Below are 60,948 nucleotides of genomic sequence, written 5' to 3'. Positions count from 1 at the left end.
CAATGGCCAGGTACAGATTTTAGTTCTGAAATGTCTCAATCTTCCGTCAAAACCAGAACATATTTGGATAATCCTGTTTTAACATGTGGAATTGCACTGAAATCAGATAATTTGGCCTTCAAACTGTTCCATCTTCCGAGATGGCATGATTCCACTGTAATGAATGATGGATGCTGAAAGCCGATTTCACTTCCTCATGTCCAAATCCAATGTTCATCCGTGGACATGGCATTGATGAGATAATCCTATTGGCTCCCTTGGATTGATCAGATAATCCAATTGGTTACCTTTGTCTGACTGGATAAGGTCATGACCCCATTTTCAAGGTCATTGCTATAGTTACTCTGGGGTCATAGAACATTGGAGGGGTCACACGGGGTCAGCAGGAGAGCAAGGAGGCTGTGTGTGAGAGACGGGAAGAGCTTGTCAGTCCATCAGAGGAGACCGTAGAGTAGGGGTGTCGACTCATTCCATGGAGGGCTTAGTGTCTGCTGGTTTTTCCTTTCAAATAAGACCTAGACAACTCTGTGAAGGGAGTTTCTTACTAATTAGTGACCTTAATTCTTGTAGTACAAGGGAGGAGCGAAAACCTGCAGACACTCGGCCCTCCATGGAATGAGTTGGACACGTGCAGTAGAGCCTCTGACCAGATTATCGCAATCTTTCAGACAATTCTTCATGTTACATTGGTGAGAACAGCCATAGCTGGCATCCAGCAGGTGGTCGCTATAACACACTGTCACGACAGCAAGCAATAGAACAGTCACCCGTTGCTTTTAGCTGTTCGTCATCATGGTGTGTCTGAGCTGGCCACTAGAACTAGGCCCTCCTTCATTCCCCTTGGGCCAGCGGGACCAGTGTAGCCTCACTACAGTGTATAATGTAATCCCACTACAGCCCATGCCGAGAGGTCAGGACATTGCTGTCCCCCAGCAGTGTAAAAGGGTGAGGATTAGACTGTCTGGAATGGGTTTATACAATTTGACCTAAACCATTTCTCTCTGATCCCTCACACACACTGAAAAGCACACAGTGTACAGATGGTATTACGTGTGTGTGGACATACATTGTGAGGTTTGTCTGTTGAAAGTAACTGGGGGCGGGGGGTAAAGCACTTGCTCCTAAATTCTTTATGAATGTACCCTGCATGGGAAGTGAACTAGTTACACCAGCTCTCTACAAACCTCCATGAAGACACTGTACCAATGTACTTTACCAGGCCTTTTATTCCTAGCCTGGGTACGTGATTGTCTCTGTTTTCACCAATACATTGTTGCTACTCTATCCTCGCGTCAGCTTTCTGTAAAGACCAGCTGAAGCGCTGTAGCCTGAGACAAGAAGGTCCTTGTTCTAAAGGAGCTCTTGAGGACACTGTTACTGTACATACACCCACGAACACTACGTCAAGAGCGTCTGCTGAAGGGTTGGATTGCATAGACAAGACATCGCTCTTCCCCCCCCACACTTCTCTCTCCCTCTACATAGTGAACTGTGCTTCCGTAAGACATTTCATCCCGTTGCACTTTAACTTGCATTAAACATTAACAGGTCTTTTACACGACATGGTTCCCCTACCGTCTCTCAGAGCGCTCCAACATTCTGCTATGTTCTACACCCTAGACAGCCATGCATGCACGTCCACATGTCCACACACACCTACACACACACTCCATATACACTACATGGCCAAATGTGGACACCTGCTCGTCGAACATCTCATTCCAAAATCATGGGCATTAATATGGAGTTGGTCCCCCCTTTGCTGCTACAACAGCCTCCACTCTTACATTTACATTAACATTTTAGTCATTTAGCAGACGCTCTTATCCAGAGCGACTTACTCTTCTGGAAAGGCTTTCCATTAGACGTTGGAACCTTGCTCCGGTGACTTGCTTCCATTCAGCCACAAGAGCATCAATGAGGTTGGTCACTGATGTTTGGGCGATTAGGCCTGGCTCGCAGTCAGCGTTCCAATTCATCCCAAAGGTGTTCAATGGAGTTGAGGTCAGGGCTCTGTGCAGGCCAGTCAAATTCTTCCACACCGATCTCAACAAACCATTTCTCTATGGACCTTGCTTTGTGCACAGGGGAATTGTCATGCTGAAACAGGAAAGGGCCTTCCCCAAACTGTTGCCACAAAGTTGGAAGCACAGAATCATCTAGACCTTAGGCTTGTGTGTGGCTGCTAGGCCATGGAAACCAATTTCATGAAGCTCCTGATGAACAGTTCTTGTGCTGAAGTTGCTTCCAGAGGCAGTTTGGAACTCGGTAGTGAGTGTTGCAACCGAGGACAAATTATTTTAAGTGCTTCAGCACTTGGAGTTCCCGTTCTGTGAACTTGTGTGGCCTACAACTTCGCGGCTGAGCCATTGTTGCTCCTAGGCATTTCCACTTCACAATAACAGCACTTTCAGTTGACCGGGGCAGCTCTTGCAGGGCAGAAATTTGAACTGACTTGTTGGAAAGGTGGCATCCTATGACGGTGCCACGTTGAAAGTCACTGAGCTCTTCAGTACGGACCAATGTTTGTCTATGGAGATTGCATGGCTGTGTGCTCGATTTTATACACCTGTCAGCAATGAGTGTGGCTGAAATAGCCGAATCCACTCATTTGAAGGGGTGTCCACATACTTTTCTATCTACATGTTCCTTTTTCATGCTCACATTTAGGCCAGTTCTAAAACAGCATATACAATGTTTTGACTCAACTGTACATGTGATTTTAATATAGGAGTGTGTGTGTGTGTGTATATTCTTACTATGTCACAATGGGGGAAGTGTCTCTATGTCACTTAATAAGACCTAAAGCTGCTCTCTGTTCATTACAGGAACAAAAGAGCACAAGGAGTAATCCTGGGGGGGGTTAAAACACACACATACACAGATTAGTCTAATTCTGACCCAGCCACACTGGGGAGACACTCCTCTTAGAGTCCCTACCCCCCAAAACCCCTCACTACAGGACTCCTGGGGCTACAGAGGGGGCGACCAGTGTGTGCTCTGTCTGCATGCACTTGTCTGTGTCCTATGTGTTATTCATTCTGTATTAGAGGAAGGGTTATGCTTTTTCATTGTTCAGAACAGAGGATATGACCTGTTAAATCCCTCAAATCTGTCCTTACCACTATGGCCAGACGGTTGTCTAATAAGGCAGATATGAACAACATGGCCATTCACGGCCTGATCCATCCAATAATCGTTACCATGCCAACCACTCTCAAACTCCACTCTGCTTAAGCCCATCAATGGATTGAGTCATTGGTCTGAATATGGAGTCAATAGACAGATACCTCTCTCTCTCTCTCACACACACGCACATGCACACACTGTAATGTCCTCTAACTGTCCCATTTAGTGACGAGATCTACCCAGGGGGCCTGTGAAAAAACACTCAATGGAGAGCGAGAGAGATAGAGAGTAACATACTATTTTCACAGCCACAAATGACAGGCAGGTAGATAGGCTGGCAGACAGGTAGGCAGACAGACAGGCAGACAGGCAGACAGACAGGAAGGTAGGTAGACAGACAGAAAGACAGGAAGGTACAGACAGACAGACAGACAGACAGACAGACAGACAGACAGACAGACAGACAGGCAGGCAGGCAGGCAGGCAGGCAGGCAGGCAGGCAGGCAGGCAGGCAGGCAGGCAGGCAGGCAGGTAGGTAGGTAGGTAGGTAGGTAGGTAGGTAGGTAGGTAGACCGAAAGACATGAAGGAAGGTAGGTAGACAGACAGAAAGACAGGAAGGTAGGTAGACAGACAGACAGAAAGACAGAAAGGTAGGTAGACAGACAGGCAGAAAGACAGAAAGGTAGGTAGACAGACAGGCAGAAAGACAGGAAGGTAGGTAGACAGACAGACAGAAAGACAGACAGGTAAGTAGACAGGCAGGCAGGCCTGGGTAGACAGACAGGCAGGTAGGTAGACAGACAGACAGGTAGGTAGATAGGCAGGCAGGCCTGGGTAGACAGACAGGAAGGTAGGTAGACAGACAGGTAGGTAGGTAGACAGGCAGGCAGGTAGACAGGCAGACAGGCCTGGGTAGACAGACAGAAAGGTAGGTAGACAGGCAGGCAGGTAGGTAGACAGGCAGGTAGACAGGCAGACAGGCATGGGTAGACAGACAGGAAGGTAGGTAGACAGGCAGGTAGGTAGACAGGCAGACAGGTAGACAGGCAGGCAGGCCTGGGCAGACAGACAGGAAGGTAGGTAGACAGGCAGGCAGGTAGACAGGCAGGCAGGCCTGGGTCAACAGACAGGAAGGTAGGTAGACAGGCAGGTAGGTAGACAGGCAGGCAGGTAGACAGGCAGGCAGGCCTGGGTAGACAGACAGGAAGGTAGGTAGACAGGCAGGCAGGTAGGTAGACAGACAGGCCTGGGTAGACAGACAGGAAGGTAGGTAGACAGGCAGGTAGGTAGACAGGCAGGCAGGTAGACAGGCAGACAGGCCTGGGTAGACAAACTTGAAGGTAGGTAGACAGGCAGGTAGGTAGACAGGCAGGCAGGTAGACAGGCAGGTAGGTAGACAGGCAGGCAGGTAGACAGGCAGACAGGCCTGGGTAGACAGACAGAAAGGTAGGTAGACAGGCAGGCAGGTAGGTAGACAGGCAGGTAGACAGGCAGACAGGCATGGGTAGACAGACAGGAAGGTAGGTAGACTGGCAGGTAGGTAGACAGGTAGACAGGCAGGCAGGCCTGGGCAGACAGACAGGAAGGTAGGTAGACAGGCAGGCAGGTAGACAGGCAGGCAGGCCTGGGTAGACAGACAGGAAGGTAGGTAGACAGGCAGGCAGGTAGACAGGCAGACAGGCCTGGGTAGACAGACAGGAAGGTAGGTAGACAGGCAGGTAGGTAGACAGGCAGGCAGGTAGACAGGCAGGCAGGCCTGGGTAGACAGACAGGAAGGTAGGTAGACAGGCAGGCAGGTAGGTAGACAGACAGGCCTGGGTAGACAGACAGGAAGGTAGGTAGACAGGCAGGTAGGTAGACAGGCAGGCAGGTAGACAGGCAGACAGGCCTGGGTAGACAAACTTGAAGGTAGGTAGACAGGCAGGTAGGTAGACAGGCAGGCAGGTAGACAGGCAGGTAGGTAGACAGGCAGGCAGGTAGACAGGCAGACAGGCCTGGGTAGACAGACAGAAAGGTAGGTAGACAGGCAGGCAGGTAGGTAGACAGGCAGGTAGACAGGCAGACAGGCATGGGTAGACAGACAGGAAGGTAGGTAGACAGGCAGGTAGGTAGACAGGCAGACAGGTAGACAGGCAGGCAGGCCTGGGCAGACAGACAGGAAGGTAGGTAGACAGGCAGGCAGGTAGACAGGCAGGCAGGCCTGGGTAGACAGACAGGAAGGTAGGTAGACAGGCAGGCAGGTAGACAGGCAGACAGGCCTGGGTAGACAGACAGGAAGGTAGGTAGACAGGCAGGTAGGTAGACAGGCAGGCAGGTAGACAGGCAGGCAGGCCTGGGTAGACAGACAGGAAGGTAGGTAGACAGGCAGGCAGGTGGACAGGCAGGTAGGTAGACAGGCAGGCAGGTAGACAGGCAGACAGGCCTGGGTAGACAGACAGGAAGGTAGGTAGACAGACAGGAAGGTAGATAGACAGGAAGGTAGGCTCTATCTCCTAGAATTAGCTTGGAAAGAGCATAAGGAGATCTGGCTCAGCGCTTCACTCTGGGGAAGCCCTCACGTGTGTGTGTGTGTGTGTCTCTGTGTGTGACTGTGTGCATGTTGGTAGCCTCCAGCATGTGAATGCAGACATTGTTTGATAGCAATGAGGTGGAAGAGGGGTCCCGTGCCTCAAAGCTAGGAAAGAAGAGGGGGAGGAGGGAAGGAGGGAGGAGAGGGCGGCTGAAAGTAGGTTGGTGTGCTGAGGGGAGAGGGAGGATTGGAGGAATAGAAAAATACAAGAAAAAGGATAGAAAAGATTGAGCACATGAGCAGAGCTCATCTAGGAAGGAGAGAGGGAAGACGAGAAGGGAGACAGAACAAAACTGTATGATATACTGTACATGTACAGTGAGGGAAAAAAGTATTTGATCCCCTGCTGATTTTGTACTTTTGTCCACTGACAAAGAAATGATCAGTCTATAATTTTAATGGTAGGTTTATTTAACGCATGTCAAAAATGTTATGAATTTATTTGCATTTTAATGAGGGAAATAAGTATTTGACCCCCTCTCAATCAGAAAGATTTCTGGCTCCCAGGTGTCTTTTATACAGGTAACGAACTGAGATTAGGAGCACACTCTTAAAGGGAGTGCTCCTAATCTCAGTTTGTTACCTGTAGAAAAGACATCTGTCCACAGAAGCAATCAATCAATCAGATTCCAAATTCTCCACCATGGCCAAGACCAAAGAGCTCTCCAAGGATGTCAGGGACAAGATTGTAGACCTACACAAGGCTGGAATGGGCTACAAGACCATCACCAAGCAGCTTGGTGAGAAGGTGACAACAGTTGGTGCGATTATTCACAAATGGAAGAAACACAAAAGAACTGTCAATCTCCCTCGGCCTGGGGCTCCATGCAAGATCTCACCTCATGGAGTTGCAATGATCATGAGAACGGTGAGGAATCAGCCCAGAACTACACGGGAGGATCTTGTCAATGATCTCAAGGCAGCTGGGACCATAGTCACCAAGAAAACAATTGGTAACACACTACGCCGTGAAGGACTGAAATCCTGCAGCGCCCGCAAGGTCCCCCTGCTCAAGAAAGCACATATACAGGCCCGTCTGAAGTTTGCCAATGAACATCTGAATGATTCAGAGGAGAACTGGGTGAAAGTGTTGTGGTCAGATGAGACCAAAATCGAGCACTTTTGCATCAACTCAACTTGCTGTGTTTGGAGGAGGAGGAATGCTGCCTATGACCCCAAGAACACCATCCCCACCGTCAAACATGGAGGTGGAAACATTATGCTTTGGGGGTGTTTTTCTGCTAAGGGGACAGGACAACTTCACCACATCAAAGGGACGATGGACGGGGCCATGTACCGTCAAATCTTGGGTGAGAACGTCCTTCCCTCAGCCAGGGCATTGAAAATGGGTCGTGGATGGATATTCCAGCATGACAATGACCCAAAACACACAGCCAAGGCAACAAAGGAGTGGCTCAAGAAGAAGCACATTAAGATCCTGGAGTGGCCTAGCCAGTCTCCAGACCTTAATCCCATAGAAAATCTGTGGAGGGAGCTGAAGGTTCGAGTTGCCAAACGTCAGCCTCGAAACCTTAATGACTTGGAGAAGATCTGCAAAGAGGAGTGGGACAAAATTCCTCCTGAGATGTGTGCAAACCTGGTGGCCAACTACAAGAAACGTCTGACCTCTGTGATTGCCAACAAGGGTTTTGCCACCAAGTACTAAGTTATGTTTTGCAGAGGGGTCAAATACTTATTTTTCGCTCATTAAAATGCAAATCAATTGATAACATTTTTGACATGCGTTTTTCTGGATTTATTTTGTTGTTATTCTGTCTCTCACTGTTCAAATAAACCTACCATTAATATTATAGACTGATCATGTCTTTGTCAGCGGGCAAACGTACAAAATCAGCACGGGATCAAATACTTTTTTCCCTCACTGTATATTCACCCACTCAAAAAGACAGACAAAAGTTAGTTGAATTTCCAATGTGTTATCAATATGCTTTCAACCATCTAAACCACAACCAAATTCCAATGGAAAAACAATGTCTGATTTTTAGTTTAGTTGTCACCCAAATGTCTATCACTGCACTTTCAACCATTTAAAAGCACAGCAATTCATATGGGAATACAATGTCAGATATTTTGTTTATTTATACAACAGATTAATGTGTTATCACTGTGCTTCATCTAATAGCACAACCAAATGACCTGGATTGCAATTGAGATTACATTAAAAGTACATGGTGCAAGTGATCAATGCCGTTCTAGATTCTGCGCAGATTATTAAAGCAATTGTAAAGATCTCAATAGACCTGCAATGACCTATGCTATCTTGAACATGCAGGCTTTATATGATTACATAAGAATAAATGTATAATTACAGTAACCTCAAAATGTGGCTATGGATGTGTTACTCATTTTAAGGTTGAATGTTACATTAGTTTGAAAGATTTACTGTATACAAAAGTAATATTGAATTGTGTTTGGTTGACAATGCAACCAAATATCAACATTTAAAGGAGATGTATCTACTGCTTGGATAGTTCCATCTGAGCCACTGGCTTAAACCCATTCTTTAACTTTTATTTTTGGTTGAGTTGGAGACATGAATCCAACATATCATTTGTTAACTTGTCGACAAGTTGATAGGCTCTTTATTGTATTTCAAAATTGATATTGAATTGTGTTTTTTTGAGCAGGACAACTTCACCGCATCAAAGGGACGATGGACGGGGCCATGTACCGTCAAATCTTGGGTGAGAACCTCCTTCCCTCAGCCAGGGCATTGAAAATGGGTCGTGGATGGGTATTCCAGCATGACAATGACCCAAAACACACAGCCAAGGCAACAAAGGGAGTGGCTCAAGAAGAAGCACATTAAGGTCCTGGAGTGGCCTAGCCAGTCTCCAGACCTTAATCCCATAGAAAATCTGTGGAGGGAGCCGAAGGTTCGAGTTGCCAAACTTCAGCCTCGAAACCTTAATGACTTGGAGAAGATCTGCAAGAAACGTCTGACCTCTGTGATTGCCAACAAGGGTTTTACCACCAAGTACTAAGTCATGTTTTGCAGAGAGGTCAAATACTTATTTCCCTCATTAAAATGCAAATCAATTTTAACATTTTTGACAGGCGTTTTTCTGGATTTTTCTGTTGTTATTCTGTCTCTCACTGTTCAAATAAACCTACCATTAAAATTGTAGACTGATCATTTCTTTGTCAGTGGGCAAATGTACAAAATCAGCAGGGGATCAAATACTTTTTCCCTCACTGTATGTAGTTATTCATTGGGTCAAATACACAAGACAAACATTTTTCCATTTCAACAGTCAGTCTTCTTTGGACTAGAGACTGTTAGACCATTGTCTCTTGGCTGTCATATCCTATTGGACACTTGGTCCTTGACTCCATATGGGACAGGGTTAGTATACTGCCGGGCCAAACTCTACTGGAGGCATGTCTGCAGTCTGGTGTGTGTGTGTGTATGCTTGTGTGTTGAGAACATTAGCAATGCTGAAATAATTCTCTAAATCTATATCCATGCTTTATCCTCTTCATACCACTGATCAGCAGATCTGCTCACAAACACACACACACACACACACACACACACACACACGCAATGGAAAAAAACACTAACTACACAACTGAGTCTTCTCATCTGAGTGGGATTTGAGAGGCTTAGTTTGTGTACTTAAAGTTTTTACCGCTGAATACACACACACACACACACATTATTGTGTAAGTTCTGTATAAGTCACACATTCATAAGCAAACACAAGCTCATCTGTCTCACATACTATTGAAATCTCACACAACCACATACATAAAACCACATACACACAACCACATACACACACCCACATACACACAACCACTCACAGTAGTGCAACACAACACAGTCTCTCTCTCTCTCTCTCTCTCTCTCTCTCTCTCTCTCTCTCTCTCTCTCTCTCTCTCTCTCTCTCTCTCTCTCTCTCTCTCTCTCTCTCTCTCTCTCTCTCTCTCTCTCTCTCTCTCTCTCTCTCTCTCTCTCTTTCTCTTTCTCTTTCTCTTTCTCTTTCTCTCTCTTTCTCTCTCTCTCTCTCTCTCTCTCTCTCTCTCTCTCTCTCTCTCTTTCTTTCTTTCTCTCTCTCTCTCTCTCTCTCTCTCTCTCTCATTCTCTCTCTCTCTCTCTCTCTCTCTCTCTCTCTCTCTCTCTCTCTCTCTCTCTCTCTCTCTCTCTCTCTCTCTCTCTCTCTCTCTCTCTTTCTCTCTCTCTCTCTCTCTCTCTCTCTCTCTCTCTCTCTCTCTCTCTCTCTCTCTCTCTCTCTCTCTCTCTCTCTCTCTCTCTCTCTCTCTCTCTGTCTCACTTTGATGGGAGGAACTAATCTGGGGGCGTGAACAAAGATAAATAAATACAAATTCAGAAAAGAAGAGAGGAAGCCTTGGTGCTAGTCGGGTGGGGAGGGAGGAGTATATTGAGGGAGGAGGGAGGGAGGAGTATATTGAGGGAGGAGGGAGGGAGGAGGAGGAGCAAGAGGAGAGACATGCGCAGCCTGCCGACACTGACAAAAGCTGCTTAGCCCAACCAGTTGCCATGGATACAGTCAGGAGTAGCACCCGGCGTGTGTGTGAGAGAGAAAGAGAGAGAGAGAGAGAGAGAGAGAAAGAGAGAGAGAGAGAGAGGGAAAACCAACAGGCAAGCATCAGACAGAACCAGTGAGGAAGCGAGAGAGCACCAGGCTGCAGGACAGAGAGAGAGTGTGAGTGTGAGAGAGAGAGGAACAGAGGGAGACAGCCGGAGAAATAGTGATAGAGCGATAGAGTGATAGAGATAGCTAGAAGATGGAGGTGCAGTCGGAATGCGTGGAGCCTCCTCCACATCCTCCTTCCGTTCCCCCATGTGACCCCCAGCCGCCAGGGAAGATCAACAAAGCAGCCTTAAAGCTGTTTGGAAAACGACGCTCCAGCTCCGGAATGGCCAGATTCTTCTCCTTCAGGAACAAAGGGGCCAACGGGAATGGGAATTCCGAGAATGGGAATTCTGTGAATGGGAATTCTGTAAATGGGAATTCTGTAAATGGGAATTCTGTGGGGGCGGCTAACGAGCTTGTCAGGAGTAAAACGCATGACGGACTAACAAACTCGGAGACAGATGGACAGAGAGGGGAGGAGTCCGGAATATCAGAGGCGGGACAGGTGAGGTCTCTCAGCAAATCACTGAGCTTCTTTTCTCTGCTCAGACGAGGAAGTGTGAGAGCTAATGAGAATACAGGGTTTGGAAGCGGGGGGAGGGGTTTAAAAGGCTTCTTTAGTAGTATGAGGTGGCGGCGGAAGGAGAGAGTGACGGAGGGAGAGGTGGGGGTAACTGAGGGGAGGGAGGTGAGAGAGGGGGATGTGATTCTAACGGAGGAAGTGAAAGACGTCACTCTGACCCTTGAACCCCAGCCCCGTTCACCCCAGGAGGATAATGGGAGCTTGGAGGCTGAGCCAAACACAGAATCGGCGGGAACCTCTCCCGCAGACAACGCCACAACCCCACTTACGCACTCTACTGCCATGACGACAAACCTGTCAGAATCCCCCTATACACCATCCCCCTCCCCTCTCCACTCAAGACCCAAAACATCAATTTCCTCAGCAACGGCCACCCCCCCTCTGGATCGGTGCGACCCCACCTCTGAACCCTCAGTGGACCGGCTCTGTTCACTCCTCTTCACTGATGTCACCTCGCTCAAGAGCTTCGATTCGCTGACAGGGTGCGGTGACATCATCGCAGACGCAGAGGAGGAGGGGGCAGGAAATGTGGGAGGAGGAAATGGAGGAGGAGGAAGTGTCACCAGCAGTAGTAGTAGTAGTGGGGGAGGAGTAGTACGAAGCTCCCCAGCTAAATCCTCCATTCCTACCCATGTCACCCCTTCCAGCATTACCCCTACTCCCACCTCTGCCCCTGCCCCCCTCCCAGCCAGGGCACGGTTGATGCCCTCTCACTCTGCCCCGACTCAGCAGCCCTCTGGCAGCGGCGTGGTGGCCTACATGGGGGGTGGCGAGGAGATGGCCAGCCCTGACGGTGTGGACGACGCAGACATGCAGGGGCTCTGGCACATGCTCCCCTCTGGGGGAGAAAACTCCCCCGCCCTCCCCCGACCCAGCTGTCACCTGGCTCCCCCAAGGGGTACAGAGCGGAAACCTCCCCAGGTCAAGTCTCTGGGACTCAGCAAGATCCCTGTAGTGGGGGGAGGAAGGATGAGTAAACTCCCCTCTCACCCCGCCTGTCAAAGTTCCTCGCCCAATGAGAAGGAGGAAGTCCTGCCCCAACAGGATGTCCCAGCCCTTAGAGACGAGGGCTATTGGGATACGCCCTCGGCAACCCCCACGGCAACGCCTGAAGACGGCTTCCTGCGGAATCAGAGAATTGGTTTATCGCGTGACAGCTGCTCTGGCGACGCGCTCTATGACCTCTACAACGAGGAATTGGACAGATCTGATGAAGAGGAGGAGGAGGAGGAAGAAGATCTGACGAGTTCTCCTTCCCCCTCCACTGGCGACTACAAACTCAGCCCTCTCTCCCAGACTACTCCTCCTTCCTCTTCCTCCTCTTCATCCTTCCGCTCGATGAAGGGAAGCACTAGCCTTCCCCGCGAGTCCAAAATCCCTCTTAGTGTCAGACAGACCACACCCCCTCACTCTGTGAGCCAATCAGCTCTTTCCACTGTCCTCGCGGCCGCTCCGCCCTCTGACACACCCACCCAAGCCCCTCCCCCAGCCCGGACCAGGATCCCTGTCTCCAAGGTGCCAGTCCGTCGCCCTGGGAACAAGCCCGGCAACACGACACGAGGGCCAGCCCCGAGGAAGTAAGTCTGGACCAGGCAGCCATGGACTTTGGTGTCTTTGGTTAGAACTAAACAACATCACTGGACTGGTGTGTACGACATTGCTGGACTGGTGTATTGTGAAATGCATCAGACAATTATATAGACTTGAAAGAGAGTGATAGGAGCTCTAAACAACACTCCCATTGTATCCTGGTGGGTCATGCCCCCACAAAAGTTGAACTTAAAAAAAGAAAATCTACATCACTGGACTGTGCAGCATCACTGAAATGATGTGTATGGGACACTTTTAAAGACTTCAAGTGGGTGAGGGGAGAGCATTTAAAAGTTTGGGATCCACTTTTTTTGACAACTCTCAGCGCTTTTGAATATGTAAACAACGGTCACAGAATTCAACTGCACTGCACACCACTAGGAATTACTAGAGAAGCTTTTCCTCTTCTCTTCAAGTCCTTTTTCTAAAACACAGATTTTTATATGATACCACGTGTTTAATTTAACGACGGCCTAATCTTATTAAACAGTTTGTAATTATCTAATTGCTAACTAATTACCTCATAATCCCAGACTACAATCACAGTCTCAATCCTCAACTACACATTTTTTATGCCATTTAGCAGGCGCTTTTATTCAAAGCGACTTACAGTCATGTGTGCATATAATTTCCACGTATGGGTGGTCCCGGGAATCAAACCCATTATTCTGGCATTGCAAGCGCCATGCTCTATCAACTGAGCTACAGAGGATCAATACAGGGCTATTAAAGGCCCACTGCACTACTTTGTGATTTAAAAAAAATATTTTTGTAAATACAAAAAAGTAAATCAGGGGGTGCTGCAGCACCCTGGCTATGTGGGGTGTACTGTTTACTATTATTCTCCCAGTGCTAACGTACCAGTGGATAGCAGTGATGACAACATTGCTCAAAACAATCAGAAAGCATTTATGAATGTCTTTTTATTAAGGTGTACATGGAGATCACAGGATACAACACCTCACCTTGCCAGTGGACATAACCAAGAAAGAACATCACAAAACGTATTCGTCCTAAGTGAATGACAAACACACACATTCTCCTCTGGACCAGATGCACTCCACCACTCAAACAAGCAACTACTGTACTGTGATGACCTCGCACTGGAGAAACAGCAGCAGGTTCAAATCCCTCTGGGATTTACAACAATAACAAACCAACCAATAAAAAACAGCAAAAGTAACGCAATACTGAGACACCATGGAAGGATGTTCCTCTACTGACTGAACAATGACCACTGAACACTCCTCTCTTGCTGCACGAGGTGCTTGGAACACAAGGCACTAGGATCAGGGAACACAGTCTACACTGAGGACACACACACACACACACCACACACCACGTCAAGGACTCTCTTTCACACAAACACACACACACCACGTCAAGGATTACTTTCTTCTCTACCAGGACACATTAATACGATGCTTTTTTTCTACTGAGTACTTTGTTCTTCACTGGTTTTCATACTCTTTTTATAGGATAATGTTTCATGAGACACCGCAACCAACCTTGACTGCGAATACACCACCCACTGGGCACAAACTGGTTGAATCAACATTGTTTCAATGTAATTTGTCAATGGAATGACGTTGAATCTACGTTGAAAATATCAACCTGTTTTTTTGAAGGTGAAGTTTCAACCAGAGAATAATGGCATCACGGTAACCAAATTTCAACATTGAAAAACCTTGTATAAAATATGTTGAATTTGTACCTTTAAAACAATGTCAGATTTTCAAAGTTATATCCACTATCAAAAAAATTCATAGGCTGGGCAGCACCTCAAACTGGAGAATTGATCTATCTACAGCTACACTTTGGTCTCCCATCCAAGGTTTTAACCAAGCTCAGCTTAGCTATGATATTTGTCACTGACTATTACAAATGTGCTATCGTGATAATGATTGTTGAAAACTAGATAGATTCACTGTTGCTATCAAAGTCATTCCAGGGTAGGTTTAACAGAGCAAATGAAATGTGACCATACATTATAAATCGTCAGTGTTTAGGTCTATATAGCATTTGCAAAGTCATCAATAGCAATTGTTTGAATTCAACCCCAGAATTCAACAAAATAATAGACAATACAATAGGCCTAGGGTTTCAAGTTCTGGTTGATTTCAAAAGTAATGATATTTTGTGTTGTACCATGGAATTGTTGAACACTCATTTCTGATTGTCTCGAAGGGCATTCAATTCAAATAAAATAAAATTGTATTTGCCACATGCGCCGAATGCAACAGGTGTAGACCTTACAGTGAAATGCTTACAAGCCCTTAACCAACAATGCAGTTTTAAGAAAAAAAGTGTTAAGTAAAAAATAGATAAGTAAAATGCTCTCGATGGTGCAGCTGTATAACTTTTAGAGCTTGCATAATTTCCCTATAAGGTATGCTATATCAGCATGGTTGAATTCAATGGCTATAGTTAATTCTTACATGTTCTATGTTTGAGCTGCTTTTGAAAGCAAAAGTCCAATTGAAAACATTATTGGCATTGTTGAATTTGATTTTCATAATACCAAGCTAGGACTGATGGTTTGGTTAACTAAACTAGCCAGTCAGTTTGTTTGATTACCAAGGCAACTACTGTAGCTATATTGTAAACTTGCTAGCTACTTCAGTGGACGTTGAACACATTTCTACCTTCAAATGAACACGTCTATCGGCAAATGTGTTAAATTATAGCCATGGTATAAAAAGGATAATCAACTCTGGGCTCTATGCATTCTCTTGAAAATCATGCAACTCCGTGGAAGCTCAGTTCCACTCCTCTAGCTCGTCGTGGAACACATCTTCCCCGTCGTTCATTATTTTTCATAGAACGCATAGCCACTAGTTGATTATCCCTTACATATTGAATTGTGTTATTTTTTTTGTCAATGCAACCAAATATCAACATTTGAAGGAGATTTATCTTCTGCTTGGATAGTTTAATCTGTGCCTCTGACTGAGTCTGGCTTAGAATAACATGACTAAATCAAATCAAAACTTTATTTAAAGTGAATTTAAAGTTTGATTCGATTTGATTTAGTCCTATTCTCTAACTTAGATTTTTGGTTGAGATGGAGACATGAATCCAACATATCATTTGTTAACTTGTCGACAAGTTGATAGGCTCTTTAAAGAATGGGTTTAAGCCAGTGGCTCAGATGGAACTATCCAAGCAGTAGATACATCTCCTTTAAATGTTGATATTTGGTTGCATTGTCAACCAAACACAATTCAATATTACTTTTGTATACAGTAAATCTTTCAAACTAATGTAACATTCAACCTTAAAATGAGTAACACATCCATAGCCACATTTTGAGGTTACTGTAATTATACATTTATTCTTATGTAATCATATAAAGCCTGCATGTTCAAGATAGCATAGGTCATTGCAGGTCTATTGAGATCTTTACAATTGCTTTAATAATCTGCGCAGAATCTAGAACGGCATTGATCACTTGCACCATGTACTTTTAATGTAATCTCAATTGCAATCCAGGTCATTTGGTTGTGCTATTAGATGAAGCACAGTGATAACACATTAATCTGTTGTATAAATAAACAAATTATCTGACATTGTATTCCCATATGAATTGCTGTGCTTTTAAATGGTTGAAAGTGCAGTGATAGACATTTGGGTGACAACTAAACTAGAAATCAGACATTGTTTTTCCATTGGAATTTGGTTGTGGTTTAGATGGTTGAAAGCATATTGATAACACATTGGAAATTCAACTAACTTTTGTCTGTCTTTTTGAGTGGGTGAATATACAGTGAGGGAAAAAAGTATTTGATCCCGTGCTGATTTTGTACGTTTGCCCGCTGACAAAGACATGATCAGTCTATAATATTAATGGTAGGTTTATTTGAACAGTGAGAGACAGAATAACAACAAAATAAATCCAGAAAAACGCATGTCAAAAATGTTATCAATTGATTTGCATTTTAATGAGCAAAAAATAAGTATTTGACCCCTCTGCAAAACATAACTTAGTACTTGGTGGCAAAACCCTTGTTGGCAATCACAGAGGTCAGACGTTTCTTGTAGTTGGCCACCAGGTTTGCACACATCTCAGGAGGAATTTTGTCCCACTCCTCTTTGCAGATCTTCTCCAAGTCATTAAGGTTTCGAGGCTGACGTTTGGCAACTCGAACCTTCAGCTCCCTCCACAGATTTTCTATGGGATTAAGGTCTGGAGACTGGCTAGGCCACTCCAGGATCTTAATGTGCTTCTTCTTGAGCCACTCCTTTGTTGCCTTGGCTGTGTGTTTTGGGTCATTGTCATGCTGGAATATCCATCCACGACCCATTTTCAATGCCCTGGCTGAGGGAAGGAGGTTCTCACCCAAGATTTGACGGTACATGGCCCTGTCCATTGTCCCTTTGATGCGGTGAAGTTGTCCTGTCCCCTTAGCAGGGTTGGGGGTGGGGGTGGGGGTGGGGGTCAAAGTTTATACCTGTGGCTCATCCCCATCCTCAAATCATGGACACACACTCCTCTTCTCTCATCCTGCTGGTGATCACTGTTCATCTATATACCATCAGGAGTGACAGACCTATAGACAATGAGCATCACGTTGATCTTAACCCTATGTCTACCTACCTACCTACCTACCTACCTACCTACCTGCCTGCCTGCCTGTCTGTCTGTCTGTCTGTCTGTCTGTCTGTCTGTCGGTCGGTGGTCGGTCGGTCGGTCTATCCATCTATCGGTCTGTTCTTGAGTTTTAGAAGTGGGTAGAAGGGATGTTGATTGGACCCACCAGCTTGGGGAGCAGTTCAGAGAAATCCTAAGAGACAGTCATACGAAGAGAGGAGAGTGTAAAGGTGGAGTGCAGTTTTAGAATATTCAAAAAGAGTCTGGATGTTTTTCTATGTTTTGGTTTCCTTCTCTCTGTTCACCATCTTATCCTTAATCCGGGCAACAAGTTGCATTACAGTGGAAAGCATTATCCATAATATTTTCTGTTTTCTCTTTCTTTCTCTTTCTTTCTCTCTGTTAATGGTGTGAATATCTTTGATTTCTTCATATTTAATGAATAAAACGCTGTGTTTGTGCTAATAGAGAGGTTTCTGGCTCAGTGTTAGCATCCATTTGTCACCTGCACAAATAAACATATACACAAACACACACACACCACGTGTAGGGCATGGTTGTTCAGCCGGTGGGTGATATGGATGAAGCTTTGTGGTTCAGCCCCCTCCCCCCGCCACACACTGCCTCCCCCTCCTCACATCCTGTGGTTTAAATCCCTAGGAAGAAGAGGGGTGGGGGAGGGATGTTGTTGTTGTTTTAATGTGTGGCTCAGAGAGCTGGCTGGTTCATTTCAGGCGATGGAGATACAATTCCCCATGCTTGTTCGTTAAAAATAAATAAATGTTGAATATTGATTGTTAGAATGTATGGTGGGGAGAGACAGTCTGAATCTGGAACACAAAGAAAGGCGCTGGTTCAGCCAATATAGGCAATCTGTCAATATGGAACTGAGTGTGTGTGTGTACTTGTGTGTGTGTGTGTGTGTGTGTGTGTGCTAGTGTGTGTCTACTTGTGTGTGTGTGTGTTGAATATAGATGGGAAGGAAGATATCTTATATGTGTGTGTGTGTGTGTGTGTGTGTGTGTGTGTGTGTGTGTGTGTGTGTGTGTGTGTGTGTGTGTGTGTGTGTGTGTGTGTGTGTGTGTGTGTGTGTATGTATGTGTGTGTGTGTGTGTGCACGCATTTGTAAGGAAGGGGGATTTGGTGCAGTGCGAATCCCCTTTGTAATGGTGCAGCAAAAATAAGTCTCTCCCTCTCTCTCCCCCCATCTGTCTTCCCTCTCTCTCCCCCTCTTCCTCTCCCCCTCTCTCTCCCTGCAGAGTGCAGTTTATGTAAAAGCATTACGTAACACCATAACACTCTAATGGCAACAGCACACCAGATCAAAGCTGCTCATGATGACAGAGAGAGGGGTGTGTGTTCAATATCAGTGTGAAGTGGGAGCCTGCTTTTTGTGTGAAGTGACTGCCTGTGTGAGCGTGTGTGTGTCTGTCTATGTGTGTGTGTGTGTGTGTGTGTGTGTCTGTCTGTCTGTCTGTGTAGTGGGATATCTCTTTTTGTTTTCATTTTCATGGTGATCTAATCTTTGACTCCACACACACATACACGCACAGTCAGTCAGCGTGCGTATACAGTGCATTCGTAAAGTATTCAAACCCCTTGACTTTTTCCACATTTTGTTACGTTACAGCCTTATTCTAAAATGTATTAAATTGTTTTTTTCCCCTCATCAATCTACACACAATACCCCATAATGACAAAGCAAAAACAGGTTTTTAGAAATGTATGCAAAAAACCCAAAAAGGAAATATTACATTTACATAAGTATTCAGACTCGTTACTCAGTACTTTGTTGAAGCGCCTTTGGCAGCGATTACAGCCTCGTGTCTTCTTGGGTATGACGCTACAAGCTTGGCACACCTGTATTTGTCACGGTTTCGGCCGAGGCTGCTCCTCCTCCTTGCTCGGGCAGGCTTCGGCGGTCGTCGTCCCCGGAGTACTAGCTGCCACCGTTGTATGTTATCGATGTTTGTTTGGTTTTGTCTTCTTTGTACACCTGTTTCCTTTTAGTGTTAATTATGTCTCCTATAAGTTTCTCGTTTTGTTAGTCGTGTGGTGTGTAATTGTTCCGCCTGTCAGTAGGTGCCGTGTTTATTTTGCTCCTATGTTTGGAGAGTAGATGTTGCCCGCACTGTTTGCGTATCAGTTGTATTTTGGTGTTTTGCGCACTGTTGCATAATCGCTCGCCTCCGGGCTCATCGAGGCCCGTTAGTTTGTATTGTTGTCGTTGACTAAAGTCTGTTGGACGAAGCTTCTGTGTCCTGCGCCTGATTCCTACACCACATCCACATTCAGCCCGTGACAGTATTTGGGGAGTTTCTCACATTCTTCTGTGCAGATCCTCTCAAGCTCTGTCAGGTTGGACAGGGAGCATCGCTGCACAGCTATTTTCAGGTCTTTCTAGAGATGTTCAATCGGTTTCAAGTCCGGGCTCTGGCTGGGCCATTCAAGGACATTCAGAGACTTGTCCCAAAGCCACTCCTGCGATGTCTTGGCTGTGTGCTTAGGGTCGTTGTCCTGTTGGAAGGTGAACTTTAGCCCCCAGTCTGAGGTCCTGAGCACTCATCAAAGATCTCTCTGTACTTTGCTCCATTTATCTTTCCCTCGATCCTGACTAGTCTCCCAGTCCCTGCCGCTGAAAATCATGCCCACAGCATGATGCTGCCACCACCATGATTCACCGTAGGGATGGTGCCAGATTTCCTCCAGACGTTGCGATTGGCATTCAGGCCAAAGAGTTCAATCTTGGTTTCAACAGACCAGAGAATCTTGTTTCTCATGAACTGATAGTCCTTTAGGTGCCTTTTGGCAAACTCCAAGCGGGCTGTCATGTGCCTTTTACTGAGGAGTGGCTTCCGTCTGGCCACTCTACCGTAAAGGCCTGATTGGTGGAGTGCTGCAGAGATGGTTGTCCTTCTGGAAGGTTCTCCCATCTCCACAGAGGAACTCTGGAGCTCTCTCAGGGTGACCATCGGATTCTTGGTCACCTCCCTGACCAAGGCCCTTCTCCCCCAATTGGTCAGTTTGGCCAGGCGGCCAGCTCTAGGAAGAGTCATGGTGGTTCCAAACTTCTTTCATTTAAGAATGATGGAGGCCACTGTATTCTTGGGCACCTTCAATGCTGCATACATTTTTGGGCACCCTTCCTCATATATATGCCCGACACAATCCTGTCTCGGAGCTCTTTCTGACAACTCCTTCGACCTCACGGCTTGGTTTTTGCTCTGACATGCACTGTCAATAATAATAATAATAATAACTGTAGGACCTTAAATAGACAGGTGTGTGCCTTTCCAAATCATGTCCAATTGTCACGTTCGTTCAATGACGGGACAGACCAAGGCGCAGCGTGATATACGTACATGTTTATTAAACTTAATAAACACACGACAAAACAATAAACGAAACGCAACGTGAAGTCCTAAGGTAGATAACCAACCAACCTTAACCGGAACAAGATCCCACGACACACTAGTGCCAATAGGCTGCATAAGTATGATCCCCAATCAGAGACAACGAGCGACAGCTGCCTCTGATTGGGAACCACACCGGCCAACATAGATATACACCTACTAGAATAACACCAAAGAATATACACACCAAAGAATATACACACCCTGACTCAACATATACGAGTCCCCTGAGTCAGGGCGTGACACCAATCAATTGAATTTACCACAGGTGGACTCCAATCAAGTTGTAGAAACATCTCAAGGACGATCAATTGAAACAGGTTGCACCTGAGCTAAATTTCAAGTCTCATTGCAAAGGGTTTGAATACTTATGTAAATAAGGTATTTCTGTTTTTTATTCTTAATACATTTGCAAAAATGTCCAAAAAGCTGTTTTCACTTTGTCATTATGGGGTATTGTGTGTAGTATGATGAGGATAATTTTTTTTCCAATCAATTTTAGAATAAGGTTGTAACGTAACAGAATGTGGACAAAGTCAAGGGGTCTGAATACTTTCCGAATGCATTCAACTATAAAGTCTGGATGGAATTACTTTGAATTTGCTTACAGAGGAAAAGAAAGACAGAAGGGAAATGAGAGAATGAGAAAGAAAGAGAGAAAGAAAGACTGAGGGGTAGGCAGGAGAGGAATGAGGAGTTTATTGTGTGTGTGTGTGTGTGTAGGGGGTTTGTTTGTGGTGAACTCTAAATGTTGAATGATGCTCAAAAGAGTCTGGCATCAAGAGTCTGTCTGTAGTCACAGTGTGTGTGTGTGTGTGTGTGTGTGTGTGTGTGTGTGTGTGTGTGTGTGTGTGTGTGTTTGAGAACCTGCATAATTTAGAATAATTATTTAAGTTGACTGTATAGTTATTCAGGTCAGATTGTACTACTAAATGATGATGATGATGGTGATGATGATGTTGATGATGATGATGTACAGTACTGCACCCTTAGCAAAAAGGTCCTATCTAGAACCTAAAATGGTTATTTAGCTGTCCCCATAGGAGAACCCTTTGAAGAATCCTTTTTGGTTCCATGTAGAACCCTTTTGGTTCCAGGTAGAACCCTTTTGGATTCCATGCAGGACCCTTTCCACAGAGGGTTCTACATGGAACCAAAAGGGTTCTCCTACGGGGACAGCCGAAGAACCCTTTTGGAACCCTTTTTTCTAAGAGTGTAGGTATACTAGATAATGTACTATTTTTCAGAAAGTCAATGATTGCAGTTCTCTCATCCCCTCATCTTTTCTTCCTTCTCTTTTTCTTCTCCTCTATCTGTTTTTTCTCCACCATTTCATCTCTAGGGGTAACTGGCCTTGCTTGTATAAAATCTCACCACTGATTTTCCCATGAGTGTATGTGTGTGTATGTGCCAAAAAGTGGATGCGTACATGTGTGAGTGTGTGATTGAAGCCCATTCAAAAAGCTGCACCCCACATTTCGCAAAGCAGCCCCACCACAGACGTTTCCTTGGCAACCCCACTAGGTCATCCAATAAGAAGAGGGGGCTGGGCAAGGAGAGGGGTGGGGGGGGGGGGGGGATCTGAGAAAACAGATTGGAGTCGGACTGGTGCAGTGACACACACACACACACACACACACACACAAAATGAACATTCATGGCATGAACATGTGGTTTTGAAGCAAGCCTGATGTGTTCAATATAACTCTAACCTTTAACAAACATTATATCCATGTGTCACTCTCACCTCAATGGTCTCTCTCTCTCTCTCTCTCTCTCTCTCTCTCTCTCTCTCTCTCTCTCTCTCTCTCTCTCTCCCCCAACACAAGATGATGCCACTTCCTGTTCAGAGAAGTGGTTGCGTAATGGTTCCTCTTTTCAATATGATATGTACCTTCTCAGCGTCTGCCACTGTGTGTGTGCAGTGTGAGTGTGTGTGTGTGTGAGAGAGAGAGAGAGAGAGAAAGAGACAAAAAGAGGGGGGCTGGAGCGAGAGAGACATGAGGAGAAATCGGAAAGAGATTAATAAATATTACAAGAGATATATGGTCAATAATGTATAGGCTCTGAGTGGGTAAGTGGATAGAACATTGTGTTGTATCTTTCAGACTCATACTGTTTATATGCTGGAGACCTGGGCTCATTCTCAAAAGTATTTCCTTGATTCCTCATGTCCCCTCTCCTCGTCTCCTTTTTAACACGCATTGGAGGAGAGGATCTGAGAGAGGAGTGGAAATAAAGAACCTAGGAAATACTTTTGAGGACGAGCAAAGCTCTCACTGACCTGTCTTCAGATCTCCCCTGAAGACAGAGATGTCTGACAATGCTTTTCCAATTGACTAAAACAACAAAAAATACACGAGGAGGTTCAGATTAGAGGAATGGGGTAAATGAAAGGGGAAGGGAGGCTGTGGGGGAGGAAATAAAAAAATGGTGGTGAAGGTCAACTCAACTTGTCTTCTACTTTACTGACCTGTCAGGCCTCATATCTCTGACATCCAGACCCCCCCTAAATTAACCTCCCCCTCTCTGTCATGTTCTAAGGGAGGCTTAGGAGGTGGCGTAGGCTGCTACACACTCTTTATACAATGTATGTTGTGAAATCTGCCCCCTGCCCCATCCCTCAGGAAAAACGGAAAGGAAGTAAGTCCTGTGACTGTAATCAGGTACGTTACCAGCAAAAATATTGCAATCAGAGTACAGATACTTTTGGGTTACTTTCAAATACAGAACAGATGTTTGCAAAACGAAATACATTATGACACCTTTCTGTTTTCTCAATTACATTCAATTCAGCATTTTTTTAAAGCGAAAGTTTGTTCGACCTGAGGGAGTCTAACCACCAATCAGAGACCACTATGATGACACCAAATGCTTTTAATGGATCCTTTTGGTCTTCTTCTAATGCCTCTTAAAGGGACATTTCACCATGTTTCAACTTCATATTCATCATCTCCAGCAACACCCCAACATCAACATTATGTGAAAAAGACACGTTTCTATGTTTTGATGTAAAAATTATAGAGGAGGATAAGTGTGTCCAATATCATCATCAAACAATTAGTAGGCAATGGCTACTCATAATTGATTAAAATCACATGATGCACACTGATGATGTCATTGGAAACACCTATCTTCCTCTATCTTTTTTACTACAAAACATAGAAATGCACCTTTGATGATTGTAAAACATTCCTTTCAGGGTAAAGTAATCCAAAAGTAATCAGATTACGTTACTACATTTGGGTGGGTAATCCAAAAGTTACGTTACTGATTACAATGTTGGACAGGTAACTAGTAACTGTAACAGATTACATTTAGAAAGTAACTTAACACTGGATGTGCTCCGTGAAACGTATGGTTAATTATAAACAAAATACTTATATACCGCTGGTACAACCCTTCGGACAGCACACATAATCCATTTCGGGTCAGTTTCAGCTCATTTAAGACTTCAGGGTAACCCCTCTGTAGCCCACACACAATGTGCCTCTAGACCTGTGTCTGGAGAGAGGACTCAGAACCAGTCTGAATACACGACAAGATCGCCCTCTAGTGGTTCTGATACAACACTGCTGCTTCTGAGCACATATATTTGAGATTCTTCAAATAGCCACCCTTTGCATTGATGACAGCTTTGCACACTCTTGGCATTATCTCAACCAGCTTCACCTGGAATGCTTTTCCAACAATCTTGAAGGAGTTCCCACATATGCTGAGCACTTGTTGGCTGCTTTTCCTTCACTCTGCCGTCCGACTCATCCCAAGCCATCTCAATTGGGTTGAGGTCGGGGGATTGTAGAAGCCAGGTCATCTGATGCAGCACTCCATCACTCTCCTTCTTGGTCAAATAGCCCTTACACAGCCTGGAGCCCTTACACATTGTCCTGTTGAAAAACAAATGATAGTCCCACTAAGCCCAAACCAGATGGGATGGCATATCGCTGCAGAATGCTGTGATAGCCATGCTGGTTAAGTGTGCCTTGAATTCTAAATAAATCACAGACAGTGTCACCAGCAAAGCACCCCCACACCATAACACCTCCACCTCCATGCTTTACGGTGGGAACTACACATGCGGAGATCATCCGTTCACCCACACCGCGTCTCACAAAGACACGGCGGTTGGAACCAAAAAAGCTCAAATTTGGACTCTAGACTAAAGGGCACATTTCCACCGGTCTAATGTCCATTGCTTGTGTTTCTTGGCCCAAGCAAGTCTCTTCTTCTTATTGGTGACCTTTAGTAGTGGTTTCTTTGCAGCAATTCGACCATGAAAGCCTGATTCACACAGTCCCCTCTGAACTGTTGAGATGTGTCTGTTACTTGAACTCTGTGAAGCATTTATTTGGGCTGCAATTTCTGAGGCTGGTAACTCTAATGAACTTATCCTCTGCAGCAGAGGTAACTCTGGGTCTTCCATTCCTGTGGCGGTCCTCATGAGACCCAGTTTCATCATAGCGCTTGATGGTGTTGCGACTGCAGTTGAATAAACTTTCAAAGTTCTTGAAATGTTCCATATTGACTGACCTTCATGTCTTAAAGTAATGATGGACTGTCGTTTCTCTTTGCTTATTTGAGCTGTTCTTGCCATAATATGGACTTGGTCTTTTACCAAATAGGGCTATCTTCTGTATACCCCACCTACCTTGTCACAACACAACTGATTGTCTCAAGCGCATTAAGAAGGAAAGAAATCCCACAAATTAACTTTTAAGAAGGCACACCTGTTAATTGAAATGCATTCCAGGTGACTACCTCATGAAGCTGGTTGAGAGAATGCCAAGAGTGTGCAAAGCTGTCATGAAGGCAAAGGGTGGCTTTTTGAAGAATCTCAAATATAAAATCTATTTTGATTTGTTTAACACAAGTTTGGTTACTACATGATTCCATATGTGTTATTTCATAGTTTTGATGTCTTCACTATTTGTCTACAATGTAATTTTTATTTATTTATTAAGAAAAACACTTGAATGAGTAGGTTGTGGCATATTGTTTTACATTGGACCGTTGTATGTCACATGACCACCTTTGAAGCGCAGCCCGTGAACTTCACTCCGGGAGATTCCACCTGTTTTTAAACACCTGTAAGATACATTTACCGCAATCAAGAGGTAGGAAATAAGACAGCCATTATCAGTAATTGATCCAGAATCGAGTAATTTCTCTCATTTATAACCTCTATAGCCATTATTAACAGCCGATTTGGACTTTCGTGTAACTTAAGATAGCTTGCACACTAGCTGATACAAGATACAGGAAAGTAGCTATTGTTCCAGGCTAATGTGATGGTCCATTAGCCATTACCAGATAGGTACTGTTTGGTGTAGCACAGAGAATTTTTGACCAACCTTAACTTGGCGATACAATCTTTGTTCTCAATTCAAAACATGTATCTTCTCAAATGTCTGTGTCCAGTTGCTAGTGATTCGTTTGAAGTTAGAAAATGTTCCATGTAGCCATGGCTCTACGTAGTACTGTGTGCCTCCCATAGTCTGTTCTGGACTTTGGGATTGTGAAGAGACCTCTGGTGGCATGTCTTGTGGGGTATGCATGGGTGTGCTAGTAGTTTAAACAGACAGCTTGGCGCATTCAGCATGTCAATACTTCTTACAAAAACAATTAGTAATGAAGTCAATCTCTCCTCTAATTTGAGCCATGAGAGATTGACATGCATATTATTAATGTTAGCTCTACGTGTACATTTAAGGGCCAGCCGTGCTGCCCTGTTCTGAGCCAATTGTAATTTTCCTAAGTCCCTCTTTGTGGCACCTGACCACATGACTGGACAGTAGTCCAGGTACGACAAAACTAGGGCCTGCCTTGTTGATAGTGTTGTTAAGAAGGCAGAGCAACGCTTTATTATGGACAGACTTCTCCCCATCTTAGCTACTGTTGCATCAACATGTTTTGACCATGACAGTTTACAATCCAGGGTTACTCCAAGCAGTTTAGTCACCTCAACTTGCTCAATTTCCACATCATTCATTACAAGTTTTAGTTTGTGAAATATTCAGGAATAACTTATCTATTTCTTGCCACCCATTCTGAAACTGACTGCAGCTCTTTGTTAAGTGTTGCAGTAATTTGACTCGCTATAGTAGCTGACGTGTAAAGTGTTGAGTCATTCGCATACATAGACACAGGCTTTACTCAAAGGGGAGGAGCTTTAGCGGGGGGAATAGTGGAGAACAATTGGAGGGTTACTTAGTAGCAAAGCAAATATCAGTATTTTAATCACTCTGGTAAAGAGGGGCGTTTCCGTCATACTGACACGCTCTCTGAGCTCCCTCGGGCGTGGCTAATTACGAGGCAAAAGTATTATTATCACTATGATTTTGTTAGAAAGCTAAAATCACATTCCTATCTTCACGAAAACATTGTCTTCCTCCTTGATATTTTCTACACAAGGTAAAGTATGTAAACCTGATATCCACAGTGTAAAAGCTCTTCAAGTCACAATGTTTTCCTTATAACACCTTTATACCATTTTTTATGACATCACAAAATAGACGTTAATTTTCCATATTCCATTTCTCATCATTCCCAACATTTAGATGTTGAAATATATTGTCCCAATGTTCATTGTTGGATGTTGAAGTTTTGGGCGGCAAAGTCTCTGAAACAAAGGACATTCCTTTCACAATACTAGAGGCCAGAGATAGATTCTCCTATCTCTAATTTATGGCAGTATTAAGGTGTCAAGACAGGCACAGCTCCCCCCTGTGGTTAGGAGGGTCTGGTTGTTGTCAGCCATTTGCCAAGTTTACATGAGGCCTTTGATCCTCACCCAGGGAGAGTCATGACATGTCCTCTCCTCCTGGTTATACAGTGAGGGGAAAAAAGTATTTGATCCCCTGCTGATTTTGTACGTTTGCCCACTGACAAAGAAATGATCAGTCTATAATTTTAATGGTTGGTTTATTTGAACAGTGAGAGACAGAATAACAACAACAAAAATCAAGAAAAACGCATGACAAAAATGTTATAAATTGATTTGCATTTTAATGAGGGAAATATGTATTTGACCCCCTCTCAATCAGAAAGATTTCTGGCTCCCAGGTGTCTTTTATACAGGTAACGTGCTGAGATTAGGAGCACACTCTTAAAGGGAGTGCTCCTAATCTCAGCGTGTTACCTGTATAAAAGACACCTGTCCACAGAAGCAATCAATCAATCAGATTCCAAACTCTCCACCATGGCCAAGACCAAAGAGCTCTCCAAGGATGTCAGGGACAAGATTGTAGACCTACACAAGGCTGGAATGGGCTACAAGACCATCACCAAGCAGCTTGGTGAGAAGGTGACAACAGTTGGTGCGATTATTCACAAATGGAAGAAACACAAAAGACTGTCAATCTCCCTCGGCCTGGGGCTCCATGCAAGATCTCACCTCGTGGAGTTGCAATGATCATGAGAATGGTGAGGAATCAGCCCAGAACTACACGGGAGGATCTTGTCAATGATCTCAAGGCAGCTGGGACCATAGTCACCAAGAAAACAATTGGTAACACACTACGCCGTGAAGGACTGAAATCCTGCAGCGCCCGCAAGGTCCCCCTATTCAAGAAAGCACATATACAGGCCCATCTGAAGTTTGCCAATGAACATCTGAATGATTCAGAGGAGAACTGGGTGAAAGTGTTGTGGTCAGATGAGACCAAAATCAAGCTCTTTGGCATCAACTCAACTCGCCATGTTTGGAGGAGGAGGAATGCTGCCTATGACCCCAAGAACACCATCCCCACCGTCAAACATGGAGGTGGAAACATTATGCTTTGGGGGTGTTTTTCTGCTAAGGGGACAGGACAACTTCACCGCATCAAAGGGATGATGGACGGGGCCATGTACCGTCAAATCTTGGGTGAGAACCTCCTTCCCTCAGCCAGGGCATTGAAAATGGGTCGTGGATGGGTATTCCAGCATGACAATGACCCAAAACACACGGCCAAGGCAACAAAGGAGTGGCTCAAGAAGAAGCACATTAAGGTCCTGGAGTGGCCTAGCCAGTCTCCAGACTTTAATCCCATAGAAAATCTGTGGAGGGAGCTGAAGGTTCGAGTTGCCAAACGTCAGTCTCGAAACCTTAATGACCAAAGAGGAGTGGGACAAAATCCCTCCTGAGATGTGTGCAAACCTGGAGGCCAACTACAAGAAACGTCTGACCTCTGTGATTGCCAACAAGGGTTTTGCCACCAAGTACTAAATCATGTTTTGCAGAGGGGTCAAATACTTATTTCGCTCATTAAAATGCAAATCAATTTATAATATTTTTGACATGCGTTTTTCTGGATTTATTTTATTTTATTCTGTCTCTCACTGTTCAAATAAAACTACTATTAAAATTATAGACTGATCATGTCTTTGTCAGTGGGAAAACGTTCAACATCAGCAGGGGATCAAATACTTTTTTCCCTCACTGTAGGTTGAGAGCTTTTGTGAAAGAGCACAGTTAGAACGGAGAGGTTGAGGGTTGAGGAAGTTCAGGAGTAAAAAACAAACAAAATAGAATTATTGTCAAATTGACTGTGTCAATAAAATGTATATAGTATGTATAAGCTGGAAGCAGAGGCCTAAGCGTTGTTGTTCACTAGTTTACTCCAATTAGTGAAGGGGTGGTGGGGTTGGAAAGTAATAAAGGGAAATATATATTTTTTAAAGGATATGTGTATATACATTACCATTCAAAAGTTTGGGGTCACTTAGAAATTTCCTTGTTTTCAAAAGAAAAGCAAAAAAATGTGTCCATTAAAATAACATCAAATTGATCAGAAATACAGTGTAGACATTGTTAATGTTGTAAATGGCTATTGTAGCTGGAAACGTCTGATTTTTTATGGAATATCTACATAGGCGAACAGAGGCCCATTATCAGCAACCATCTGTCCTGTGTTCCAATGGCACATTGTGTTTTCTAATCCAAGTTTATCATTTTAAAAGGCGAATTGATCATTAGAAAACCCTTTTGCAATTATGTTAGCACAGCTGAAAACTGTTGTGCTGATTAAAGAAGCAATAAAACTGGCCTTCTTGAGACTAGTTGAGTATCTGGAGCATCAGCAATTGTGGGTTCAATTACAGGCTCAAAATGGCCAGAAACAAATGTCTTCTGAAACTCATCAGTCTATTCTTGTTCTGAGAAATGAAGGCTATTCCATGAGAGAAATTGCCAAGAAACTGAAGATTTCATACTCCCTTCACAGAACAGCGCAAACTGGCTCTAACCAGAATAGAAAGAGGAGTGGGAGGCCCCGGTGCACAACTGAGCAAGAGGACAAATACATTAGAGTGTCTAGTTTGAGAAACAGACGCCTCACAGGTCCTCAACTGGCAGCTTCATGAAATATTACCCGCAAAACACCAGTCTCAACGTCAACAGTGAAGAGGCGACTCCAGGATGCTGACCTTCTAGGCAGAGTTGCAAAGAAAAAGCCATATCTCAGACTGGCCAATAAAAAGAAAATATTAAGATGGGCAAAAGAACACAGACACTGGACAGAGGAAGATTGGAAAAAAGTGTTATGGACAGACGAATCGAAGTTTGAGGTGTTCGGATCACAAAGAAGAACATTTGTGAGACGCAGACCAAATGAAAAGATGCTGGAGGAGTGCTTGATGCCATCTGTCAAGCATGGTGGAGGCAATGTGATGGTCTGGGGATGCTTTGGTGGTGGTAAAGTGGGAGATTTGTACAGGGTAAAAGGGATCTTGAAGAAGGAAGGCTATCACTCTGTTTTGCAGCGCCATGTCATACCCTGTGGACGGCGTTTGATTGGAGCCAATTTCCTCCTACAACAGGACAATGACCCAAAGCACAGCTCCAAACTATGCAAGAACTATTTAGGGAAGAAGCAGTCAGCTGGTATTCTGTCTATAATGGAGTGGCCAGCACAGTCACCGGATCTCAACCCTATTGAGCTGTTGTGGGAGCAGCTTGACCGTATGGTACGTAAGAAGTGCCCATCAAGCCAATCCAACTTGTGGCAGGTGCTTCAGGAAGCATGGGGTGAAATCTCTTCAGATTACCTCAACAAATTGACAACTAGAATGCCAAAGGTCTGCAAGGCTTTAATTGCTGCAAATGGAGGATTCTTTGACGAAAGCAAAGTTTGAAGGACACAATTTTTATTTCAATTAAAAATCATTATTTCTAACCTTGTCAATGACTACATTTCCTATGCATTTTGCTATATTCAAACTAATTTCCTATTCAAACTAATTTCATGTATGTTTTCATGGTAAACAAGGACATTTCTAAGTGACCCCAAACTTTTGAAAGGTAGTGTATGTATGTATATGCGAGAAAAAAAAACATATGGGGGATTGGAAGTGATGCAGACAATTACATTGATGGAAGTTACAATCTATCTGCAACACCCCCCCCCAAAATTTTTTTATAATATTAAATACAAAAATAAGAAGGGTTGGTAACAGGATGATTGGTCGGCTATTTGAGCCAGTAAAGGAAGCTTTACTATTCTTGGGTAGCGGAATGACTTTTGTTTCCCTCCAGGCCTGAGGGCACACACTTTCTTGTAGGCTTAGATTGAAGATATTGCAAATAGGAGTGACAAAATCGTCCGCTATTATCCTCAGTAATTTTCCATCCAAGTAAGGGTCGTATCTCTGTGGTGTTACCATGGTGACAGTGGGAAAGTTTGTGTCACAAAGTCATGTGCTGGAACAGCTCTGGTTGATAAATGAAATCGCTGACTCAGCGTATTATGCCCCCTCCACGGGGCTCCACCGCCTCTGTCTCCCCTCTTACTCACTTCTCCTACTGGCTCCCTACCCCATCTCCTCTCTCACCTTCCTTCCCTCTTCCTCTCGCCCAGCTCTATCGTCTTTCCTCTCCACCTCTCCACCTCTCCACCTCTCTCCTCCTACAATACTCCTCTCCTGTCTCCCCTCTGAAATTTTACTTTTATTTTGAGCCACTGCATGAGAATTTAACATATGTCTCTGACATATATAGGATTCTGATGAAGCGCAACTCTCTGTGACCTCATTCCAGGTCATTTGAAGTTTGTTATATTACAACTAGTTTAGGCCTTCATCGATATTTTCTTATTCTTTGATAACCTTCTGTTAGTCAAAAACAAGGCCTACTGATAGTGATGAGCAAGTTACACAGGAAATAGACTATTCCTTGACTATGTATGCTGTCTCAATATGGGACTTATAAGGGCATTGTACCTTGTGAAACAGGTTTTAGAACTTGGAAGTAAAACTGCATGTAACTATGTGAGGGAGGTGAGGGAAGGGTTCCTTATTCCATGATCACTACCATAATCATTACCATCATCAGAGAGGCCCTACTTGAGGGGAGACGCATGTAGACCACATTCCCCTTCTCCAGCTCTAGAGACAATGTGTTAGATACGTTACATGTGGTTTCCATGGCTATTGTATCCACATTTTTCATAACTTTCTGGTTATTCTGATATATGAATACTCCCAAGGTTTCAGAACTACGGTGTTCCATAGCAGTGAACCTGAAGTAGTAGACTCCTCTCACTGGTGTTGTGACGATACCTGTATCAGAGGAGAAGCAGGGAGAGATCAGCAGTCTTGTAAAGATTTTTGCAATGGAATAGTACCAAAAGTGCAAGCTCTGTCCACCAAGCACATCTGTCTAGAATTACAGTCCCTTCAGAAAGTATTCATACCCCTTGACTTATTCCACATTTTGTTGTGTTACAGCCTGAATTCAAAATATTTGTTTATCTCACCCATCTACACACAGTACCCCGTAATGACAAAGTGAAAACATGTTTTTGCAATTTTTTGGAAAATGAAATACATAAATATCTAATTTATGTAAGTATTCAGACCCCTGAGTCAGTACATGTTAGAATCATCTTTGGCAGTGATTACAGCTGTGAGTCTTTCTGGGTAAGTCTCTAATAACTTTGCACACCTGGATTGTACAATATATTTAAAGCTCTGTCAAGTTGGTTGTTGATCATTGCTAGAAAGCCATTATCAAGTCTTGAGTTTTAGGTTATTGTCCTGCTGAAAGGTGAATTTGTCTCCTAGTGTCTTGGAAAGCAGACTGAAACAGGTTTTCCTCTCTGATTTTATCAAAAAAAACTCCCTAGTCCAGTGCGCTCGGTTAGGGCTGTCGTGGTCATGACATTTTGTCAGCCAGTTTTTGTCATGCTAAAGCCTGCCGGTCTCACAGTAATCTACATTTAAAAAAGTCAATTAAATCAATTTAATATACAACATCACAATAAATCCATTATTTATTTTGGGAAGGTCTAAAGAAACATTATGATATGAAGAAAATATTTTTCAGAAGAACAGAATATGAGTTGGCCTACTATATGTTATCTGGCTATGTTGCGAACGCTGTTCTCTCATCAAGTGAAGCATGCATGAAAGCACCAGCTGTTCCGGACGACTGTGTGATCACGCTCTCCGTAGCCGAAGGGCCAGACGGATTACCAGGGCGTGTACTCAGAGCATACGCGGACCAACTGGCAAGTGTCTTCATTGACATTTTCAACCTCTCCCTGAGTCTGTAATACCTACATGTTTCAAGCAGACCACCATAGTCCCTGTGCCCAAGAATGCGAAGGTAACCTGCCTAAATGACTACAGACCTGTAGCATTCACGTCGGTAGCCATGAAGCGCTTTGAAAGGCTGGTCATGGCTCACATCAACACCATTATCCCAGAAACCCTAGACCCACTCCAATTCGCATACCGCCACAACAGATCCACAGATGACGTGATCTCAATCGCACTCCACACTGCCCTTTCCCACCTGGACAAATGGAACACCTACGTGAGAATGCTGTTCATTGACTACAGCTCAGCGTTCAACACCATAGAGCCCACAAAGCTCATCACTAAGCTAAGGACCCTGGGACTAAACACCTCCCTCTGCAACTGGATCCTGGACTTCCTGACGGGCCGCCCCCAGGTGGTAAGGGTAGGTAACAACACATCTGCCACGCTGATCCTCAACATGGGGGCGACTCAGGGGTGCTTGCTCAGTCCCCTCCTGTACTCCCTGTTCACCCATGACTGCATGGCCAGGCACGACTCCAACACCATCATTAAGTTTGCCGGCGACACAACAGTGGTAGGCCTGATCACCGACAACGATGAGACAGCCTATAGGGAGGAGGTCAGAGACCTGGTCGTGTGGTGCCAGGATAGCAACCTCTCCCTCAATGTGATCAAGACAAAGGAGATGATTGTGGACTACAGGAAAAAGAAGAGGACCGAGCACGCCCCCATTCTTATCGACGGGGCTGTAGTGGAGCAGGTTGAGAGCTTCCAGTTCCTTGGTGTCCACATCACCAACAAACTATCATGGTCCAAACACACCAAGACAGTCGTAAAGAGGGCACGACAAAGCCTATTCCCCCTCAGGAGACTGAAAAGATTTGGCATGGGTCCTCAGATCCTCAAAAAGTTATACTGCTGCACCATCGAGAGCATCCTGACTGGTTGCATCACTGCCTGGTATGGCAACTGCTCGGACTCCGACCGCAAGGCACTACAGAGGGTAGTGCGTACGGCCCAGTACATCACTGGGGCCAAGCTTCATGCCATCCAGGACCTCTATACCAGGCGGTGTCAGAGGAAGGCCCTAAAAATTGTCAAAGACTCCAGCACCCTAGTCATAGACTGTTCTCTCTGCTACCCGGACTATTTGCATGTGTGTCCGGGTAGCAGAGAGAGATAATAGAATAGACATTCAATCAAATTCAATCAAAGCCCTTTTTACATCAGCAGATGTTACAAAGTGCTTATTCAGAAACCCAGCCTAAAACCCCCTTCACGTTGACAGTGGGTGGATCGGTGCCCAATTTTCTAGTAGTAATTGGAAGTCAACATTTGTATTATATTTAAATGTCAATGTACCAGCTTAATCATATGATGTAAAAAATAGGGTGCAAGCTGCAGTACAACATACACTATATTAACAAAAGTATGTGGACACCCCTTCTAATTAGTGGATTCGGCTATTTCAGCCACATCCGTTGCTGACAGGTGTATAAAATCGAGAACACAGTCATGCATTCTCCATAGACAAACATTGGCAGTAGAATGGCCTTACAGTGACTTTCAACGTGGCACCGTTATAGGATGCCACCTTTCCAACAAGTCAAATTTCTGCTCTGCTAGAGCTGCCCTGGTCAACAGTAAGTGCTGGACTCTGGAGCTGAGGTGGCAGGTGGTATATGCCTACCACCTCTTCCTGGCTTATCTCCATGACACCAAGTGAAGGAACAGACAAACTCCTATTCAGTACGATGCCTTCATTTCCTACAACACCAATGATGAATCCTGGGTCGTGAGGGAGCTGCTGCCAGAGTTGGAGGGAGAGCAGGGCTGGAAGTTGTGTCTGCACCCCCGGGACTTCCAGCCAGGTACCACATATTCAGCACAACAATTAGTCATTGTATTGAAATGCGTTGTTATTTCAGACATTTTATATGAAAGTTCACATTTTAGATGAATATTCTGGACGCAACACAGGCTTGTGTGAGTGACCTGCATCCAGTATAACATTAAATGCCATCTGAAACAGGAAGTTGCATAATACTAAGAGTGCACAGATTCAGTTGAAACCAGTAACTACATACACATACAACTAGTAGTAAATTGTCCAAAATCACTGCTTACAAAGGATTTGTTTCTCACTGTGTTCAACAGGTAAACCCATCATAGAGAACATCACAGACGCCATCTACAGGAGCAGAAAAACCATCTGTGTGATCACCCACCGATATCTGGAGAGCGAGTGGTGCTCCAGAGAGATACAGGTGGCTAGGTTGGTTTAATGTCTTTCTCTTTATAGTTGTATGACTGCCCAGGGGTTTGTTTCCCTGAAGCTTCATAGCTAATATTAACTTTCTTTCTCTCAATGTCCCAGACCCACTCCACTTATTGAACAGCAAAGTGCTTTATTTGACAAATGTTGTTTCTACACAATTTACATTCAAACATCGATTTTTATAATTTTTACTCTCTTGCGGCTTTGCATCTGGGTTGTCGAGAGAAAACAATGTGCCATGTTGTTAGCTTTAGGTATGAAAATCACCCATGTATGGGACTCGGGTCGTCTACGCAAACACTGAAATAAAAGACTCTGCTCTCTCCAGCTTCCGTCTTTTTGATGAGCAGAAGGATGTGCTGATCCTGGTGTTTCTAGAGGAGATCCCAGAACACCAGCTCTCACCCTACCACCGCATGAGGAGGCTGGTGAAGAAACGCACCTACCTGAGCTGGCCCAGAGCTGGGGAGCACACCGGGGTCTTCTGGCAGAAACTCCAGGTGGCTCTGGAGACCAGGGACTGGCCTGAGGAGAACCCCATCCTCACCGGGGTGGAGAGAGTGACATAGACAACTGTCATGCTCTGATTTATATTCTATTTTTGGTAACATTTTATATATTACATGATTGAATAACATTGACCAATGCTAATATTTAATCAATCTAAGGATATAATAGGTCTACACTTGTAGACCTAGTGCTGATTACTATTAACCAAGCTTTGTTAACTATTGGTTGTTGTTTTTAGCTTCTTTAAAAACACTAATTCTCTTTGGAATGAACAGCTCTTAAAAAATAAATTGTACCATTATCATTATTACATTAAATTCATTTTGTGCAATATGTATTTTTCCATGTCAGATGAAGCAAGTTGATGAAAGAAGACTTGTTATACTGTATATTGGAGCAACACTGTGTGACTAGTCTTAATATTAATACACAGCTCAGTTAACCTTTTTCTTGAGGTGAAACACACACACACACACACACACACACACACAATACATTTGAGTTGTGTCTGTGGTGTTGCGTGTGTAAGAGTATTTTCTCTGGAGTTACCATGGTGACAGTGGGAATGTTTCTGTCACAAATGTATTGTGCTGGAACGGTTCTTGTTGATCTGTGAAATGACTGAAAAAAGCGATGTAACATTATGCCTTCTCATTGCAGTCGCTTTACTCTTAATATACAGGAGAACTATCGTCATCCGGTGAGGATAGCCGAGTTGCAAGCTCGGCTTCAGACGCAATCGTTAAGTGTAGGAAAGGATGATACAGTGTCTGTGCTACCAGTAAATACAGGTAGTAGTGTTAATCCTCCTACACAGTCCACACAGCCAGACAATTTTCTCATTGCTTCTGGAAAGAAATGCTGTCGGAATGCTCAACCAGTGTCACTCATTCAGCCGATATACATTTTCAACTGGTTTTCCCCACTAAGTAACTAGTCGGAGTCAGAGCCCGAGCCTTCTTTGGTCTCCCACCATTAGCTCTGACAAATTGAAAACCCTAGTCATTGGCGACTCCATTACCCGCAATATTAGACTTCAAAATAATCATCCATCGATCATACATTGTTTACCAGGGGGCAGGGCTACCAACGTAAAGGCTAATCTGAAGATGGTGCGGCTAAAAACTGGCGAGTGTAGATGGAATAGGGATATTGTTATACACGTCACGTCAGCACCAACAATGTTAGAATAAAACAGTCAGAGGTCATCAAGCGCAACATAACTTCAGCATGTAACTTAGCTAGAAAGATGTTTTGGCATCGAATAATTGTCTCTGGCCCCCTCCCAGATAGGGGGTGTAGACTCGCACAACTCAATCGCTGGATGAAAACTGTTTTCTGCCCCTCCCAAAAGATAGAATTTGTAGATAACTGTCCCTCTTTCTGGGACTCCCCCACAAACAAGACCAATCCTGGCCTGCTGAGGAGTGACGGACTCCATCCAAGCTGGTGGGATGCTGTCATTTTATCTATCAACATAGACAGGGCTCTTACTCCACTAGCTACACAATGAGATAGGGTGCAGGCCAGGCAGCAGGCTGTTAGCCAGCCTGCCAGCTTAGTGGAATCTGCCACTAGCACAGTCAGTGAAGTCAGCCCGGCTTTCTCCATTGAGACCGTGTCTGAGCCTCGATCGAGGTACAACGAAACATGTCGGTGTTCACCTTGGAAATGTCACTGGAATAAAGACCTCCTCCATTTCGGTCATTATTGAAAGAGATTGTGATAATATCTCACATCTCAAAATAGTCATAGTCAATTAACTAATCACTGATCATAAACTTGATGTGATTGGCCTGACTGAAACATGGCTCAAGCCTGATTAATTTACTGTGTTAAATGAGGCCTCTCCTCCTAGTTATACAGTGAGGGAAATAAGTATTTGATCCCTGCTGATTTTGTATGTTTGACCACTGACAAAGAAATGATCAGTCTATAATTTTAACGGTAGGTTTATTTGAACAGTGATAGACAGTATAACAACAAAACAATCCAGAAAAACACAGGTCAAAAATGTCATGAATTGATTTGCATTTTAATGACGGAAATAAGTATTTGACCCCTCTGCAAAACATGACTTAGTACTTGGTGGCAAAACCCTTGTTGGCAATCACAGAGGTCAGACGTTTTTTGTAGTTGGCCACCAGGTTTGCACACATCTCAGGAGGGATTTTGTCCCACTCCTCTTTGCAGATCTTCTCCAAGTCATTAAGGTTTTGAGGCTGACGTTTGGCAACTCAAACCTTCAGCTCCCTCCACAGATTTTCTATGGGATTAAGGTCTGGAGACTGGCTAGGCCACTCCAGGACCTTAATGTGCTTCTTCTTGAGCCACTCCTTTGTTGCCTTGGCCGTGTGTTTTGGGTCATTGTCATGCTGGAATACCCATCCAAGACCCATTTTCAATGCTCTGGCTGAGGGAAGGAGGTTCTCACCCAAGATTTGACGGTAAAATGGCCCTGTCCATTGTCCCTTTGATGCGGTGAAGTTGTCCTGTCCCCTTAGCAGAAAAACACCCCCAAAGCATAATGTTTCCACCTCCATGTTTGACGGTGGGGATGGTGTTCTTGTGGTCATAGGCAGCATTCCTCCTCCTCCAAACACGGCGAGTTGAGTTGATGTCAAAGAGCTCCATTTTGGTCTCATCTGACCACAACACTTTCACCCAGTTCTCCTCTGAATCATTCAGATGTTCATTGGCAAACTTCAGACGGGCATGTATATGTGCTTTCTTGAGCAGGGGGACCTTGCGGGCGCTGCAGGATTTCAGTCCTTCACGGCGTAGTGTGTTACCAATTGTTTTCTTGGTGACTATGGTCCCAGCTGCCTTGAGATCATTGACAAGATCGTACCGTGTAGTTTTGGGCTGATGCCTCACCATTCTCATGATCATTGCAACTCCACGAAGTGAGATCTTGCATGGAGCCCCAGGCCGAGGGAGATTGACAGTTATTTTGTGTTTCTTCCATTTGCTTGGCGATGGTCTTGTAGCCCATTCCAGCCTTGTGTAGGTCTACAATCTTGTCCCTGACATCCTTGCAGAGCTCTTTGGTCTTGGCCATGGTGGAGAGTTTGGAATCTGGTTGATTGATTGCTTCTGTGGACAGGTGTCATTTATACAGGTAACAAACTGAGATTAGGAGCACTCCCTTTAAGAGTGTGCTCCTAATCTCAGCTCGTTACCTGTATAAAAGACACCTGGGAGCCAGAAATCTTTCTGATTGAGAGGGGGTCAAATACTTATTTCCCTCATTAAAATGCAAATCAATTTATTACATTTTTGACATGCGTTTTTCTGGATTTTTGTTGTTGTTATTCTGTCTCTCACTGTTCAAATAAACCTACCATTAAAATTATAGACTGATCATTTCTTTGTCAGTGGGCAAACGTACAAAATCAGCAGGGGATCAAATACTTTTTTCCCTCACTGTACTAATGACCATATCGCTGTGCACAGCAAATTTCAATTTATGAAAAAAAAGACAGCATTTTCGTCTTTTGAGCTTCTAGTCATGAAATCTATGCAGCCTACTCAATCACTTTTTATAGCTACTGTTTACAGGACTCCTGGGCCATATACAGCGTTCCTCACTTAGTTCCCTGAATTCCTATCGGACCTCGTAGTCACGGCAAATAATATTCACATTTTTGGTGACTTTAATATTCACATGGAAAAGTCCACAGACACACTACAAAAGGCTTTCGGAGCCATCATCGACTCAGTAGGTTTTGTCCAACATGTCTCGGGACCTATGCATTGCCAAAATCATACCCTGGATTTAGTTTTGTCCCGTGGAATAAATATTGTGGATCTAAATGTTTTTCACCATAATCCTGGACTATCGGACCACCATCTTTTTACGTTTGCAATCGCAACAAATAATCTGCTCAGACCCCAACCAAGGATTATCAAAAGCCACTCTATTATTTCTCAGACAGCCCAAAGATTCCTAGATGCCCTTCCAGACTCCCTCCACCTACCCAAGGACATTGGAGTACAAACATCCGTTAACCACCTAACCGAGGATCTAAACTTAACCTTGCGTAATACCCTAGATGCAGTCGCACCTCTATAAACAAAAAACATATATCACAAGAAATTAGCTCCCTGGTATACAGAAAATACTTGAGTCTTGAAGCAAGCTTCCAGAAAATTGGAATGGAAATAGCTCTCCACCAAACTGGAAGTCTTCTGACTAGTATGGAACGACAGTACCGTGGAATATCAAAGAGCCCTCACTGCTGCTCGATGAGCCTACTTTTCCAACCTGATTGAGGAGAATAAAAACAATCTAAAATGCATTTTTTGATATTGTCGCAAAGCTAACTAAAAAGTAGCACTCCCCAAGAGAGGATGGCCTTCACTTCAGCAGTGATGAATTCATGAATTTCTTCAACGAAAAGATAATGATCATTAGAAAGCAAATTACGGACTCCTCTTTGAATATGCATATTTCTCCAAAACTCAGTTTTCCTGAGTCTGCACAGAACTGCCAGGACCTAGGATCAATGGAGACACTCAAGTTTTTTAATCCTGTATCTCTCGACACATTCAGGAAAATAGTAATGTCCTCTAAACCTTCCAGCTGCCTACTGGACCCTATTCCAACTAAACTACTGAAAGAGCTACTTCCTGTAGTTGGCCCTCCTATGTTGAACATAATAAACAGCTCCCTATCCTCCGGATGTGTACCAAACTCACTAAAAGTGGCAGTAATAAAGCCTCTCCTGAAAAAGTCAAACCTTGACCCGGATAATTAAAAAGACTATCGGCCTATATCAAAACTCCCATTCGTCAAAAATATGTTTAGAAAAAGCTGTTGCGCAGCAACTCACTGCCTTCCTGAAGACAAATAATGTATACAAAATGCTCCATTCTGGTTTTAGACCCCATTGTAGTACTGATACCTCATTCGTGAATGTAGTAAATTACCTTTTAATGGTGTCAGACCAAGGCTCTGCATCTGTCCTTGTGTTCCTAGACCTTAGTGCCGCTTTTGACACCATCGATCATCACATTCTTTTGGAAACCCAATTGGTCTACACAGACAAGTTCTTGCCTGGTTTAGATATTATCTGTCGGAAAGATAGCAGTTCGTCTCTGTGGATGGTTTGTCCTCTGACAAATCAATAGTAGGTTTCAGTGTTCCTCAAGGTTCCGTTTTAGGACCACTATTGTTTTCACTATATATTCTACCTCTTGGTGATGTCATTTGGAATATTTTCACTGCTTTGCGGAAGACACACAGCTGTACATTTCGATGAAACATGGTGAAGCCCCAAAATTGCCTACCCTGGAAGCCTGTGTTTCAGACATAAGGAAGTGGAAGGCGGCATTTATTTTAATTTTAAACTCGGACAAAACAGAGATGCTAGTTCTAGGTCCCAAGAAACAAAGATATCTGCTGTTTAATCTGACAATGAATCAATTTTCTCAAATAAAACTGTGAAGGTCCTCGGCGTTACTGATAGATTCATTTGTATTTTAAGAATAATGACTAAAGGATTTCACCCCAAATACAGTATAAATGTGTGAGGTGTTAGAGTTATAATGTAGTGTGAACCCACTAACAGAGGGGGGGGGAGTTAGAAACTGTTGAAAGCATTCCAGGGTGAAGGGGACTAAGAAACGGTTTATAGGTGGGCGGAGCAAAGTGCCTTTGTGTGTCAAGGGATACAGTGGGGAAAAAATTATTTAGTCAGCCACCAATTGTGCAAGTTCTCCCACTTAAAAAGATGAGAGAGGCCTGTAATTTTCATCATAGGTACACGTCAACTATGACAGACAAAATTAGATTTTTTTTCTCCAGAAAATCACATTGTAGGATTTTTTATGAATTTATTTGCAAATTATGGTGGAAAATAAGTATTTTGTCAATAACAAAAGTTTCTCAATACTTTGTTATATACCCTTTGTTGGCAATGACACAGGTCAAACGTTTTCTGTAAGTCTTCACAAGGTTTTCACACACTGTTGCTGGTATTTTGGCCCATTCCTCCATGCAGATCTCCTCTAGAGCAGTGATGTTTTGGGGCTGTCGCTGGGCAACACGGACTTTCAACTCCCCTCCAAAGATTTTCTATGGGGTTGAGATCTGGAGACTGGCTAGGCCACTCCAGGACCTTGAAATGCTTCTTACGAAGCCACTCCTTCGTTGCCCGGGTGGTGTGTTTGGGATCATTGTCATGCTGAAAGACCCAGCCACGTTTCATCTTCAATGCCTGTCACGCCCTGGCTCTAGGGACTCTTTTATGTTGAGCCAGGGTGTGTAGTGTCTATGTTTTGTGTTCTATGTTCACGATCTAGTTTATGTGTTTCTATGTTGGCCGGGGTGGTTCTCAATCAGAGGCAACATGAATCAGCTGTTGCTTGTTGTCTCTGATTGGGAACCATAATTAGGCAGCCTATTGTGCACTTGTCTTTTGTGGGATCTTGTTCCGTGTAGGTTTGTGTATGTTACCGAGGACTTCACGTATCGTTTTGTTGTTTTTGTTCGTGTGGTGAATTATAATAAAGTATGTACTCATATCACGCTGCGCCTTGGTCCGTTACTTCTAACGATCGTGACAGAAGATCCCACCAATACTGGACCAAGCAGCGTGTCCAGGAGCACACGCAGGAGGGAACGTTAGTGGATGTCCTCCTCGGTTGGGGGCAGATTACGGAGGAGGAGGCCGTCCGTTACCGGAGGGCGATGAAAGGGGAGACCCAGGCAGGAGAGGAGAAGCGGCGCTAACCGGGTCGTCGTCGGACAGGCGAGAGGCACCCCCAATAAATTGTTTTGGGGGGGGCACATGGCATGGACGACAGGGCTGCTGGAGGCAGATAAAGGGCGAGTTTGTGGACATGGAGAGAAGGCCACCAGGTTACGGGGGCCATTGGTCATTAGAGGGAAGGAAAGTGTAGAGGCACGGCGAGAGGTACTGAAGTGTGTTACCAGTCCGGTCCGGCCCGTTCCTGATCCCCGTATAAGGCCAGTGGTGTGTGTTCCCAGTGCGGTCCGGCCTGTTCCTGTCCCTCGCACCAAGCCTGTGATGCTCGTCGCCAGCCCGGCCCGGCCTGTTCCTGCCCCTCGCACCAAGCCAATGATGCGCGTCATCAGCCCGGCCCGGCCTGTTCCTGCCCCTCGCACCAAGCCAATGGTGCGCGTCGCCAGCCCGGCCCGGCGTGTTCCTGCCCCTCGCACCAAGCCAATGGTGCGCGTCGCCAGCCCGGCCCGGCCTGTTCCTGCCCCTCGCACCAAGCCAATGGTGCGCGTCGCCAGCCCGGCCCGGCCTGTTCCTGCCCCTTGCACCAAGCCAATGGTGCGCGTCGCCAGCCCGGCCCGGCCCGTTCCTGCTCCCCGCACCAAGCCAGTGGTGCGCCCGTCCAGCCCGGTCCGGTCCATTCCTGCTCCCCGCACCAAGCCTGTGGTGCGCATCGTCAGCCCGGTCCGGCCCGTTCCTGCTCCCGCGCACCAAGCCAGGGGGTGCGCGTGGTCAGCCTGGTCTGGCCCATTCCTGCTCCCCGCACCAAGCCTGTGGTGCGCATCGTCAGCCCGGTCCGGCCCGTTCCTGCTCCCCGCACCAAGCCAGGGGTGCACGTCGTCAGCCCGGTCCGGCCCATTCCTGCTCCCCGCACCAAGCCTGTGGTGCGCGTTGTCAGTCCGGCACAGCCCGTGCCCGTTTCACCGGTGCCTGGTCAGGTACCGGTCAGCTGCTCCACACCGGAGCCTAAGCAATCCGCTCCACCGATGTCCAGTCCAGCTCCAGCCAGCGGGACCAGACCAGGGGCGCTACGGGGGGGTTGTTAGAGGGTGGTGGTCACGCCCGGAGCCGGATCTGCCTCCGAGGAGGAATGCCCACCCGGCCCCTCCCCTGTTGGGTTTATGTTGGCGCGGTCGCAGTCCGCGCCTTTGGGGGGGGGATCTGTCACGCCCTGGCTCTAGGGACTCTTTTATGTTGAGCCAGGGTGTGTAGTGTCTATGTTTTGTGTTCTATGTTCACGATCTAGTTTATGTGTTTCTATGTTGGCCGGGGTGGTTCTCAATCAGAGGCAACGTGAATCAGCTGTTGCTTGTTGTCTCTGATATGGGACCATACTTAGGCAGCCTATTGTGCACTTGTCTTTTGTGGGATCTTGTTCCGTGTAGGTTTGTGTATGTTACCGAGGACTTCACGTATCGTTTTGTTGTTTTTGTTCGTGTGGTGAATTATAATAAAGTATGTACTCATATCACGCTGCGCCTTGGTCCGTGACTTCTAACGATCGTGACAATGCCCTTGCTGATGGAAGGAGGTTTTCACTCAAAATCTCACGATACATGGCCCCATTCATTCTTTCCATTACACGGATCAGTCGTCCTGGTCCCTTTGCAGAAAAACAGCCTGTCACGGTTTCGGCCGAGGCTGCCTCTCTTCCTTGTTCGGGCAGGCTTCGGCGTTCGTTGTCTCCGGAATACTAGCTGCCACCGTTGTATGTTTCATGTTCGTTTGCTTTTGTCTGTTTGTTGTAACACCTGTTCTCGTTTAGCGTAATTAGTGTCCTATTAAGTTTCTCGTTGTGTTTGTCTAGTGTTGTGTGTTATTGATTTTGGTCTGTCGTGTGTTGGGCTATTTTCGCTATTGCGCTCGGTTGAGCTTTCCTCCACTGCGTTGGAGTGTTTCCGCACCTGTTTAGTGCGCTTTTGTTTGTTCGCCTTCGTGCGTAATTTCGCCTTCGGGCAAGTTCGTGTCGTATTTTCCTTGTGGAGATTGACTAAAGTCTGTTGGACTATACTTCGGTGTCCTGCGTTTGATTCCACCACTACACCCACCTACAGCACTCGTGACAGAATAACACACCCTTTAAAGAATGGAATCAGCAGGAGCCGCAGCAGCCCAGGCGACGCTGGAGGACAGGGTCCGGGAACAAAGGGACCAGATCCTGCAGATGGGGACCGCACTGCAGGAGGTGATCACCACCATCCGAGGCTGGGGGACGCCCACCGCCACCCTCCCTGCCAGCACCATCGGCCAGTCAGCCCATTCCCGCACCGGAACCCCGAGGAGTCCGACTCTCGCTCCCGAGGGCCTACGATGGGACCGCGGCCGGGTGTCAGGGATTCCCTTCTCCAGGTGGAGCTGTACCTGGCCACCGTGCACCCGGCGCCCTCGGGACATGAGAGCGTGTCCGCCCTGATCTCCTGCCTTTCCGGGAAGGCGTTGGAATGGGCCAACGCGGAGTGGAGGAAGATCGACGCGGACACCATCACTTACGACGAGTTCTCCCGCCGCTTCAGGGCGGTGTTTGACCATCCCCCGGAGGGGAAAGCGGCAGGGGAGCGTCTGGTCTTCCTCCGGCAGGGGAGGAGGAGTGCCCAGGAGTTCGCCCTCGAATTCCGTACTCTAGCGGCAGATGCAGGGTGGAATGATCGGGCTCTCGTCGATCACTACAGATGTAGTCTACGAGAGGACGTCCGTCGGGAGCTGGCCTGTAGGGACACCAGCCTCTCGTTCGACCAGTTGGTCGACATGTCCATCAGGCTGGATAACCTGCTAGCTACCCAAGGACGTCCCGAGGGGGGTCCGACCATTTCACCCTCCAGCGCCTCCGAGCCGTGCCCCATGGAGCTCGGGGGCGCTGGCGCTAGAGAGAGGAGGGGTCGGCTTACTAGGGGGTCCATCTCCCGCACCAGGGGGTCGTGGTGTACATAGATGACATTCTCGTGTACTCGCCTACCCGTGTCGAGCATGTGGCCCTGGTGCGCAGAGTGTTGCGGAGGCTGGTGGAGCACGACCTGTATGTTAAGGCAGAGAAGTGTCTGTTTTTCCAGGAGTCGGTCTCCTTTTTGGGGTATCAGTTGTCTGCGTCAGGGGTGAAGATGGAGGGTAGACTGAGGTCAGCCGTGCGTAATTGGCAAACACCAACCACTGTGAAGGAGGTGCAGCAGTTTTTGGGGTTTGCGAATTACTACCGGAGGTTTATCCGGGGTTTTGGACAGGTGGCAGCTCCCATCACGTCTCTTTTGAAGGGGGGTCCGGTGCGTCTGCAGTGGTCTGCCGAGGCGGACAGGGCGTTTGGGAGGCTGAAGGACCTGTTTACCTCGGCTCCGGTGCTGGCGCATCCGGATCCCTCTTTACCATTTCAGGTAGAGGTGGACGCGTCTGAGGCCGGTATAGGAGCCGTGCTTTCCCAACGGTCAGGCGCGCCACCTAAACTCCGCCCCTGTGCCTTTTATTCCAAGAAGCTCAGTCCGGCGGAGCGAAACTATGACGTAGGGGACAGGGAGCTGTTAGCCGTGGTACAGGCCCTAAAGGTGTGGAGGCACTGGCTCGAGGGGGCTCAACACCCTTTCCTCATTTTGACGGACCACCGTAACCTGGAGTACATCCGGGCAGCGAGGGAGGCTAAAACCCTCGGCAGGCAAGATGGAATATGTTTTTGACCCGGTTTACGTTTAAGATCACGTACATCCCTGGGTCACAGAACGGTAAGGCAGATGCGCTGTCTCGCGGTATGACACGGAGGAGAGGTCCGTGGAGCCCACTCCCATACTGCCGGAGTCGTGTCTGGTGGCACCGGTAGTGTGGGAGGTCGATGCTGAGCTTGAGCGGGCGTCACGCACCCGACCCTAGTCCACCGCAATGCCCGGAGGGTCGGAGGTACGTTCCGCTCGAGGTTCGGGATCGATTGATCTATTGGGCTCACACGTCACCCTCCTCTGGACACCCGGGTATCGGCCGGACAGTGCACTGTCTTAGTGCCAAGTACTGGTGGCCCACGTTGGCAAGGGATGAGGGTTTATGTTTCCTCCTGCTCGGTGTGCGCCCAGTGTAAGGCGCCTAGACATCTGCCTAGGGGTAAGTTACTACCCCTGCCCGTTCCACAACGACCATGGTCCCACCTCTCGGTGGATTTCCCTTACTGACATTCCTCCTTCACAGGGGAATACCACTATACTGGTCGTTGTGGACCGGTTTTCTAAGGCCTGTCGTTTGCTCCCCATGCCGGGCCTTCCTACCGCCCTGCAAACTGCCGAAGCCCTATTCACCCATGTGTTCCGGCACTACGGGGTACCCGAGGATATTGTGTCTGATCGAGGTCCCCAATTTACCTCCAGAGTCTGGAGAGCTTTTATGGTGCGGTTGGGGGTCTCGGTGAGCCTCACCTCGGGTTACCACCCGGAGAGTAATGGGCAGGTGGAACGTGTGAACCAGGATGTGGGTAGGTTGCTTAGAACATACTGCCAGGACCGGCCGGAGGAGTGGGCAAGGTACGTTCCCTGGGCCGAAATGGCCCAGGAATTCCCTACGCCATTCCTCCACTAACCTAACCCCTTTCCAATATGTGTTAGGTTACCAGCCGGTTCTGGCACCTTGGCAGCAGAGCCAGATCGAGGCTCCTGCGGTGGATGAGTGGGCGCGGCGCTCGGAGGAGACATGGAACGCTGCACACGTCCACCTGCAGCGGGCCCTCCGACGTCATAAGGCGAGCGCCGATCTCCACCGCAGTGAGGGACCGGTGTACGCACCTGGTGATCGAGTCTGGCTCTCTACCAGAAACCTGCCCCTCCGCCTGCCCTGTCGGAAACTGGGTCGGCGGTTTGTAGGGCCATTTAAAGTCCTGGGAAGGTTGAACGAGGTGTGTTACAAATTACAACTACCTGTTGAATATAAAAGTATTAACCCCTCGTTCCATGTGTCCCTTCTCAGGCTGGTGGTAGCTGGCCCACTCCAAGAAAGTGAGATCAGGGAGACTCCTCCGCCCCCATTGGACATCGAGGGGCACCGGCGTACTCCGTGAGGTCCATCTTGGATTCGAGACGCCGGATGGGGGTCTCCAATATCTAGTGGAGTGGGAGGGGTACGGTCCGGAGGAGCGGTGCTGGGTGCCGAGGAGAGACATTTTGGACCCGTCTCTCCTGACGGAATTCCATCGTGGGCACCCGACGCACCCTGCTCCGCGTCCTCCGGGTCGTCCCCGAGGCCGGAGTCGGCGCACGTCTGGAGCCGCGCGTCAAGGGGGGGGGTACTGTCACGGTTTCGGCCGAGGCTGCCTCTCTTCCTTGTTCGGGCAGGCTTCGGCGTTCGTTGTCTCCGGAATACTAGCTGCCACCGTTGTATGTTTCATGTTCATTTGCTTTTGTCTGTTTGTTGTAACACCTGTTCTCGTTTAGCGTAATTAGTGTCCTATAAGTTTCTCGTTGTGTTTGTCTAGTGTTGTGTGTTATTGATTTTGGTCTGTCGTGTGTTGGGCTATTTTCGCTATTGCGCTCGGTTGAGCTTTCCTCCACTGCGTTGGAGTGTTTCCACACCTGTTTAGTGCGCTTTTGTTTGTTCGCCTTCGTGCGTAATTTCGCCTTCGGGCAAGTTCGTGTCGTATTTTCCTTGTGGAGATTGACTAAAGTCTGTTGGACTATACTTCGGTGTCCTGCGTTTGATTCCACCACTACACCCACCTACAGCACTCGTGACACAGCCCCAAAGAATGATGTTTCCACCCCCATGCTTCACAGTAGGTATGGTGTTCTTTGGATGCAACTCAGCATTCTTTGTCCTCCAAACACGACGAGTTGAGTTTTTACCAAAAAGTTACATTTTGGTTTCATCTGACCATATGACATTCTCCCAATCCTCTTCTGGATCATCCAAATGCACTCTAGCAAACTTCAGACAGGCCTGGACATGTACTGGCTTAAGCAGGGGGACACGTCTGGCACTGTAGGATTTGAGTCCCTGGCGGCGTAGTGTGTTACTGATGGTAGGCTTTGTTACTTTGGTCCCAGCTCTCTGCAGGTCATTCACTAGGTCCCCCTACAATTTTGTTTCTGGTGTCCTTTGACAGCTCTTTGGTATTGGCCATAGTGGAGTTTGGAGTGTGACTGTTTGAGGTTGTGGACAGGTGTCTTTTATACTGATAACAAGTTCAAACAGGTGCCATTAATACAGGTAACGAGTGGAGGACAGAGGAGCCTCTTAAAGAAGAAGTTACAGGTCTGTGAGAGACAGAAATCTTGCTTGTTTGTAGGTGACCAAATACTTATTTTCCACCATAATTTGCAAATAAATTCATTAAAAATCCTACAATGTGATTTTCTGGAGAAAAAAAATCTCATTTTGTCTGTCATAGTTGACGTGTACCTATGATGAAAATTACAGGCCTCTCTCATCTTTTTAAGTGGGAGAACTTGCACAATTGGTGGCTGACTAAATACTTTTTCCCCCCACTGTATAAAAGCTGTATGTATGTTTTTTGGCGCCAGAGCTCCCCATGAATAAAAATACAGATCATTCTTGCTGGTTATGGACCTTTGTTTAATTCATGATTAAACCAGAGAATTTACACCCTCTGGGAATTATTCAGAGCATTAAGTTTGATTAATTAGAGATAGAAATTCTTGTGACAAATGGTCCTTCGGGCGGAGCTCAAAATACGTCTTTATCGTTCTGAGGACACCGAAAACCATGCACGGGCGGATGATAGCATCCGTATAGAATAGACCTGGCCTTCGACGTTAAGGTTATAAACAGGGCGGTGATGAATCTTATGAACGATAAAGACGTTAACGAGATTGAAAAAGCATTTAAATCCGAACTGCAAGGAGAAGGTCAGTAATTTTTATTCATGGATTTTGGTGTGATTATTTTAACTTGTATGAGAATAATAATTATTGTGAAGGGCAGAGAATAGTTACCAAAATCTCATAAGACAATTATAAAGGAAGGAAGAAGGATCCGGAATTGACTCTGGGTAGATAGCTATTACCAAAATAAACTAGTTAATATTGAGATTGTACGAGATACAGTCTTTACAATATAAACAGGAAGGGAGATAATTATTGTCGTGTGAGATAGATACATTAAACAAGTCGAGAGTCATAAACAATTGGGGATTTGCTCTAATTCTGTCTATTTCATGAAACTGGAGCAGTTACGACCTCTAGGTTACGGATAGTGTTAGCAAAAAATCGTATAAGGTTGTATACGTGTGAGACCTAATGATCCATCGAAATACGTGATAATTGTTTCAAGGAAGGGACTAAAATAGGTCGCGTGAGAAAAAAATGGTTGTCCCATCCCTTTCATGAAACTGGGGTTTAAAAAAAAACTCTGGGTTACGGGTTGGATAATTTAAATGGTTAATTACAAAACAGATCATAAACATTGGCTCAAGAGTCGCACCAGATAATATGTCCCAGGAAAATAATTCTGGATTGATTATTACTAAACGGGGGATTTCTTATTTTTCCACCATGGGAAATAAATATTCTAAAGAGGTCCGAGAATTAACGGGGGATGAAAGATATAGCATTATGTTAAGGGGATCAGAGAAATATGTTTTATGGATCCATTTGGGAGAAGAGGTATGGATTTATTGGGCATCTCGATGTGGAGAAATTAGAGGCTAAACTGTGGAAAGGATTTGAAGAAACAGCGAGGGGAGGGGCTAGACACAGCGAGAGTATGGCTTTTGGAGAGTCAGGAAAGACTAGAGAATTTTGCTAGAGAGTGTAAGGCCCCGTGTAAATACTGTAACAAAACAGGTCATAACCATCGCAACTGCAGAACTAAGGGAAAGGGCAATGTCCGGGAAATGACAGTCTATTTTTTGGTTCCACGGGTAAAATGTTTGAAGAAGTGATTTGTGTCGATTAAGAATTGGCTAAAAACACCACGAAGCGATTATTTGAGAGGTACCTATACATTTCTAACGATATATACGTATGAACTTTCTCACCCAAGCGTAGACGTACGTCAGGGGTGAGAAAGTAGAGAATATTTAAATTTGCATTTTTGGTCATTTAGCAGACACTCTTGTCCAGAGCGACTTGCAGGAGCAATTGGGGTTGGGTGCCTTGCTCGGGGGCACATCGGCAGATTTTTCGCCTGGTCGGCTCGGGGATTGGAACCGGCGACCTCTCGGTTGCTGACACGGTGCTCTTGGTTACTGGGCTACCTGCCGCCCCATATGAGTTTAAGGTTGTGCCTTTGTTTGATTATGTGATAAGGTTATGTGATAAGGTTTAATGGGTAATCAGACCATAACTAATGTGGTTATAGAAGTAATGTATAAATAGTAGAGAGCCAATAGAGGGTTCCATTGAACTATTATGTTTTGTTGGGCATTTCAATGGCATAAGGTGAAATCTGTGTGTATGAGTGAATTCAACGGCTGGTATGAATGGTAACCGGATACTACTGAGTTTTTGGTTTGTTGATGTTGAATGGAAGATTTGAAGCGTGGTTGGGGTTAAATAGAAAGACTCACTTATTCAATAGGGAATGGGTGTAGGGAGAGAGAGTTTTTACGTGTATTAAAAGTTGAATTAGATAGCTTTAGAAGTATTCTAGATAGGTCTATGAAAATATGTTACAAGTACGAATGACATTATTTCCTAAGATGGAAGATGATTAGGGCAGGTCCCCGCGCCTCCCCCGTTGTGTAGGAAGGAGCAGGGGGGAGACAGTACATAGTTCAGATGATAGGAATATCATTAAATGTATGCTTATCAATGATATCAAGTATTTGTTTTATTAATTAGGGCCGAATCAGAGAGAACAGTTAAAGAAATTGAATAGCGAACTGAAATGGCGATAGAGCTGTGAAAATTGAGTTGAGGACAAAGGAGAATTATTTATTGCTCTGGTTAGGGGAAAAATAGAGACAGTCCAGCGAGTTAGATTGAGCTGTAAGATTTCAAGTAGAGGTCTAAATACTTGACTGGAAGGAAGTGCTTTGATGAATTCAAATGGTTATTACTTTATTGTATAGGTTGGGTAACACCAGTGGTGTATGAAAATAAGTGGTGAATTCTAAAACGATAATTTGGTTTCGTTACGTGAACAATGGGATATCGTTTTTACTATTAGGATGATGGATTGAATAAACATTGGTTATAAGTATGAAGTTATTAAACAATAGGTTTATATTTTAAAAACATCAATGCAACAGGTTGCAATGAATAAATTAATAGAAAGGGGTTATAGGGTTATATTAGAAGGTGTAGTGAACTTAATGAAACGTGGTATTATATAGTGTCTTCCAGGATTGATGGAAGTCTCCTATAGCATTATGTTAAGGGGATGCCTGGGATAAAATATAATGTCTTACTTACACAGAGTATGTGATTGTTGTCACGGTTTCGGCCGAGACTGCTCCTCCTCCTGGTTCGGGCAGGCTTCGGCGTTCGCCGTCCCCGGAGTACTAGCTGCCACCGTTGAATGTTTCGTGGTGTGATTGCTTTGGTCTGTCTTGTACACCTGTGTCTGTTTGTGTTCTGATTACGTGTCCTATAAGTTCCTTGTTTTGTATTGATTAGATTGTGTGTTGTTGTCTGCCTGTATTTCGGAGCTGCGTGTTGACGCTCTGTTTGTTTGTTTAGTGTTTACGCATGGTTTACGTATTCACTCGCCTCTGTTTGTTTCGAGGCCGTGTATTGTATTTTTGCACTTTTGACTAGTAAAGTCTGTTGGACGAAGCCTCTGTGTCCTGCGCCTGACTCCTCCACCACATTCACATCGGTTCATCTGACAGAACAACACACACTCCATGGAGTCAGCAGGAGCAGCTGCGACACCCAAGTCGCTGGAGGAACGGATCAGCTATCAGGACACCATGATCCGGCAACTTGGGTCCGCCATGGACGAGGTGTCCAACACTCTGCGCCGGTTGGTTACTGGGGAGGTGCCCACGTCTTCTTACACCATCCCATCACCAACGGCCAGTCCTCCTCTCTCAGCATCGGAACCCAGGGGCATTCGGCTCTCGCTCCCGAGGGCATATGACGGTTCTGCAGCCGGGTGTCAGGGGTTCCTCCTGCAGGTGGAACTTTACCTGGCTACCCTACACCCAGCGCCCTCGGGATACGAGAGCGTCTCCGCCCTCATCTCCTGTCTATCCGGCAAGGCGTTGGAGTGGGCCAACGCCGAATGGAGGGGAATAGACGCCGCTACCATCACCTATGCGGAGTTCTCCCGCCGCTTCAGGGCTGTCTTCGATCACCCACCTGAGGGAAAGGCGGCGGGGGAGCGTCTGTTCCACCTCCGACAGGGGAAGAGGAGCGCACAGGAGTTCGCCCTGGAGTTCCGGACTCTAGCGGCGGATGCGGGGTGGAATGAGAGGGCCTTCATCGACCATTACCGGGGTAGCCTACGAGAGGACGTTCGTTGTGAGCTGGCCTGCAGGGACACCAACCTATCCTTCGAACCAGTTGGTGGACATCTCCATCCGTCTCGACACCCTGCTGGCTACCCGCGGACGTCCCGAGTGGGGGTCGTCCATTCCACCCTCCAGCACCTCCGAGCCGATTCCCATGGAGCTCGGGGTGCTGGCGCTAGAGAGAGGAGGAGAGAGAACCCGAGGGGGGGCCATCCCCTGCACCAACTGTGGCCGTGGAGGACACACCGCGGCCAGGTGCTGGGGAGGGTCTCCTGGGAGAGGGGACAACAGGTCACGCACTGGGGAGTCATTTCAGGTGAGTAGGCGCCCCACTTACCCAGAGCTCTCTGTTGGTCACATGAGTATTCCTGTGAGATTTCCACAGGTGGCACCTCATTCCCAGCATAAGGTGCTAGTAGATTCAGGCGCAGCTGGGAATTTTATTGATCGTGCATTTTGTTATAGGTTAGGAATTCCCCTTCGGCCGGTAGAAGCCCCCTTTCCTGTCCACGCCCTAGACAGCCGGCCGTTGGGGTCGGGGCTGATCAGAGAAGTCACAGCACCACTTAAGATGACGACGCAGGGGGGTCATGAGGAGATCATTCAGTTTTATCTGATTGACTCTCCTGCGTACCCCGTGGTGCTGGGGCTTCCCTTGTTAAGCGCCCATGATCCTACCATTGCGTGGCAACAGAGGGCTCTTATGGAGTGGTCTGCCCAGTGTGTAGGGAAATGTCTAGGTGTTTCCTTAGGGGCGACCTCGGTAGAGAGTCCGAACCAAGTGCCCGCACATTCCCCCTGAGTATGAGGACTTAGCACTTGTGTTCAGCAAAACGAGGGCAACACGGCTACCACCTCATAGACAGGGGGACTGTGCGATAAATCTCCAAACAGGAGCGGCACTTCCGCGGAGCCGTGTATATCCCCGGTTTCAAGAGGAGACTGCGGCTATGGAGACTTACATAGCCGAGTCCTTGGCACAGGGATACATACGGTCCTCCACTTCCCCGGTTTCCTCAAGTTTCTTCTTTGTGAAGAAGAAGGACGGGGGTTTGCGCCCGTGTATTGATTACCGTAGTCTCAATCAGATCACGGTTAAGTACAGTTACCCTCTTCCACTGATTGCGACTATGACAGAATCATTACGCGGAGCGCAGTTCTTCACAAAGTTGGATCTCAGGATCGCGTACAATCTGGTGCGCATTAGGGAGGGGGATGAATGGAAAACGGCATTTAGCACCACCTCGGGTCATTACGAGTATCTCGTCATGCCATACGGGTTAATGAATGCTCCTTCAGTCTTCCAATCCTTTGTTGACGAGATTTTCCGGGACATGCATGGGCAGGGTGTGGTAGTGTACATCGACGACATCCTAGTGTACTCTTCTACACGAGCCGAGCATGTAGCCCTGGTGCGCCGAGTGTTGAGAAGACTGTTGGAGCATGACTTGTATGTCAAGGCAGAGAAATGCCTGTTCTTCCAGGAGTCCGTCTCCTTTTTGGGTTATCGGTTGTCCGCGTCTGGTGTGGAGATAGAGGTAGACCGTGTGTCGGCCGTAGCGTAATTGGCAAACTCCAACCACTGTAAAAGAGGTGCAGCAGTTCTTGGGTTTTGCTAATTACTACCGGAGGTTTATCCGGGGCTTCGGACAGGTTGCAGCTCCCATTACGTCCCTGCTAAAGGGGGGTCCGGTTCGTTTGCAGTGGTCAGCTGAGGCGGACAGGGCATTTGTCAAACTGAAGAACCTGTTCACCTCGGCCCCGGTGCTGGCGCATCCGGATCCCTCTTTACCATTCCAAGTAGAGGTAGACGCGTCGGAGACCGGTATTGGGGCAGTCCTGTCACAACGGTCCGACACGCCACCTAAGCTCCGCCCCTGTGCGTTCTACTCCAAGAAGCTCAGCTCGGCGGAGCGCAATTATGACGTTGGGGACAGGGAGCTGTTAGCTGTAGTCCAGGCCCTAAAGGTGTGGAGGCATTGGCTTGAGGGGGCTCAACACCCTTTCCTCATTCTGACTGATCACCGTAACCTGGAGTACATCCGGGCAGCTAGGAGATTGAACCCTCGTCAGGCTAGGTGGAACATGTTCCTGACCCGGTTTGTTTTTAAGATCACATACATCCCAGGGTCCCAGAACGGTAAGGCAGACGCCCTGTCCCGGCGGTATGACACAGAGGAGAGGGCCATTGAGCCTACTTCCATACTGCCGGAGTCTTGTCTGGTGGCTCCGGTGGTATGGGAGGTCGATGCGGAAATCGAGCGGGCACTGCGTACCGACCCTACTCCCCCGAGTGTCCTGTGGGGCGGACGTACGTTCCGCTCGAGGTTCGTGATCGTCTTATTTATTGGGCTCATACATCACCCTCCTCTGGACATCCAGGTATTGGCCGGACAGTGCACTGCCTTAGCGTGAAATACTGGTGACCAACGTTAGCTAAGGATGTGAGGGTTTATGTCTCCTCCTGCTCGGTGTGCGCCCAGTGTAAGGCGCCTAGACATTTGCCCAGTGGTAAGTTACATCCCCTGCCCGTTCCACAACGACCATGGTCCCACCTCTCAGTGGATTTTGTAACCGACCTACCCCCTTCCCAGGGGAATACCACCATTTTGGTCGTTGTGGATCGGTTCTCCAAGGCCTGTCGTCTCCTCCCAATGCCGGGTCTCCCTACTGCCCTACAGACCGCCGAGGCCCTATTTACCCACGTGTTCCGGCACTATGGGGTCCCCGAGGATATTGTGTCTGACCGAGGTCCCCAGTTCACCTCCAGAGTCTGGGGGCGTTCATGGAACGCTTGGGGGGTCTCGGTGAGCCTTACCTCGGGGTACCACCCAGAGAGCAATGGGCAGGTTGAACGAGTCAACCAGGATGTGGGTAGGTTTCTGAGGTCCTATTGCCGGGACCGGCCGGAGGAGTGGTCTAGGTATATCCCCTGGGCAGAGATGGCCCAGAACTCTCTCCGCCACTCCTCCACCAATTTAACACCTTTCCAGTGTGTTTTTTGGGTATCAGCCGGTCCTGGCACCGTGGCACGAGAGCCAGATCGAGGCCCCTGCGGTGGACGAGTGGATTCGGCGCTCGGAGGAGACGTGGGACGCTGCCCATGTCCATCTGCAGCGGGCCATCCGTCAACAAAAGGCGAGCGCCGATCGCCACCGCAGTGAGGGACCGGTGTACGCACCGGGAGATCGAGTCTGGCTCTCGACTCGAAACCTGCCCCTCCGCCTGCCCTGCCGGAAGCTGGGTCGGCGGTTTGTGGGGCCCTTTAAAGTCCTGAGAAGATTGAACGAGGTGTGTTACAGGTTACAACTGCCTATTGAGTACAAGAATATTAACCCCTCGTTCCATGTGTCTCTTCTCAGGCCGGTGGTAGCTGGCCCACTCCAAGAAGATGAGATAGGAGAGACCCCTCCGCCCCCTTTGGACATCGAGGGGGCCCCCGGCGTACAGGGTCCGGACCATCTTGGACTCGAGGCGCCGGATGAGTGGTCTCCAGTATCTCGTGGAGTGGGAGGGGTACGGTCCGGAGGAACGGTGCTGGGTGCCTAGGAGGGACATCCTAGATCCATCCCTCCTGACTGAGTTCCACCGTGGGCATCCCACGCGCCCGGGTCCACGTCCTCCTGGCCGTCCCGAGGCCGGGGGTCGGCGCACGGCTGGAGCCGCGCGTCAAGGGGGGTACTGTTACGGTTTCGGCCGAGACTGCTCCTCCTCCTGGTTCGGGCAGGCTTCGGCGTTCGCCGTCCCCCGGAGTACTAGCTGCCACCGTTGAATGTTTCGTGGTGTGATTGCTTTGGTCTGTCTTGTACACCTGTGTCTGTTTGTGTTCTGATTACGTGTCCTATAAGTTCCTTGTTTTGTATTGGTTAGATTGTGTGTTGTTGTCTGCCTGTATTTCGGAGCTGCGTGTTGACGCTCTGTTTGTTTGTTTAGTGTTTACGCATGGTTTACGTATTCACTCGCCTCTGTTTGTTTCGAGGCCGTGTATTGTATTTTTGCACTTTTGACTAGTAAAGTCTGTTGGACGAAGCCTCTGTGTCCTGCGCCTGACTCCTCCACCACATTCACATCGGTTCATCTGACAATTGTATTGGCTAATTAATGAAATATGACATTTACAGGGGCGAAAGGAACAATAGAAGGGGAGACAGATTTTCCTATGGTGTTGGTAAAATAATTGATAATGGATCATTTGAGATGAGATCACATGGAGCAGATTTAGGGGTTCAATAATTATTGTGAGATTAGTTATGAGGAATTAGATTGATACAAACGATTATTGATGAGTTAGGACTGGGGATATCTGTATCATGTTTTGTGTGTGCTTACCATCTTTAGATTACTGATGGTAATTGAAGGTTAACAAAATGTATAACCAGGAGAAATTGGAATGTTGCCCAGGGCTAGGGGGAGCAGTAGTGAAGTTAGGCAGTATTTAGGTCATAAAAGTGAGCTACCAAATTAAGTGGGGCCTGGCTATTTGTGGTTGTTGTTTTTCAAATTTGGTTTTTCAAATGAAAAACAACACACCTAGTATGATGGTTATAAAGGGTTGTTATGTTGTATTTAGGGGATTTTCAACAGTTCGTAGGTGGTGTTTACTATGCTGTGGGATAGAACGGTTTGTTGGGTGATTTCAATGGCCTCTGGGCTCTGTTTTGACTTTCTGGTGTTGATTGGTCATCCACACTGGTGGTTCTGGGGGCATGAGAGGAGGACTATGGGATGGTTTATTTTATCAAATTGAGGGTAATTTATAGTGCTGTGAAAAGTGTGAAGAAGATTATAATTTGGTAATAATAGGATTTGAAACATTAAAATAACAGAAGAGGGAGAGAGCTTTCCCTGAATGAAAGATACCTGTTGCTAGTCAATTGTACTAATCTTGGATTACTTTTACGGGATAGAAGTAAGTTGAGATATTATCAAATGTTGTCATTTACATTTCATTTTTATTATGCTTTAATAAACAACAAGTTGGTATTTGAAACTAAATTAATGCAATGAGCTGCAGTAATCAGAGGAAGGCACAATGTAATGCGAAACAGCTATTGCCTAGTTCATTGATTTAGTAATAAGATCAGGAAGATAGTAATAATAGGAAGCTGGATAGGATAATTTAAGATAGGGACTAGCTGTCCAGAAATAGATGAAGAATGATGAGCTTTTTGGGAATGATAGACTGCTGTAAAGCTTGGGTACTCCATTATGTACTGCATACTGGTAAATTAAGTGATCTTATCTATGGGAAGGCAATGGCAGCCCATGGTAAAATCATTTGGAACTCTGAGGAGGAAGAACAATTTATGAAGAGGAAAAAGTTGCTCACTTCCCAAACAGTCTTAGCTTTTCCTACATATAACAGGGATTTTACCCAAATGGTAGAGAGTAAAGAGGGATATGACATTGGTCGTGATTTAAAGATGGTGATGAGGGAGTTTTTTTGTTGGGCTATTAGATATAACTGCTCTGGTTAGCGGGAAAAATTGAAAACCATAGCAGCCACCATCTTAGGGGCGGTCAGTGTTTGTATGGGTATTCTTGTATTATGTGGTTGTTGTTTTGTTCCCTGTGTCCGAGGTTTGGTGAGTAAGGCGTTGATGAATGTAGTATCTCACCAAATGATGAGAGATGGACCGACTCCAGACTCTGACGAGGAGAGTGGGAAATGCGATCCTCCAGGCTTGGGAGATAACGAGGACTTTGACCCTGAAAGACCGCAATTGGATGAAATGTTTATTAGTTCTGATGTAATCTCTGAGATTAATCATGCTTGTAAATACATTTATCCTGAATGTGAAAACATTAAGTCAAAGGGGTGGATTGATAGATTAATTTGTATTTTAAGAATAATGACTAAAGGATTTCACCCCAAATACAGTATAAATGTATGAGGTGTTAGAGTTATAATGTAGTGTGAACCCACTAACAGAGGGGGTGAGTTAGAAACTGTTGAAAGCATTCCAGGGTGAAGGGGACTAAGAAATGGTTTATAGGTGGGCGGAGCAAAGTGCCTTTGTGTGTCAAGGGATATAAAAAATGTATGTATGTTTTTTGGCGCCAGAGCTCTCCATGAATAAAAATACAGATCATTCTTGCTGGTTACGGACCTTTGTTTAATTCATGATTAAACCAGAGAATTTACACCCTCTGGGAATTATTCAGAGCATTAAGTGACAATTACTCTGGACCCTGATCCTGTCCAGTTTTGCACCCCCTTGGGCTCATGCAGTGGGGGAGATCTTTGTGGGCTGTACTCAGCCTTGTCTCAGGGTAGTAAATAAGTTGATGGTCTGTTGATATCCCTCTACTGGTGTGGGGGCTGTGCTTTGGCAAAGTGGGGTTATATCCTCCCTGGTTGGCTCTGTCGGGGGTATCGTCTATTGCAGTATTTATGTTGCAATAGTCTATGTGCCGGGGGGCTAGGGTCAGTCTGTCCTATCTGGTGTAATTCTCGTCTTTTCTGGTGTGCTGTGTGAACTTAGGTATGCTCCTTCTACTTTTCCCATCTCTCTCTGTCTCTCTGTCTCTCTGTCTCTCTCTCTCTCTCTCTCTCTCTCTCTCTCTCTCTCTCTCTCTCTCTCTCTCTCTCTCTCTCTCTCTCTCTCTCTCTCTCTCTCTCTCTGTCTCTCTCTCTCTCTCTCTCTCAATTCAATTCAATTCAAGGGGCTTTATTGGCATGGGAAACATATGTTTACAATGCCAAAGCAAGTGAAATGGATAAACAAAAGTGAAATAAACAATAAAAAGTGAACAGTAAATATTACACTCACACAAGTTCCAAAATAATAGAGACATTTCAAATGCCATATTATGTCTATATACAGTGTTGTAATTATGTGCAAATAGTTAAAGTAAAAAAGGGAAAATAAATAAACATAAATATGGGTTGTATTTACAATGGTGTTTGTTCTTCACTGGTTGCCCTTTTCTTGTGGCAACATGTCACACATCTTGCTGCTGTGATGGCACACTGTGGTTTTTCACCCAGTAGATAAGGGAGTTTATCAAAATTGGATTTGTTTTCGAATTCATTGTGGGTCTGTGTAATCTGAGGGAAATGTGTCTCTAATATGGTCATACATTTGGCAGGAGGTTAGGAAGTGCAGCTCAGTTTCCACCTAATTTTGTGGGCAGTGTGCACATAGCCTGTCTTCTCTTGAGAGCCAGGTCTGCCTACAGCAGCCTTTCTCAATAGCAAGGCTATGCTCACTAAGTCTGTATATAGTCAAAGCTTTCCTTAAGTTTGGGTCAGTCACAGTGGTCAGGTATTCTAATTGTGTTGCTGTCCTGAGGTTCTGTGGGGTCTATTTGTGTTTGAGAACAGAGCCCCGGGACCAGCATGCTTAGGGGACTCCAGGTTAATCTCTCTGTAGGTGATGGCTTTGTTATGGAAGGTTTGGGAATCGCTTCCTTTTAAGTGGTTGTAGAATTGAACGGCTCTTTTCTGGATTTTGATAATTAGCGGGTATCAGCCTAATTCTGCTCTGCATGCATTATTTGGTGTTTTACGTTATTTTTTGCAGAATTCTGCATGCAGAGTCTCAAATTGGTGTTTGTCCCATTTTGTGAATTCCTGGTTGGTGAGTGGACCCCAGACCTCACAACCATAAAGGGCAATGGGTTCTATAACTGATTCAAGTATTTTTAGCCAGATCCTAATTGGTATTTCAAATTTTATGTTCCTTTTGATGGCATAGAATGCCTTTCTTGCCTTGTCTCTCAGATCGTTCACAGCTTTGTGAAAGTTACCTGTGGCGCTGATGTTTAGGCCGAGGTTTGTATAGTTTTTTGTGTGCTCTAGGGCAATGGCATCTAGATGGAATTTGTATTTGTGGACCTGGCAACTGGACCTTTTTTGGAACACCATTATTTTTGTCTTACTGAGATTTACTGTCAGGGCCCAGGTCTGACAGAATCTGTGCAGAATATCTAGGTGCTGCTGTAGGTGCTGCAGAAGGACCAGATAATTAGCAAACAGTAGACATTTAACTTCAGATTCCAGTAGGGTGAGGCAGGGTGCTG

General features: G+C 46.0%; 1 protein-coding gene and 1 pseudogene across 1 annotated transcript; both read left to right on the top strand.

The window, feature by feature from the left end:
• Positions 1-10,192: 10,192 nt before the first annotated feature.
• On the top strand, positions 10,193-13,140 carry amer2 (APC membrane recruitment protein 2). The gene has a single exon (XM_041861619.2). The coding sequence runs from the start codon at positions 10,473-10,475 to the stop codon at positions 12,483-12,485; it is 2,013 nt and encodes a 670-aa protein (XP_041717553.1). The 5' UTR covers positions 10,193-10,472; the 3' UTR covers positions 12,486-13,140.
• Positions 13,141-14,144: 1,004 nt separating this feature from the next.
• On the top strand, positions 14,145-36,008 carry LOC121549455 (annotated as a pseudogene).
• Positions 36,009-60,948: the final 24,940 nt, after the last annotated feature.

This window comes from Coregonus clupeaformis, chromosome 34 (assembly GCF_020615455.1).
Source record: "Coregonus clupeaformis isolate EN_2021a chromosome 34, ASM2061545v1, whole genome shotgun sequence".
NCBI classification, from domain to species: domain Eukaryota; kingdom Metazoa; phylum Chordata; class Actinopteri; order Salmoniformes; family Salmonidae; genus Coregonus; species Coregonus clupeaformis.
The sequence above is the reverse complement of the archived record's forward strand: the minus strand, read 5'-3'. Positions and strand labels throughout refer to the sequence as shown.

Coding starts and splice junctions, on each gene's coding strand:
- amer2 (XM_041861619.2), top strand. CDS start 10,473: ATGGAGGTGCAGTCGGAATGCGTGGAGCCTCCTCCACATCCTCCTTCC.